This window comes from Coptis chinensis, chromosome 4 (assembly GCF_015680905.1).
Source record: "Coptis chinensis isolate HL-2020 chromosome 4, ASM1568090v1, whole genome shotgun sequence".
In the NCBI taxonomy this organism is placed as follows: domain Eukaryota; kingdom Viridiplantae; phylum Streptophyta; class Magnoliopsida; order Ranunculales; family Ranunculaceae; genus Coptis; species Coptis chinensis.
In genome coordinates this window covers 98,572,541-98,644,629 of record NC_141459.1, presented here as the reverse complement: position 1 = coordinate 98,644,629, position 72,089 = coordinate 98,572,541, and the positions used below count along the sequence as shown (strand labels likewise).

At 36.2% G+C, this 72,089-nt stretch overlaps 1 protein-coding gene, 1 long non-coding RNA gene and 1 pseudogene across 4 annotated transcripts; 2 read left to right on the top strand and 1 right to left on the bottom strand.

Moving 5' to 3' along the window:
- Positions 1-536: 536 nt before the first annotated feature.
- On the bottom strand, positions 537-2,548 carry LOC147506126 (methylthioribose-1-phosphate isomerase-like; annotated as a pseudogene).
- A 34,932-nt stretch (positions 2,549-37,480) lies between these two features.
- Positions 37,481-39,992, top strand: LOC147506125 (pentatricopeptide repeat-containing protein At3g53360, mitochondrial-like). Of its 3 annotated transcripts, none has more exons than XM_086604214.1 (6): positions 37,490-37,569; positions 37,682-37,758; positions 38,388-38,630; positions 38,853-38,970; positions 39,418-39,475; positions 39,792-39,992. In XM_086604214.1, the coding sequence occupies exons 2-5, from the start codon at positions 37,704-37,706 to the stop codon at positions 39,443-39,445; spliced, it is 444 nt and encodes a 147-aa protein (XP_086460340.1). In that variant the 5' UTR covers positions 37,490-37,569; positions 37,682-37,703; the 3' UTR covers positions 39,446-39,475; positions 39,792-39,992. The 3 variants fall into 3 exon arrangements, 2 of the variants coding, with proteins under 2 accessions (XP_086460339.1, XP_086460340.1); XR_015220739.1 differs by having other exon boundaries at positions 37,494-37,569; positions 38,388-38,590; XM_086604213.1 differs by lacking the exon at positions 39,418-39,475 and having other exon boundaries at positions 37,481-37,569.
- A 1,118-nt stretch (positions 39,993-41,110) lies between these two features.
- LOC147506124 (uncharacterized) lies at positions 41,111-45,022 on the top strand. Its single transcript, XR_015220738.1, has 4 exons — positions 41,111-41,661; positions 41,756-41,836; positions 42,996-43,046; positions 44,797-45,022. It is a non-coding gene; the product is annotated as an uncharacterized LOC147506124 (long non-coding RNA).
- The last annotated feature ends 27,067 nt before the right edge of the window (positions 45,023-72,089 follow it).

The following is a 72,089-nucleotide window of genomic DNA, read 5'->3' as shown; positions in this document are numbered from 1 at the left end:
CACTTAAGTAAATTTATTAGAAACATTAATAAACCTAATATACACTCAATAAAAATCACTTAAGTAAATTTATTAGAAACATTAATAAACATTAGTAAACTTTTCCGACGGCTATGCCCACTGCTGTGGACTATCGAGTATGTCTGTTGTTGTTAACCATCAGATATACCTGCAGTGCCCTAACCAAATGATGAATTACAGGTCATGTATCTTATTATCTCTTCGATGAACTTCATTCAATGGTGAGAACCACTCTCACTTGCAGCCATTTACCTTTTGAATAAAATTGTTTATGTCAAAGGCATCACTCCCATTCTTTGTGATGGGGGTCATGAATTAGGTGAAAGAAGTCATCAAACAAAATTTTACTCATGTATCTGTACGTGATTTATGAATTGCAAATGACCTGTAATTCATCATTTGATTTATGAATTGCAAATGACCTGTAACCAGGTATAAAAATTTTACTCATGTATCTGTACGTGTTTATGATACCTAGGGTGTTTTCTCAGAGAGAGAGAGAGAGGGAGACCCTTTCAGTTACAATGGCAGTTATAACATTTTGCGGGAGTAACAACAAAAGTTGGATTCCAAACAGAGATCCCAAATGCAGCAATTTGCTCACCAAGTCCCCCTCGAGAATTCAAGAGTTCCTTTGGAGATCTTTCCTCGATAACAATTTCTTTACCCGAGGAAAGATAGAAGTCACAGGTGCAGCCACAAAAAATGGAATCCCATGATGTAAAGCACAAAAGGCTAGCATGTAAGTCCCAATTTTATTTGCAGTGTCACCTGCATTGTAGAAAAGAAGCATGCTAAATTATGTTAAAAGAACCCAAATATATCTCCAAATTTTATAACTAATCTGGTGCAAGTGTATACCATTTGCAGCCACACGATCGGCTCGACAATGACAAAGATTAACATGTCCAGTTTTCATTAATGCAAATTTGCATCGAATCTGCTATAAGAGTAGCAAGTATTTTATCATGAACCAACTCAAAGGCTGTGAGCCTAGACCCCTGAAGTTGCAGAATGAGAAGAATCATATTAGGATTTAAAGACACAATATGTACTTAAATTTTGAAACCAACACAACAATTATTTGTTGAAGAGATCCGCTAAGCGGCTCATGGATTACAATAGGGCTTAATTAATCATCTTTTAATGTTAACGACCATTCCATAATATGACAATAAAGTTATTATTTACAATGTTTTAAGAAATCAATGACAACAACTAGCAGATCTCCTATTGTTTAGAGAAATTGATCCCTAGGACGACAATTTATGGGGATTATGCCATTACTAACCTCAATTTGTAACTTTATTCATGCACATTGATTTCTACATAACAAAAATCAGCCAAGGGATTACACCTTTAACGTTTCAACTCGCAAGTTTTTAATAGATTTCATTACGGTTGACCAGACTAATTCACGACTCTCTGAAAAATTGTGATAGAGTGAATGCCTCATTAATAGTCAGTATCCAATACATCCCACTTCTCTCTCTGTGTAAAACGTCACCCTAGGCAATACAACCTTTAAACAGAGACTCTAATGCTCTTGTTCAATTTCTTTTTCATAATCACTATAGTATTGGACGTTTGTAGTATAGGATGATCAAGATAGTTGTTTGATATATTGGATTAGAGTCTAATGCTCCTATTTCATAAACACCCTAGGTATCATGTCATCTTTTTAAAATGACTAGTTTCGGTCAAATTCAAATGCCAAAACTATAATGACAAAGATACAAGGTAATGTTGGGGGTACTTGCCTGGTTAAAAGGCCGTGTCTCTGTGCAAAAGGCCTTTTCAAGGACCCTATCAGTATGAAGTGCACGGATAACTCCAAGGGCAGTACCATATCCAGCTGTTGCAAGACTATTAAAACAATATACAAGGTGAATGTATCAGAACCTATTTTACATAAGCTCCTACTAGATCAATAAAATAAAGCGAAAGTCTACAATATTGCAAAGTCCGAGCACCTGCCAGTGTTGCAATGAGTTAAAATAGAAATGTTCTTAGAATCCTTTAAAGTATTCTTAATAAAGCTTGCTCCATATGAACCAATAGCTTTATTTGTAACAACATCATCCTCAAGCATGGTTTCAACAGATTCTATGTAAGTCTGAAGAATGATAATACAACATTTTTGTTTCTCATCAGTGTAACAGTTTTCCAATCATTCTAAGACTAGAATCTAGAGTTAAATCTACTACTTGAAAAACATAATTAGAATCCCCTGAAGAAGCATCACTCTTTGTTATGACATCTTTAAGTTTTACTCTGACAGGTTTACAGCAGTTGGACGGCTGCAAATAATAATTCATAAGTCATATAATGGTTGGGATATGAAACGACATCTTAAGAAAAAAGAGGTACCTGGAGACAAGATAGTCTAATTTATTGAAAAGAAAAGAAGCTGCATTCTCAGATGTTCCAACAAACGACTCCATGTTAAACACTTCCACAACCAGGGAAAGGGCTGCGGATATAGCAATTGCAGGTGCCCCATGAACCACCATATCCCTTATACTATTCTTGGAATAAAACAAAAAAAATACTAAAAGGTCAAAATCAATCCATTCTTTCTTCCTAATTTGTTCATCAATCAAACCTTGTAAAATACCAGTAGCGTAAATTTCTTTAAATTTACTTTCTTATATAGTCTGACTAAACTACTGGATACAAGTCAAAGTTCCACAAAGAAAAAATCGACCATCCCCTAGGGGGCTAGAACACTGATATGGATAAATAGGAAAGAGATGCTAGTTGGCTACACAAGGAATCAAAAGAGACTATGATAGACTTCGAAACTACTAAACAAGTTCATATACAAGATTTAACAGAATTAAAATCCTATCTATGCTAACTCCACCTTGTCAAGTAAACACAACCAATCGAGAAGACGACATAGGATAGAGACAATTTTAAGACAAATAAAAAGAGAAAATGAAAAGGATTACCATCCATCAGTGGCATTTGGAATGTCCAAATAAGTAGTCTCATGAGGAAGTTTTGTTTGCACATTCCATTCATGAATTTGAGCTTATTGTAATAAAAAAATGAATGTGAAGCTCATCGTTGTTACCTAAAATTTAAGGTGGGAACTGAAATTGGTTTGGTGCCTTGATAATTGGAATAGATATGCCAACAGCTGAACTCGCAAGAACAAACCGGACGGTTAATAAGTACAACAAAAATTTAATCAACAGTCGGAAAGAAAGGATGGTTAAAACTATCAAAGTAACTGACGGATAAAAGCTCTCACACAATCGTCGATTATAATCAAAACACCTGAAGTGCTGAAAGAACTAACTGAACGGATGGCAAAATAATACCCGACGGATACCATTTGTAGGACCGTCCTACAGACTGAAACTGTCGGGTAATCTTTCTCGAGTATGTCGGGTAAAGTCGTTTTTTGGTAGTGTATAAACACACTGAGGTTATAAAAAGCGAGTCTGTCGGGTAAAGTCATTTTTTGGTAGTGTATAAACACATTGAGGTTATAAAAAGTGAGAACAAAATACTCACTAACATACTCGAAATGCAGCCATTTAGGTCTAGTCCCACTGGCGGACTGATCATAATATGACAACTAAACTTTTGCCTCCTTAATTTTTCATTTCTCTATCAGTATACCAGATAGATTGAATCCCTTAATAATCAGAAGTTCAAATTCTCTAATAATTCATAATGAAATATAAAGTATTCAGATTGAACTTACAACTTTGTGCGGTGGAATGAGAATCTCCTTCTTGATTCTCAGGAGTATCATTAGAGGGTGCATGAGAAGGATGACCATCTTCTAAATCTTCTGAAGCGTCATCAGAGAGAACATGAGCATAACTGTCTTCAAAGTGTTCAGCCACCAACCTCCTCATTATATTACGTATCAAGTCGGAGTTAACAAGCTCAAACTTATGCTTTGGTGTATGCTGCTGATTAAATCGGCCTGGAAGCTTGGAGGAAGTATTATAACACTCTCCACACAAATCAAAACCAATAGCCTCCTCACAGTCATTGCATTTATATCTCTCACCAACTATAGGAAACATATGAAGGGAGCAATCAAGAGGTAAGAGAACGAGTGAAGGAAAAAGGTATCACTAGGAAACTAATGGATATCATCCTATTGAAGATGTTACCATAAATCAGTATGGCCAATATGTTTCAAACATGGAAATAAGGCAGCCAAAATTCAAAATTTTTGTATGCACTAATCTATCTGAACTGACTTTCCAATATGAAAAAAATAGATGCCCCACCACCAGATTAGGTATTTCAACCTCTAATCCAAATATCATCATACAATACTTGAATGTTGACAATTATCTGAAAGTGTGTGACACTCTTTCTGAAATGACTTAGTACAAATAAGAACACTAGGAATTTACTCTAATTGGTTCAGCATGCCAGAAAAAATATAATATCTTTCAAATAACAAGAAATTACGAGAAAGACAATAGCCCACAATAATCACAACCAATTCTAAGATGGACATTTAAACCATGGTTGCCTAACCAAGACAAGTAACTCCAAGTAAGAGGAGGCGATGATTGGGGACACTTTTATCCATCAAGTCCGGCGCCTGAGAACATAACTTTGTCTTAGTAAATATAGAAACAAGTTGTGCACTACGATAAAGACATGTGCACAACACATATATGTTATACGAAACATGAAATATGTATCACTTGAAAGGAGATATAATATAGTTGATACACACCGGTGATGGATTACCCTTTGTCCATGAATAGGTTGAAGCTAAAAGCTGGCCTCTTCATGAAATGCATATTCTTTGGGGATCTTTTCTCCAATAGATGATCAAGCTCTGTTTTGGACCTCGCGGACTTCAAAGAATCCTTTAGGATGTGAACTTTGACAAAGTTGACATCTACGTGCTTCATTTACTGGAATAACTGTACAAAATTGACAACAAACTGCAAAAAGAGAGAAATCAGGATGATTTGACTTTCAACATGATACATGTCATTGATTATATGATTCAAACACGAGAGAAACCATTCACTACAATAAAGCACATAATTTTTTATCGAAATTATTTTTTTCAACAAACCCAAACTCAAAATCGACACTATTCTGGTGGTGGGCGATTACCTTACAATCAAAACCCCAATCCGCAACCTAAAACCGAATTGAAAGCTTGGAACTTTAATATGCAATATGAGGAAAAAAGAGATCGTGAGAAATCTGAAAAGCTTATCTAAATTATCTTTTTCGGTGGAAGAAGACTAACCTTAATTCGAGGGTGGGAGATTGAAGCTACCTAGCTATAACAATTTTTATATTGAAGAAAGTGGAAGGGGGGAGCTGTTGGAGAAAAGAAGTGTTTTTAGGGTTTATTTTTTTATTTTTTTATTTTGCTAAATATATCGTTTCTATTTTGTTATTTTGTTGGAGCCAAAACAAAAAAAGAAGCCCGCAAAAAATTTAGGTAAATTATTGTGAAAATGCCCAATGGATTGGCGCCAACCCGACCATTTAAAGTTTAGAAAATGTATACCAAATATTGAGAAAGTTAAATATTAAATCGATAAAAACTTATTGCAATGAATATTGCGTTGCAAATAATTCCACGCAAGATTATCATCAGATGAAGCGCTTTTCATCTGCGTTGCAAATGTTAAAATCCCTCAAAAATATTTATTATTGTTTCTAAAATATCATAAAACAAACAAGCATTGTTGTGATTACGGTCTGCAAGGCCGCAATATGTGAATACAAGTAAAGTGGGCTATCATGGAACGAGAACATGTAGCAACGCTTAGATGGCGTTGCAATAGATGTGTTTTAGCAACAATTTTTGGCGTTTTGAAATGTTCTTTATATTTAAAACATGTGGCGTTGCAAAAGGGCTCCTCTGTTGTAGTGTACATCTTCACGTTAATACGATTAATATGATTCGAATATATTTGGATATATACATAATTTCAAACCACTTGCTTAGAATATTTTTGTATGTGTATGTTACATCAATTCATGTACCCGGTATTCATTTGCATGAGTTCGTTCTCGACATTTCCCTAGCTCACATATAGTTGCACGTATCGGTAGCTATTAATTATTGCATGCGTAGGACGTATTTCTATTAACGTATAGATAATATAGAGGTGTATTGTGTAGACTTCCTATGTAAAACTAACATGTGTTAATTGTATGTTTAGTTTCTATTTTGGCATCTATCGTTTTTAATTGCATGTTCCGTAATCACGTCTCCATAATACATTAATTACGTAAACTAAAAAAATATAAAAAATAAAAAATAAAAATAAAAAAAAATAAAAAAATAAAAAAAATACTAATAATTAAAATTTCATCATAATCATCTTAATAATATCCCGCACAATACACCATTATAAATCATCATCCTATTCCATTAGTGTCTAGGAAACTTGAAAAATTGAGGTTGCCTACTTAAGGAACATGCTAGCACGAACAACCTCCCTCAATTCTCTCAGGTGACCTGGCTGTTAGAATATTCACACGTTATCCTAGCTTACCTGCTCAAGTTAGCAATAGCTCAGGAAGACATGCTTCAACTCCCTCCTTCCTTAATTCTAAATCATCCTGTCATAAGTTGTTTCTTATGAGCCTAGAATTAAAACTCGTGTTTGTATGAGACTACGGTCTGGTACTAATATGGAATTAGAACCTACATATCGTTGTCGGAAATACAATAAACAACTGCTTAAGTTATCTCCTAGACATAGTTTTTCCTCCGTAAACCAACCTCGTCAAGTATCTTCGTTGCCATTATCTCCCTTAATTATGGCCCAGGAAAATCCCCTTGTCGAGAAACCCCTTTCGGATTTCTATATTGCCTTACAAGGACCTGTTTCCTGCATTAAACTCGATGAGCTGAGATTGCAGGAGATTTTCGCATTCCGCCAAACATTTTCGATTTGTTACCTATTTACCATGGTCTAGACCATGAAAAACCGTACGATCACCTTCGTCGGATGCAACAAGTAGTCACCACTTTCTGCCATCCGACCGTTACCAATGAACAAGTCTTGCTTAGGTTGTTTCCCTTCACCTTAGCTGATAAAGCTTCAGTTTGGCTTGCAGGACAAGCGCCGCAATCCATTGACACATGGGTCAAACTCGTACAAGCATTCATGATAAAGTTCTATACTCAGAAGAAAACTATAGAAATGCTTCAGAAGATTCAATTCTTTCGCCAACACCCCCAGGAATCCTTTTCGGAAGCATGGAGCAGATTTATTGATCTGTTTCTCGAATGTCCCTATCATCAACTCGACACCGCTATATTAGTCCATTCATTCTTTAATGGTCTCTCTGACCATCAAAAGGAAACATTAGATATCATGAACGGCGGTTGTTTCATGGACAAAGGCACTACTGAAACATACACTTTTCTTGAGAAACACGCTTCACGAAGCACCCATTGGGGTAACACTGATTCTTCCAGATCTTCTAAAGACACTCATACCAAAGTTACATCTATGTTTGAGGTAAAACCCGATCCGGAATTAAAAACTCTGATCGAGTCCCTAAACAAAAAGGTCGATATTTTTTCGGTTCAAGTAAATGATCAAAAACCCAAACCAATCATGGCGGCCAAGCTTCCCCATGTCTTCTTTGTTTAACTCCTGAGTACACCGATTCTTATTGTCCTTTGGCATACGAGTACCCTCCCCAACCAACTGAAGAGGCTTATGCTTTCAACATCCCTAATGCACCTTGGCGACAATATCCGAATTTGGCTTGGGCCCCCCTACCCAACAACAAGCTACTCCGGGTGTCAACAATGCTCCTGTACGACCACCCGCGAACTACAATTCCTACCGTCAAGGAAATCCTCCGCAATTCTAGCAAGGGCCAAATAATTTTCCCAACAACGCAAATATAGGGTACCAAAACAACTGCAGCCTTGTTCCCACTAATCAAGGATATGGCTACCAAAATCAACCCGTAAACAATAACCGTGAACTTGTTCCTACTGCTCCACTAGTACAATCCACTGCTGATAAAATAGCTGAAACTTTTCTGACCTACATGAATTAACAGAATCAAATCTTAGCATCTATCCAACAGTCTTTTTAGCTGTTAGCACAGGATAAAAGTCAAAAGGGTGTGTTTTCGGGCCAAGCAGTTCCAAACCCTAAGCATACCAACACTGCCTTTAAACTTAACAATGCACCAAGATCTACTAATCCCAGCCAGGGTGAGGTAAATGCCATCACCACTTTTCGTTCTAGCCGAACCATCGACAATCACAAACATATGCCAGATGTCAAATCGACGAAAGCCATGGCTGATGTCCTTCTAACTCCTACCTCGCAACCTATAATGGATGAAGTTGTTCCTTCCAAATCTACATCCACGTCCCGAGGGAAAGACGCGTCATTGATCCATATGCGCGATTCCGCCCAAAAGCTCTATTCCCTGCCCATTTGGCAAAGAACAAACCTGGCAAACATTTTGATGAGATCCGTGAAACCTTCAAAAATTTGACCATAAACCTACCTTTTCTAGATGCACTTAAGCATTTGCCCAAGCATGCCAAGTTTTTGACATTGTCTTTCGGGAACCTTTCTGTCGAAGTCAACATGTTCAAATTAATGAAATAATTTCCCGATCCTATAATGGACGGTGAAATTAGCTTGGTTGATAGTCTGGCACACGATTATTTCACAAACTCTTTTCTCGAAGACGAGGTACACCTATTTTTTTCTTTTGATAATTCTGAGTTTGACGATGACTCGTAGATTAAGGATGTCCATGCATTATTAGAGTCAATGCCACTATTTGACCCTACTACTGCGTTGCCATCTGATTCAGAAGAACCGGACTCGCTCTTTTCCATTGAAGAGACAGCCCCTCATGAATCCTTGATCCCCACTCCTTCGACTCTAGATTTAAAACCTCTACCCTTTGATTTGAAGTACGTGCATCTCGATCTCGATGGTAGTCACCCTATAATAATTTGTTCTCACTTGACTACTGATGAAGAAGCACATTTGATTCGTGTCATTCGTGAACACCGCTCTGCTATTGGATGATCCTTAGATGATATCAAAAGAATAGACCCTAGTGTATGCATGCATCGCATACATCTGGATGACGACACAAAGACATCGTAAAACCACTTAACGTCGCCTTAACCCCGCCATGAAAGAGGTGGTGAGGGAGGAAGTTTTATGTTTACTTGATGCGGGTATCATATACCTTATCTCTGATAGTGACTGGGTTAGTCCTGTCCACGTTGTTCCCAAAAAGTCTGGCATTCAAGTTGTAGAAAATAAAAATGGTGAATGCATCTCCACTCGCATTCCATTAAAATGGAGAATTTGCATTGACTATCGCAAACTTAATGCCAGAACACGTAAAGATCACTTCCCTCTCCCATTCATTAAGTAAATACTAGAACGCTTAGCCGGTCATGCTTACTATTGTTTTCTTGATAACTATTCCGGCTACTTCCAAATTGTCATCGATCCCGCTGATCAAGAAAAGACAACTTTCACATGTCCCTTTGGAACCTTTGCGTACAGACAAATGCCTTTTGGTCTTTGCAATGCCCGAGGCACCTTCCAACGTTGCATGCTTCACATTTTCAATGATATGGTGGAACGTTATATGAAAGTCTTCATGGATGACTTTTCCATTTATGAAAATTCCTTTGACGACCTATCCAACCTTTCTAAAGTGTTAACGCGTTGCGAAGAGAAAAATCTGGTACTTAATTGGGAGAAGTGCCATTCCATGGTTACCAAAGGACTTGTTCTAGGTCATATTGTTTCGAAAGATGGGATAGAGGTTGATAAGGCTAAAATTGTTAAAATTGCTTCGTTACCTTTCCCACGTACAGTTTGTGATATCCGTGCCTTTTTAGGCCACGTTGGGTTTTACAGGCGATTCATTCAGGATTTTTCTAAAGTTGCTCAACCCTTAACCAATCTCCTACTTAATTAAGGATGCGGTATTCGACTTCAATTTCAATTGCAAACAAGTTTTTGAAACTCTAAAAACTGCCTTGACTACCACTCCTATCATTCAACCCCCTGATTGGTCTCAACCATTCGAACTGATGTGTGATGCTAGTGACTTTGCTATTGGCGCCACCGAACTAGGCCAACGACGTGATGACAAACCCATTGTCATTTACTATGCTAGTAAAACTCTTAATGACGCTCAACATAATTACACAACCACTGAGAAAGAGTTCCTAGCTGTTGTCTATGCTTTGGATAAGTTTTGCCCTTACCTAGTTGGATCATCCACCATTGTATATACTGACCATGCCACACTTTGGTACTTACTTGCAAAAAAGGACGCGAAAACAGCGATTGTTCCGCTAGATCCTTCTCTTGGCCGACCATTTATCAAAGACAAGAAAGGAACTGAAAATGTCATGGCCGACCATTTATCAAGGCTGGTGGGTGACATTGATAGTGATTCTGAAGCCATCTGTGATTCCTTCCTAGACGAATATTTGTACTCTATTTTTTCTTCTCCATGGTACACGGATATCGTTAACTACCTAGTTACTGAGGAAGTTCCTTCCTCTTGGTCACGTCCTGATAGTAAAAAGTTTTTATCCACTGTAAAATTTTATTTCTGGGATGACCCCTATCTCTTTAAGTATTGTTTCGACCAACTCATTCGTCGCTGCATTCCCGACTGGGAGTACACCAACGTATTATCTTTTTGCCATGAACAATCTTGCGGCGGCCATTTTAGTGAAAAGAAAACTGCAACCAAGGTGTTACAATGTGGTTTTTATTGGCCTACCCTTTTTTGCGATGCACACGAACATTGCATAGCTTGTATTCGTTGTCAGTACCTAGGTCGAATTACCAAACGCAATATGATGCCCCTAAATCCTATCTTGATTGTGGAAATTTTGATGTTTGGGGCATTGATTTTATGGGACCCTTCCCTATTTTTCAAGGTTTCTTCTACATTCTAGTCGCTATAGACTATGTGTCCAAATGGATTGAGGTACTCGCATGTCGCTCAAATGACCATAAGACTGTCGTGAAATTTGTAAAAGAAAATATTTTCTCTCGTTTTGGTGTCCCCAAAGCTATCATCAGTGATGGGGGTACACATTTTGTAATAATTTTTTGGGTTTTAATGAAGAAATATGGAGTTACTCACAAAGTTGCTACTTCATATCACCCACAAACGAGTGGCCAAGTGGAAGTCTCCAACAGAAAGATAAAGTCTATTCTGGAGAAAATTGTCAATCCATCAAGAAAAGATTGGTCTCTCCACTTATCAGATGCCTTGTGGGCATATCGAACAACATTTAAGACACCTATATGGATGTCTCCTTACCGCATTGTTTTTGGAAAACCTTATCATCTGCCAGTTGAATTTGAGCATCGTGCCCTTTGGGCCATCAAAAGACTCAATTACAATATCAACTCGGCAGGCGAGAAGCAAAAATTGCAATTGAATGAGCTTAAGGAGATTCGGAGTGATGCTTATGATCTATCGAAATCCTACAAAGCTAATATGAAAAGAATGCAAGACAAGCACATTTTGCGTAAAGATTTCAAAATTGGCCAAAATTTTTTACTGTACAACTCTAGATTACACATTTTTTTCCTGGTAAATTGAAAGCATGATGGTCTTGTCCTTTCATTGTGTCAGCTGTGACCCATTATGGGGAAATCTCTTTGCTTAATTAATTCGCAAGATAACAGCGAATTTCAAGTAAATGGACAACGCCTCAAACATTACCACGAATTACGCTCCCCAAATGTTGAACAGACTCTTCTTTAGGATCCGGTCTACATAGACTAGATGTTTTGTTTGGCATACTCAATCTTGTTTCTATAGAGGGCACGCCATTTTGGTAGCCGGGCCATTTTCTATTTTATGATCTCAAAAGTTCTTTGAAGTGTGTGGTTGTAAACGCCGAAACCTTAGTCCATGAAAACAATATTTCAGAACTGAGTATAAATATTTTCTGCAACGCGAGCAAACATTCTTGCCGGTAAATGATGGATACCAAAAATTTCCCCTCCTTCCTTCTTTTCCCTTTTCTACTCTTTGCCTCGCAAACTTCAGCTAATCATTTGGTGTAAGTCTCACTCATCATGAATAGGTAATGGTTGTAGTACTTTTGTTTGTAAACGACATACGCGAAGGATGGGGTAGTGTATGCATTGTCAAACACCTTTCTGTCCAGGTCTTGACTTCCTATCCGATACTAGCCAGTATAAGGTATACTTTTGTTTGACACCAGCTGCGCAGGATAATTTTCGTAGCCACGCCGTTTCTCCCACGGGTTGGGAATCTTCTTGAGAATCTGAAATTAAAAGATTCGCAAACGTCTTGAGAATTTGACATTAAAAGACTCGATTCGTCTTGAGGATCTGACATTAAAAGACTCACCTTGTAGATATATATATATATATATATATATATATATATATATTATTACCTTTTATAAAAAATTCCCCGTGCATTAAGTTGCGCACATAGAGATTCTTGTCCAACCTCGGATGTTGCATACTTGGAACACAAATGGGCAATGGATTCCACCAAACCAACTCCTAGAATTGGTTACTTTGAGTTCCCTTTGGGGCGGTTTGAGGATAGCCGTATGTAATAAGGGCAATATTATTAGACCATAGCGTGCACGGCCTAGGATGGTACCGTCCTACCCCTAACCCCATAATACATAGAGGAAAAGCCACAGTCTGGCTGGATTGGGTTCGTTCCAAAGCCGACATGACAGTTGCCTATGAATTTGGATGGTGACTCTTCCGGACATTCAGTGTTGTTCACATTAATCTCCCTTGTTTATAAATAAAAACTCTATTTATAAATAAAACAACCCTCCTTCTTTTCAAAAACTGTTGTGACCTTTGAATGACTCATATAATTGGATGGATGGAATTTTTTCATTTATACAATTCGAGTCCGAACGATCTTAGATTTTTAGTCTTAAATTGGGATTTAGGCTTGATTGGGCTTTGGGAATTTTTTGGGCCCAACCAAATCTAGTATTTCGGTCCATTTAAACCCGAGACAATGAGATATACAACCTTCATCTTGAAATGGGATCTTGTTTTGCTCCATCGCGAGACAGCCCACGCTATATCTAGGTCTCACGAAATTCGAATCCACTATAGAGGATGGGAATATTTCATCTCAAAACAATATCCATCCTCTTGGTGATCACCAATTCGGAAACGGATTTGGTGGAGAAAAATTTTGGAGCTTTATTTGATAATGGGATGTTTGCTCCATTCTTCGATACGGAAATACACTATAGAGGATGGGTATATTTGTTATATGCCAATGGTGGGCTCTATTCAACAAATTTGGTGATGAAATTTTACGACAATGGTAGCTTTAATGTCACACCCATTTTGATTCGACGGGATAAGTCACACCCGTTGATTTTCGGGATAACGGGCATACCGGTCAATTTGGCTAACTTCAAGAGTAGTCCGCGGTACCCACAGACTTATGACCTAATGCTCGACATGCTAATCGAGGGTGAGTATAGTACAATATAGATAGGAAATGCGCGTATCAGCACTGGGTGTGACGGAACCAGCTGGCCGTGACTCAATGGCTGGGACAGAACGTTATTGGCACCTCGAAGCCATCGAACATTAACAAGACATTCCTCCACCTACTCTGGATCCTCCAAGAGCACAAGGGTAATTTCTGCATAGTTACATTTCTTTTTGATATCATTACACATGCCACTCTCAGGTCAGCCCCTCTTGCCGTTCTTGTAACGCAAGTTATGATTAATTTGGGTTTCCTGTCTGCCACCCCATTACTCCCTATACCACTATATGAGAATATACTTATTTTCAAGAAATGCATACTGGCCCCATGGGAAACCACATCACCAATGGCAGCTGAGCACGCTAACATAGGCCCATCTCACCCACCCTTCTTTGATGAGACTGCTATGAGTAAGATGAGCCATCCTATGGATGTCTTACGTGCTATGAACAGTGACATGAGAGACATGTACACTCACCAGGTATCGATGAAACATACCTTGGGGAGTTAAGAACGGATATGACCACTCGCCACGAGTCGATGACAGACAGCATGGGTGAATTTCAGCAGGAAATGCGAGCTTCCATGTATGCATTTTAGGACCATATGACTACTCGCCAGAACCAGTTCTAGCGAATGCTCATGGCAAACCAGCATCAGTTTCAAGCTCAGGTGATGGATACTCTAGGTGATATCCAGGAGCAGTTAGCCTCCACGGGAGCTCGTCTTGCACGCCGTCACAGGACTCCTGGTTCTTTTTCTGCAGCCCCCGATGATTCTCAGTAGCTAGTTTATTTTCCCGGTCTTGTATATTATTTATGTTGGATATTTTATTTACGTGTTTGCATTTTTATTTTTCAACCTAGGATGTCTGTTATTTCCTACATGTTCCAAAATATCTGCCTTGTCAAATAGTATATTAGTTATCTCTAATATTATATTATATAGGTAGAAACATTTCTAATAATATTAGTAATAATACTTTATATAGATATATATATACATATATATTTTTAACGTCACACTTAACGGCAAATTTTATCGTCAACCAACGTTTTGCAAAACGGTCATGAAACCACATAAAAAAACGGTAAAAAAACGGCTCAATTTTCTTTCTATAAAAACGTTCAACACATCCTTCACATCAACTCCTTTCATCTTCTTCACTCTACACTTCTTATTCTAAATATCGTTTTTTAGTTCACTACAAATTTCAAGTTTCATGGATGCACTAGAAAAGTTTGAGCATCAGCAGATTGAATATGCTACTCAAGTCTTCATGCTCGGTTGTTTTATTATAGTAATGTTGTTAATGTGGCATATTGTCTTATCTAATATTTAAGTTTGTATTTTATTCTCCGTGTCATTAGGATGTGTTTTCACATCTCTGTACGTTCTTACATCTTATTGTGATATTATATTTACATCTTCCTTGTCTTTCTACTTATGCTATTTATTTATGCTAAAAAAAAAAAAAAAAAAGGGGCACTCCTTGTCACATGCCCCATTCTTCTTATCCACACTACATCCACTTTTGCGCCATATTTTAGAAGATACACGTGGTCTAACTACCCTGTGACACCTTAATCCGTATTTTCTACATCTTCGGATTGTGCCTATTTATAACAAGGATAGGCACCTCTAAAATCCAACTTCCTTTTTTTTCCACTAAATTTTCTTCACCACTCCATCTTTAATGGCCCTAACTCGAATTTTTGTGCCCGAACAAAATTTATGGAAAATTTCCAAAACGGTCTTTTTCATCCATTTTTTAACACATAAATTTTATGTCAAGGATGGTACCCTCTACTACATCATAAGCAGGCATTTTATTCTAAAGAATTGGTCCTGCTATTCTATAAACACGGTTATTTCCAAAACGGGCAATTTTTTTGTCCGCGGCAAACGGATGCGAAAGCATGAATTGACTATGGAAATCATCTCCGAGGTACTTCAAATTCCCATTACGAACCAGGGGGTACACCTTCAGGATTCACCATTTGACAATATCAGGCATCTAATGTTTGCAACTATCCTTCACAGTGAATACAATCGGAAAAACCGTATTGTTTATCAGCGATCCTTGCAAAGAAACCAATTATCTGTGATCCAATGGCTAGCTCATAATGTGCTCGGCACATCTAAGACTTACGAAATAACAAAACCCCTCCTCCATCTACTCTGGGTCTTGCATACTAACTGCAATAATTTTTGCATTATTCAATTTCTCTGGAATGCTATCGCACGTGCCAGGAAAAAGGCAGCTCCTTTGCCAACCATTGTGACACTTATCATGATGCGTTGAGGTTTTTCTATTACTACTCCTAATGCACCTCTCAGAACAACTAACATTATATTCTCAGCATTCACTCAATTTGTAGGAACAGTTTCTGGAATCCAGACGTTGCAAGGAACCATGTTGGTGCAGAAACCGACGAAGCTTGTTCCGCTAACAACATCTTCACTGAAAATGCATTATGCAACGTATTTAATCCTATGGAAGGCCTTTGTTTAATTCAAGAAGGACTGATGACATTATACAAACATCAGAACATTATCATCACCAGTCTTTTTGAATTTCACGACCTGCGGACAATACAAGAAGAGGAACAAGCACAATTCTTGCACATCTACAACTAGTTCTCGGCAAATCACACTCTCATAATGGAGAACCACGAGATTTACCGCATTACGTGAGCTTAAATGTTTACAACGGGATTGATGGCATCGAGAATCTTATAAATGGATTTCTCTCACAAAAGGACCCTCGCTGTTACTTGGGCCCATGACACAATTTAAAGTGGTATCTTCCTTCACACGTCTTCTACGATGTCATCTCCAAAGATTATTCCAGAACAATCTTTCCATTCGTTGCTGAATTCTCCTGCATATGGACATCTTTTCAGAGACTTCATCACCCGAGTTAGTTGGAACTCCTTGATATCGCGCACCTCGAAAGCGCATATACTCTCCAGGTTTGGCAACTTATTTTTACAATCATATGGAGGATCTACCTGCTGATGGTTTCGTGCCGAACGGATTTGCAATCCATATTGGTAACACCCGCCACCCTTTTTACGAGCCAGCAATTATTATGGCTCTAGACCTTCCTCCTTTTCAGCCAGACATCCCCATTCAATACATGATAGAAAACAACTTTGATGACTACTCTTCGCCCGTTATGGTGATGGCCTTGCCTAGGTCATTGAACTTGCAGAAGCTGGCCGATGGCCAAACAACACTATTCCACTAACCAGTATGATCATGAATGTTGGAACTGCCATGGTATTTATTCTTCTGAACATCATGGGGGATTGACATTTTTCCACTGCCTCAAAATCAGCTTGTAAGGCGTTCCATGCCCTGGCTCAGCAACATACCACCTTCGACATCACAGACCTAGTAATTGAGAACCTTAAGAGGGCTCGGTATTTTCGGCAGCACTATATCACTTTGCCAGTTACATCATGCAGGATAATGAGGACGTACTTCCCACAGTTTGGGGCTACGTTTCAGGACTGGGTAAAGGTAGACTCTATGTGTCAAACAAACAAGATAATTCGTTCTTTGTGATTTCGGATCTGGCGGCGCCCTGCAAGGTATCTAAAGAAAGTCCGTTGCTTCCCTGATGACGATAAAATGATAGCTTATTTGGACACTTCAAGGAAGAGGAAGTGGAGCGAAGTCTGGAAGGCTATGATAGATTGGCGTGATGCAAATGAATGCCATTTCTACAGAGACGAAGAAAGGATGGACCATCCCCCAGTTCGTAATTGGGGCAATATGAGTTGATGTACATATTTGTTTTACGTTTTGATATGAAAAATAAATAACCTAACAGTGTGCTTTCACTTTTATGATATATAATATATAGTGTTTTACAATAAATTTCTATGGAAGATGTCAGCTATATTTTTGCTCAAAGCCTCTTAGGTATATTCTTTCTTCATCTTAAACACTTTGAGGACACAACGTCCGACTGTTTGGGGGTGGCGAGAACCTTTCGCAAAAATTAAGTATTCATAGTTGTATATAGTTTTATTTTATGTCTAAATAAACATTTTTAGTGACAAATTCTCGTTTCCTTTTCTGTGATGAAAAATATTTAGAAATCTCACCCTAGCATTTGAATTAGGACTTGTTCTTAGAAACTTGAGTTAATACGTATGCAATAGTTTTTACATCTTTTCATGAGCATTCATACACTGACTATCATTAAATGTACACAGTAGTAAGTTTTTGGGACCCATAGTTAGACAACTTAGTAATGACACAGAGGAGTAGTTTTTCGAATAGAGAAGTTCACACGTCTACTTACTTGATGACTACCCAAATCCTAGGCAAGAATTTAGGCCTTCTTTGGATCGATAAAGCCAAAAATTCACACCTGTAAAAAATTTTATCGCTAGTCGCCCCATTGATCCTTTCATTAACCCTTTCTATTTCACCAAAAATTCGTTACCCATCTATTAAATAAGCCTACCTAGATGATGAGTATGAGAAATAGGATGAAGTGCGGAAAAATGAAGAGAAAAACTTGTCACAAATCAAAATCAGTTACTTGCTTTAGAAAAAAAGAAAAAGAAAAATAGAAATATGTTTCCAAAAATCAAAAGAATGATCAAAGTTAGAATTTCCCCCAAAATCAAATCAAAAGGGAATACAAAAGTTTAAAAAAGCCAAGTATGGAAACCCATGTTAGAAGCAGGAAAGAAAATAAGGATTTCTCTAGTATAAATATCTCGAAGACCTTATTCTCTCATACTTATCATTTTTGAATTTTCCATTTTAATTTCTTCTACACTACCACCTAAGCCCCATAAAACCTAATAAAGACCTCTAGCTCAATTAGGAGTAGGATAGTGTGATAATAAGTAATAGATGTGAATTCTCGACCTCGGCTCCTCTGTCTGTCATTGAGTATGTGAGAAAACGTGCGCCCACTGCATACTGGAGTTAACAAAACTTGAGTGGAAAAATAAGAGAGAAATTGTGTTTCGACACATACCTGTGAGAACCTACTTAAGGACGATATCCAAAGGATCCATAAACGGCCATGCTCGTATATTTCATTGTAAAAGATCACTACATGCATGCTCATATGTAGATATTTTGATTATTGTATGTATATTAACTTAAATTTCAAAAGAATTAATTCTTGTTTCACCCGCAAGTGAGATGTATAGATACCTGAGATTAATTAAGGAAACGAGTCTTTGTTACTGAGTCGTTATAGTATAAATGAAGTTTGTGAGTATCTTCTCTGGAAAACTCTCACGAGGCTATAACTTGTCCACTAGGGAATTCATAGTGGTTCAATTGCATATGGTCAATACAACCCCGCACTCTGCGTAATGAGACTTAGCTTAGGACAACACATTTTTGGCTACTTATCATTTTAATGTCTCTTCTTTGCATGAGGACAAGCAAAGTGCGGTTTGGGGGTGGTGTGATAAGCACCAAAAGCTGTAATATTAAACCCCGAGAGACATAGCATTTTGGTCAATTATGTTATTAATAATCATGTAATAATTATATTTTCGTACTTTTGCAGGTTTCAACACTTAACGTGAATATGATAATAAAACATGCATTGAAGTACGAGAATATTGGAATTCTTGAAGTCTTCCCACTCAGCCCCAGTGAAGCCCAACAAAGCCTGACTAGAGCCGAAGTTTCCAAAAGAACAAAACTAGTGTGGAACGGGTCCACATGTAAAGAAGTAGCAAACTTCTAAAGCTCACATCTTTCAAACATGGACGTCGACGTCGGCTAGTGAATTGCCGAGCAAACTGTATTTACAAACTCTACGCGAAAGACGTAAAGTTGTAAAATGCCAAAATCGGCCCCGCGCCATCGACATGGACACGTGGACCCACTCTGCGGGCCCAAAAGGCATGATGAGTTAGCATAGACATGTGGCAAGTGATGGTCACAATTTTGTGCCACCTTACAAAAGGAAAAGGAATGTATCAATTCAATGGAATTGAATTGGCTGAAGACAAAACATAAGGTACAAAAAGACAAAGAACCAAATTATTTCAGATGAAGCCAAAACTTTGTATTTCAAAGTTTTGAATGGATCAATTTGGCAAAAGGACAAAACCAAATTAATTCCTTCATAAGAGACCATCCTATATATATGAAAGGGGGGTCTTCAATATTTCTCCTTCAGCATTTTATGCTTTAGCCTTGCTTAGTAGTTAGCTAGCTTTAATTTATCGTCTGTAACTTCATTCCAGTATTTACATTCCGCCATTTTCTCTTCCAGCAGCTTCAATACTGTAAGTTATTTTTTCTTAATAAAATTCATTTCTTTTCAAGTTTAATTCCTGTCCTGCATTTACTTATTTATTGTATACAACAAGTTTAATTATTCCTCCAATGACCATGAGCTAATCCCCCCCCTAAGGGAGAGACTTATGCTGCTCGTGTGAGAATCCAGATTGACACTTTAATATTTTAGAATCACTGCTTAGGAATTAGGTGTAGATTATACATCCGGTCCCAAAATGATTGAGACTGTACAAATTTGGAGTGCTGATGCTCCAGAACAGTCTCGCGAGAGACCCAAAATGTCTCGCGACGACTCGGTGTTAGACTGACTCACCAATTTGTCCAGCTGATGTAGAATCGAACCAGGAGCTGAAATGATATTCCATAGATGAAATATTAGTTCAACTCCTTATGCTAGTGTGATGCGACTCAGAGATGCGGGCATTTCGCTAGGGATCGATACTTGACGTCGTCTCGGGTTTGTCTATGAACTCGAGACGAATTAGAGCTATAGTGATGTGGTAATATAAAATGGTAAAAAATGATTCTTGCATGAGTATGATTAACCCTCTCCCTGTTTCTCTATCTTTGTTTATTTACGTCGAATCACCGTTAGTAATTTACATTACTTGCATTACCGTTAATTTATTGAAACCAACTAAAAAACCTAAAATCCTACTCACCAAAAGTTATAAATCCAGTTGTACACCTTGCCGAGCCCTAAGGTTTGGATGATCCTTTACCCGACCTATCCTACCAAACCCACGTAAGTAAGGTAACTTGACTAAACGGACGACTATACGGACTTTGGACTTGGACTTTGGTCTTTGGACCTTGGACTTAAGTATAAAACCAAAACATGAAAAATGAATGTTTTATCACATACCAACTGCAAATAGGTTATGTTATGCAAGATATGTGAAAGGCTACCCGAGTGAGTGCGCATTCTTGTCGAAGAAACAAACTTTTAATTGATATCATCAGAAGTCAACTACAAATTTTAGTCATGGAACTAAAGACTAAAAAGAATTGCAGTCATGGAACCAAAGTCTCACTGTTGAACTTTCAAACTGATAAGGATATAGAATTGTCACCCATGTACATTAATCGCAAGGTAAAAGAATAAATTCAAAATGAAAAATAGGTTCAGACCAAGATATTATATTTCTAATATGGGTGCATTCAATGAAAATGCAATGTCCCTGAACCCTAAAGATATCAATGATAGATAATTTATGCCTTATTTTCTTACAGTTAATCTACCTAATTTGCATACAACATGATAAGAATATGTATGAAGTCAGACCTTAGACACAACTAATAGTTCAAGGGTTAAAATCAAATGAAAACATATGCAAGGATTAGATTTGGGAATCTTAGAGTTGGGAGAAGATTGCTACGAAGATGAAGGGGTTCCTGACCTAAAAATTATTTGTTGTGGACAATATGAACCAACATTATGAATTTATATAGTGCCCAAGAAAATTTTCCATAACCAATGGAAGAACTCAAAGTGTAGTAGCATCACAATTAAAGAAGCAATCCCTCTAGAGGAATCCTGACATACTTAGAAGCATATAAGATGCGCAACTAACGAATTAAGCACATACGACATACATTTTTAGGCTAGAAAGTTGAAATTAAAATGCAGAGAGTCCTATTGAGGTGGTAGTTATAACTTTTAAGTGCTTTAGTCTTTAATAGTAATTGAGCATAATAGTCTTGCATCCGTTAGTTAACAACCCATATTCCATAACAAAAAATGACGCTAGAAAAATAAACAAAGAAGAAATCTTAAAAAGTCCATCAAAGAGAAAAGAAAATGTCATACATGAATTATTTAATTGAAAGGAGCACTTATCTAAAACATACATAAGGATTAACAAAGCAGATGAATTAGGTAAAAGTTCAAAGACCTAAGAGGGAACAAATAAAGAATTACTTTTCTAGATGATGATTCTCAAGAATAATATCTCAATACAACTTGAAAGTTTGCAAAAAAAAACATACAACCCTCAAATGAAGATCCAAAGTGGCACGTCACCTGCCTATCACAACAATTGTGTGAGGTTCATTATCTACAGGAAAAAGAAAGCTTTGGTTAGGTTATTCACATTAGTTGCCCACAAAAAAGACAAATCTCGAAATTCATAGTAAGAAACTAACCAAAAGAATAAATGAACATTTAAACTTAAAAAAAAAAAAAGTCAAATTGTGGTCAGGTCAAGACTTGGGAGAATAATGAACAGAGCACACCATTGAATCACTTGCTAATAGGCAAACTATAACTATAATTATTATAGATGAAAAGAACTATGAAACCTTTAATTTTCTTGCTGATGAAGGTTTTCAAACTCCTATTGCCTCATAATTGTGAATTATCTTTAATTTCTAATCTTGTTGGCTCACATGGTGCATGATCAGGGCACATGAGGGAGTCCTAACCTGCTAACCATTAGTCGCACTACCGTAGGATTAAACCTAACCTAGGCCCTTTAATTTTGTTGTGTATGAAATGTCTGCTTGCACTCAATGGAAGCAAAGAGTCTCCCTATTTCCAAAATTCAACAACCATCACATGTTCAGTGTTCACTATGAGATCGTGTGCTAAGTTGGGATAACGTAATTAAGGAAACCACATTTACCCTTATTTAACGTAATTAAGAATCCCATGGTCAATTCTCCTGTTTAATGGTGCTTCATTTACACACTCGATCAATAAGAAATCCAAATGACTTGAAAATAACATAGAAATCAATTGAAAATAACTATCAAATCCAAAAAAAACATAAGAAATCAGTTGAGATTTAATCCTTAAAATTCAAAATTAAAACCAAAGGGCTCGTCGGGTGTAATAGACAACTGCATTTGAATTCAAAACTTTGATTCCTATCCTCAATGATCAACTTGTTAAGCAATAAAACGTCAAGTTAAAAATAAGTAAATATAAAAACAACAACCCAAATCGGTATCTGGCTTTTCAAAACCATATGGGGGTACAACTTGTGCAATCTGAAGATGATCCTCGAAAATCAACAAAAAATGCAATAATGTAATGTGCGGAAAAGAAAGTGTGAAGGATAGGCAGACATATAGGAATTGAAGAGTCACACCTGGGAGAAACATGGAAGAAAACACAGAGGGCGGGCCGGGTGAGAAAAGTCTTTCTCTAGAATTGACTGTACCCTGGAAAAGTTTAAGGTTGCACAATCAACTCAAATGGACTGCACTTGAAAAAACTTGAGGCATTCAACTAAAATGAAATTGCATTCATGAAAGATTCTCTCGTTTGAAACTTAATAAAGAAAAATAAAAATAAAAGTAACCATAATCGAAAATAAGTCCATTATGAAGAAAAATTTAGATAGAAAAGAATAAAATTTAAATTCAATGGAAAAATGCATAAATCATTCAAAGAGTTAAAATAGAAAGTAATGGATATAAACTTCTCATACCGTTTTGGTACCTAAAAGGAATACGCCAATCAAGAAAAGATAGCAGTGGCAATGCAAGGATTGGAACCATAGATGAAATAGATATATCAATCTAACATTCAAAGAAATTATAGAGTTGGTTCAACAACCTATAATAGACAAACCAAAGAATAACCTTTATCAAATGTTCACGTACTTCTATTGTAATGTCTTTGCTTTTCCGGTAAAATAGATATACAAAAATAAAATGGAGAAGAGAGAGACCGTGAGATTGTGTAATGAGGGGGAGGGGTTGCTTTTCGGTAAGATAGATATACAAAAATAAATGGAGAAGAGTGAAATCGTGAGATTTTGTAATAGAAATTAGACAAAAGTGAAATATAAACAATCAAACAATACATAAGGTTGTTGGAATTCTGACCGTTGCTCTTATATGTTTCCTTAAATTGGTAGTATTTTGCTCTTTTCAACCCGATCAATTAAAATGAAAGCACAAATTGGTAGTAAAGCTTGCTGGAACGCACAAACCCTCACCCACCCGTTTTTCCCATGGACAGAGAGAGATCTCAGTACCGAAGTTAATTGTCTTTTTTTTTTCCCTTTATTAAGAAGGTGGGGAAATGGAACAAAAGGAAAACCAAAGGTTTGTTTTTCCAAATTAATTTCTAATCACACTTGGTCGAAGCACTGAGAGGTGGAGGGAGAACCCAAAAGGTTTCAAAGTTTTTCACCTAGGTCCCAATTAAATTCTAAACTCGGAGAACGAAAGGTTTGGACACGAAGGGTTTCCACATTTAAAATTTTGATTTATTGCCCTAATCTCACGTGGAGGCAATTGTGACCCTCAATTTATACCCCCTTAAATTGAATAAAAGCCAATGCATTCTTCAGGATGTACCACACAAATAGATATGACAAAAATTTTATATGTAACCATTTTTTTTTTTTGGATGCATTGAGTTCTCTCATTCTTTTTTCCTTTTTTTTCGTCAGACGTTCCATGTATTTCTGGTTCATAGAAATGATGCTCCAACCGTGTTTATTCTCCAAACTATTCAAAGGTGAATTGACAATTTGAAAAGAGATTTAAAAAATGGAATAGAGCTTGAAGCCATAGAATTCACAGCACTTAGATCGCTTGGCCGCGAGAAATTTGTTAAAATTACTCTACGCATCATTATAGTTGTCCATAAGAAAGGTAGGCTATCTAAAAAGATCGTTCACAATTCATTATTCTATTTTATACAAATGAATGAAGATGATAACCCAACACTTATATAATCTCAACATACCTCTAAAAATTGCACAATTTTAGCAACGGTGTGACAATTGGATGAAGATTCGAAGCATAGGTTAAACAATTAGGCAATCCTTCTTCTCTGGGCTTTACTACCTACATAAAAAACCAAAGTTTGGTTAAACTCCTCTATCCTCAGCCACCCTTTAGTCGAATATCAACAGATATCAAATTAATCTAAAATTAATAACTAAAGAAATACTTAATAGTCAATATTGTTGTCTTACAGTACGTACATCTTAGCAACGAAAAACAAATAAATATATATATATATATATATATATATATATATATATATATATATATATATATATATATATATATATATATATAATTATTTAGTTGTTAGCTTTAGAACATATCGACGAGAAGATGTTCAATAATTCTTTTATTTTCTTCCTTCATTTCTATACATAGAGCAATAAAACCTTGATCAATGAAAATGTGAAATCATCAACACACCATATTAGAAAAAAAAATTAGCAACAACTAAAAACTTTGTTTCACCAAATCACCTACTGTTATCCCATTCCAATTACTTGAATAGAGCATGCAAAAGAGTACCACCAATCGACAAAATGAATCCATTTAAGTATCATTGACATTTTGTATTTTCTGCCATTCTTAGTTCGTTCGCCAATAAACCAATGAAAGTAAAAGGAAAATTAGAAAGCTTGAGAAGCGACAAAGGAAAAATTACCCAAAAGATGAGGGCTTCACAACTAAAAAAAGATAACAATGAAGAGAGAGGATGAAATTAGTTTTAAATAGAGGGGATAATAAGACACTGACTTTCGAGAAAGAAGAACAATACCTGAGCGGATTATAGAAGAGACGAACTAATGTTGAGATTCGAGAGAGTGAGCGGATTATAGAAGAGAAGAACTAATGTTGAGATTCGAGAGAGAGAGAGCTGAAGAAGAGGAAGAGTAGTTAGGGGTGGGGAAATGAAGGGTTTTGACTTTTGGTATAACTTTTTTTCCAATTTTTTGATTGTGAAGACCGAAAGATTTTCTCTTTGTTAGGTTTCCATAATTAAGACTGGTAATTAATATCTTAGCGGAAGTGAGAATCCAGGGGTTTACACTACGAAAGGGTTCTCACAATTAAGACATTTAATTAATTCCTAATCTACATGGCAGAATGGTGGCCCTCGATTTATACCCCTGAAATCGAATTTCAGCCGTGAGTCAGGAAATTAAGTTGTTTTGTAATGTTGATAATAAATAAAATATTCTCCAACAGTGTTCTGGATCGCTTGGCATTGGGCATGCTGTCTACACATCTAGTTGTGCACAATAATTAAAGAGAATGAAAAAAAGATAGTCATAATTCCGAACATTCTCAAAGACTACAACCCAAGCACTAACCACGCCATAAATTGTCTTTATGGCAGGACTCTGCCAGAGAGTATCTGTACTATTTGCCTTTACCATGCATTATTCCACGAGTCTGGCTATGCAATAACCGGTTAATTGTATAAAATCTATCACCACGTGTCCCTCATTTAACAACAACTTAACTCCTTCTTTTATTTATTTATTTTTAAATCAAAACCAAAAAACCCACTCTCTTTTCCTCCAAAAATTCCACATGCGTATGGAAAAAATAAATTTCGAATTCGATTAAAAAAAAAATCTCCTTGTGATGAATAGATTGTCTTCTTTTTGGGAGTATAAAATACATGTTCCTCAATATTCAGATATTTTTTGAGACAAAGATAAAATATTTGAAGTTTTGAACTATACTCAAACATCTCTCTCTACTTTTTTTTTTTTTTTTTTTTTGGATAATGAACATCTCTCTCTATTGGATTTTGTATGATTCATTGATTTGATGACCACCAAAATAAAATAAAATGAAAATGGCAGCAAGGAACCCATCACTAATCAATCACTTTTCACCTGTTGAGTTTTTGAATAATTCCATTCTTCAACCTAGGTATTAAAAGAGGAAGACAAACAATGGAAGAGACTAGAGAGAATGTGTTTAGTTTTTATGGGTTTAATCTAAGGCTGTGTTTGTTTACTGGCAAATGGGGGTGGCAAACCATATTTTTCCCCACTGGATGCACCATTTGCCAGTGTTTGGCTGCATTTAAGGGACAAGGTGGTCTATTCAGTATGATTCAGACAACCGCTTATTTATATTTTGTCCTTGTTAAATGAAAATTTCCCACTAGAACACTATTTACATTTTGTCGGCAAATGAAAATTTCTCGCTAGAAATGGTGGTGGTGTATGTGAGTGTGTGGTGCCTAGTGGTGCCTGATAGTCCAATCAAGTGTTGGTGGTGGTAGCTTTGTGGTGAGTGTGTGTGTGCTGTTGAAGTTACTTGAGAAGATTGTGGACAATGGGAGACGGAGGTTCATTCTAGTGTGGTGGTGGTGGTGGTGCTGCTTGGTTCAAACCCACCAAGATCCTTGGTGTGGTGTGGTAGTGTGGACTGGTGTTGTTTGTCTTGGAGGTAGTGTTATTCTTCTTTGGTTCTAGTTGTTGTTGTTGTTGTTGTTTCTTGGTCCACGCGTCTTTGCTACTAGTTCTAGGGTGTTCTTTTTTTTCTTTGGTGCTCCTGGTGCTGCTTTGTTGGCATGTGGTTATGTTTAGCAGAGTTGAGGCAAAAGCTTGTAGCGAGAAGATTGGCACAAAGAGGCAACCGAGGGTCCTAAGCCCGGTTTTATGGTGGAGGGTGCTACTCTTGAGACTATCACACATATCCCGTACGACGTTGTTAATGATCTTAAAGGCGGATATTAGGATATCGTTGATTTGTCTGGGGTATTTTAGATTTCCTTCTGGTTTTGTTGGTGATCTCTTTTTTGGTATAGAAACCCTGTCTAAGAACTTCATTATTATGCACTTCTTTTTTCATTTTCTTTTAGATAATTTGAAGTCTTTGTTTGTGTGTGTATTGTCTTTACTTTTCTTTATTTTGTATTTTTATGTAATTTTTTGGTTTTTGTTTTATACTTCATTGAGTTTGAAAACCAACAAAATATATTTTCAAAAAGTTGAAATATTATTTGCCACAGGAAAAAATCATGCAAACAAACACTGACAAAACTAGCAAATCTCATATTTTCCCACTATAAATTTGCCTTGCAAATCTCTAGTGGGAAAACACAGGCAAATCTCATATTTTCCCACTAGAGGTTTGCCACTAAACAAACACAACCTAAAGGCTTCGTGGGTTTGTTTTTAGTTAGTTTGGGTTTTATTATTTAAGGGTAGTTTAATTGGGCACTCATCAAATTGGATTAGGCAACCCTAAAAAAAACATTTACAAGTTTACCATCAAAGCCCAGGCCCAATAACCAATTCAACCAATCTCGCCATAACGAAACCCTCAGGTCGTTTGAGTATACATTCAAACGATCCCAACATGTCGTTCTAGTGTACATGCATGCGGTCTGAGTTTGTCATTTGAGAATTGGTTATTTGGAATCTCCATGGAACGGTCTGAGCATGCTGTTTGTACACACTCAAACGGTACCACCATATCGTTTGAGTGTACACTCAAATGACTTGCCCATATCGTTTGAGCACGTGTACACTCAAACGGCTTAGCCATATCATTTGAGACAGAGCTCTCTATTTTTTCAATTCCATGGAACGGTCTGACCATGTCGTTTGGTATCACATGCAAGCGGTATGGCTGGGTTGTTTAGGGCTTTTATGGGGTGACATGGGGGAGTCGTTTGGACTAAAATAATTGAGAAGTTCTAAACCAAGGAAATTCCTGATTAACCAATGATTATCCCGATTAACCAATAAAAATTGATTACATAAACACCAATTACACTTTTCTTATACATAAACACCGAACACTTTTCTTATAATACAAATCATTAATCGATCATAATTGTACAATAATTTATTTAAACAATGATCTGCAAAATTGAATTAGTAATGATCAATTATCAACACATTCCAATTGAATTAGCAAAATTGAAATCCGATTTAAAAAATTGGGTTAGGAATAACACAATTAGTTGCATGCACTAATACAATTACATGCACTCTACACTCTTTATCTGTTATGACATAGTATCTATATAACGAAGTTAAAACATGTAATCAAACATGCCAAAATCTAAAATAATAATTTGTTTTATATTTAAACTTTTTTTTTATTTTCAATTGTGAATCATAAACTAGTTTGGGGTTTGGGGTTTAAGGTTTAGGGTTTAGGGTTTACAAATTTTGTACCAACATATTTTACTCAATTATTCGAAATAATAATTTGTTTTATATCTAAACTTGTTATTTTTTTATTTTCTTTTTCAAATTGTGAATCATAAACTAGTTTGGGGGTTTAAGGTTTGGGGTTTAGGGTTCAGGGTTTACAAATTTCGTACCAACATATTTCTCTCAATTATTCGAAATAATAATTTGTTTTATATCTAAACTTGTTATTTTCTATTTTATTTTTCAAATTGTGAATCATAAACTAGTTTGGGGTTTAGGATTTAGGGTTTAGGGTTAAGGGTTTACAAATTTCGTACCAACATAAAAAAAATTTATTTCAAACATATTTCACTCAATTATTATCTAAATCTAAAATAATAATTTGTTTTATATTTAAACTTGTTATTTTCCATTTTTTTTTTCAATTGTGAATAATAAACTAGTTTGGGATAGGGTTTAGGGTTTACAAACATATTTCACTAAATTATTCGAAATATATCAAAATTTTAAATATCTATACATAGAATACTCAAGTTTCTCATTTACTCCTTACTTCTTTTTTCATACTCAATCAAATACTCAAATTTCTCATTTACTCCTTACTATTTTCATACTCAATCAAAACCCAATCAAAATCCTAAATGGAACACGAAGATGAAAAAGAAGCATTTGAGGTAATGCTTGAGGTGCAACAACAAATTAGAGAAGGAGAAAATAGAATAAATGTTTAAGATGAAGAACAACCAATAGAAAGTGAAGAAGAGGCAAATGTGAAGAAGTTGAAGAAATAGAAGATGCGACTAGTCGAGCAAATGATATGTCGAGAAATCGTCGACGACAAAGACAATCGTACCAAACCTAAATAATGAGGTAAAACTTGATTAGAATGAATACAAAACACTTGATTAAATGAACTAATGAATGAATCTACAAGAGAGTATTGATTATAATGAATGCAAACCACTTGATTGAATGAATGAATGAATGCAAAACACTTAATGAATGAATTAACAACATTTAGAACTCGAGCCCAAAAGACACCTTTGGGTCGTTTGGGGACTCTAGAAACCAACATGGCTGGGTTGTTTGGACCCTCTATGGAACTACATGACTGGGTCGTTTAGGAACCCTATTGACCAATGTGGTTGGGTCGTTTGGACTAAATTTAGTGAGAAGTTCATTTTTTTGGGTGACTTTGAAATCCCTCATTACACAAATTGTTTTAGACTCTTGTTTTATTCTATATGTAGGATCATTTGCCTCGATCTGAGAACCGATCCTCTGCAAACTCAAATGACATGGATTGTCAACCAATTTTAAGTGATATAACATAAATATTTACTACGGAAGAGGTATGATGGAGTAGGCATTGATTTCTTTTTTTTTAAAATTATTTAAATGTAATTTTATTAGTATATTAATAATATTTGTTATTTTTTATGTGTTTAGGTCTTTCATACACCTAAGCGAGGCAATTGGTAGGGCAACCGCTAGAGGAAAACAAGTTAATGTGGTTGTGGTAATTGAAAAGTCAAAGTATGCTAAGGGAAACTGAGTAGCAAGATTGAATTTAGCTTGCGAGTACTCGGGTGTGTATTGGTCACATAAGAAGGAAGGCAAAGGGAGGGCTAATAAGAGAAAGTCGGGAACCAAGAAATCGGGATGTCCATGTAAGTTAAAAGGTCGGCACTGTCGATAGTTGGAAAATAGAAGTTAGAAATGGTATTCACAACCATGTATTGGTGAAGACCCTTGAAGGACATGCATTTGCTACTTGTCTGACCGTTCTAGAGTTCGAGTACTTGTCAGAGATGAGTAAGTGTGGAATAAAGCCTAAACAAATTTTGGATGCCATCAAGAATAGGTATCATGAAAACATATCTAGTATATCCCAAGACTACACTGCTAGGTAGAAGGTGAGGAGATTGGATATGAACGGTCTCACACAATTGCAGAGATTGCGTGAGTTGTTAGCAAAAGAATATTATTTTGAGGAGTTGAGAGAGGATGAGAATACCGAGGAGATAACGGGGTTATTATGGCCCCATCCAGAAGGTGTTAAGTTGGCTCAGACTTTTCCAACAGTTTTCATGTTAGAGGCTACCTATAGAACTAACAGGTATCGGTGACCTTTTGTATAGTTTGTTGGGGTGAGTTCAATATGGAAGTATTTCACTGTGTGTCAGGTGATGCTTCAGTCTGAAACAACAGTTGACTATGAGTGGGCATTGTATCAGTTTAGTGGCTTGCTTGGTGACAGAAGCCCATCCGTGATCGCGTCTGACAGGGACTTGGCCATGATGAGTGCCATTGATAAAGTTTTTCCTAATTCACAAAAGCATCTATGTAGATGGCATATTGCTACGTGCGTCCTTTCAAAATGTTACAATATTTTTCCAAGCATAGAACTTATAGAGAAGGCCTAATTCTCGTGGAACATTGTAGTCAAATCGAAGACCAAAGGTTATTTTCCAGCATAGATGGAATGCTTTGGAAAAATATTACAGGGTTGAGTACTCCAATTTTGTTAGTTATTTGTGAGAGACTTGGTTTCCTCATAGGGATTAATTCGTATGTTGTTGGACTGACCAACACATTCACTTTGGGAGTACAACGACCAATAGAGTTTAAGGGTCTCATGCTCAGTGAAGTGTCTACTAGGAAATACAAACTATCATGATTTTTTTAGTATGTTTAGCTTAATCCACCCGATTATGAAGATCCAGATGTTCGAGATTAGAGCTACCTTCGAGAGGAGTATAATTGTAACTCAGCACCACCACTAGATTCCTTTGTTTCGTGAACTTAGAGGCTTTGTCTCATGCAAATGTTTGGACTTGCTATTTGAAGAAATAGATACCCGCGTAAAATGTATTAAAGATGGAGAGATCAGGTGTTGGTGCTATCTGCACGAGCCATGGACTGCCATGTGCTCATGAATTAATTGAGTTTGAAGAGCTAGAGTGGTCCATCCCTTTGACTACTTTCAACCCCTTTTGGAAAATATTGTTTGCTTTTCCCAATGTGTCAGTGGGTGTTGGTCCCGATGTTTGACCTTCGATCGACTTGTTCAAGAAAATGTTTGCAATAGTTTCTGAAGAAGAGCAGAGGGTTATGATTAGGAAGCTTATGGAGATTATCATACCAGAAGTACATGGCTAGTACCACCTCGTGAGGAAGCAAAAACCAAAGGTCGGTCGGAAGGTAGCTGCAAGGGAAAGCTTCTAACTGGAGATGAGAACTCTTCAAAGCGAGATCCATATCATTTTGAACATTCTTAACGTGACCATGAGGAGTGGGTCTCATCACAACAAAATACTACGCCCACCCAAAACACCCACACCACACCAAGAAATAAGCTTTCTCCAAAAACACCAACCCAAAACACCGACACCACACCAAGAAAGAATCCTTCTCCAAAAACACCAACCCAAAACACTCACACCACACCAAGAAAGAAGCCTTCTCCAAAAACAACCACCCAAAACACCCACACCACACCAAGAAAGAAAGCTTCTCTAAAAACACCAAAAACAACCACACCAAGAAATAAGGCTTTTCTAAGGATTACGGGTTGGATATTCCTGAAGAAATGAACAAATACATTGTTAGAGTCAATAAACCTATTGACGATGGCAACTGCGGTTATAGAGCTTTATGCATTGCATTAGGAAGAAGTCAAAAAGATTGGGCACAGATGAGAAAGGACTTGTACCAAGAGCTTATTGACCTCCTCCCCCTTTATTGTACTTTGTATAGTCAAAATGAGGTTGTTTATGTGAAGAAAACAATCCCACATGAAGAAGGTTATGCACAATTAAATAAGTGGATGAGCATGCCCTTTGTTGGATACCTATTTGCTTCAAGATTTAATGTTCTCCTCCTACATTTAGGAAGTCGTCAGTGCTTCATTATCATGCCGCTGAGAACCCAAGCAAATCCTAAGAAAGTGAAAAAAGTGTTGGGTAGTGCACGTGTTGGTGGAAATCATTTTGTCAATGTTGAACTTGTTGAAGATTGTCCGGTTCCTCCAATAATATGTCAATGGCTTAGAGCTCGATATGATATTGCTGAAAGTTGGAATTTGGCATTCACAGCAAGACAATTGCAATTTATGGAATTGAACATTCCCAATCTAATATGGGAAGACGAGCCCGTTGAATACCTAACAATACATGTTATTGACTAAGTTGTTCGTATGTTATTGATATGATATTTTGATGTAATTTGTATATTCATTTTGACATGTAATTTGGAACAAGTGTAATTTGATTTTATTTTTATGTTATTTGGAAATAATGTTTGGGATTTTATTTGATTTGATTTGGAAATCGAGTGATCAACTAAGTTGATTCGGACGACAATCTCCACAACGGCAAAAAAGCAGATCACTCCCTCAAAAAAGGCAATGTCATAGACTAGCCGTGTAGCTCTGATATTATCGTATGGACGCCAATCAACCTTAAACAAAATAAAATGTGTCATTAATCACATACTCAAATGATCAATTACTAAAAAAAATTTGAAACAAACTGAAATACTTACATTGAACACTGTCATATCATCAATTATCGTTTGATAATACTGCAATGTATGACATGGGTTCTCATAGGGGTCTAAGAACACACGACCTAACCAATTTATACTCCAAGTTTGGGATTGGCATGAATAACGGAAAGTACTCATAGATCCACGCCTAGATATATACACATACAGTTAACATACTAATAGAATAATATAATTAACATTAAAAAGAATCTGCAAAATATTTAAGTTTTACCTGTAGAAGAGTCAGGAAGCCCGAAACACCTTTCACCTTCATACACGTGGCAGTCCCAAGTCCTCTATACAGAAAGGCCAAAATTGCTGCACCCCACGCATACTTGTCGATCTCACTAAATTTCAGCAACAACCTCAAATAATAAATAGGCACTCCAGTCCCAGACTTGTCGGTGATGAAGATGGTACATCCAAAGAAAAATAGTAGATAAGCTCTTACAGCCTGTTGTACCTCCACCAAAGTCAACACCTTCCATTTTACATTCCCATCTTTATCCTTATCATGGACCTTCCCAGCAAACTGGCTCTGTAGGAATTTCAGCCTTACCTTTGAAATGAACTGCTCGCATCCATCTCCGCTTTAATCACAGGCAGCGAGACACCTAGAGCACGGTGTAGGAGACTCTCCGATTGTTCACGGGTCAACTTCGTGTTCCCTCGTCACTGCTCTGCCTTTAATCATGAAGCCTAGGATTTGGGAGACATCATCCAAAGTTACACTCATCTCCCCAAATGGCATATGGAAGGTGTTGGTCTCTTGATGCCACCCCTCTACAAACGCATAGACCAACGCCGGATCTTGATGTTTGTAACAACCAAATACCAAATCATAAAATCCAGTCCTCTTAAGCTTATTTTCAAATCTAGGAGATCTTTTGAACTCATTCTTGAGATCCCATTGGCTTAACTTGGATAGATGCGGAACACACTTCAACACTCCGCGCTCGCCTGAAACAACAAAGACTCAATGAGGAGAAACAAAAGGTTTTGTAAAGACAAAGGAAAATCAAGATACTAAGTCTATGATAATACCTTATTTTCCCAAACATCACGAGTCACATGCACCGAATAGTCATACAGAAGCTCTGACTCAGTAGGGCCACCACCATTTACACCTCGCGTGTACTCCAAATCATCCTTGGATTTTCTCACATAGTCTACCACTAGAGGTGCTTCGACTTCGACGGTGCTTCAACTTCTATCAATTCTTCCATATCATCATCCTCCTCATCATTGTCATCCTCTTCATCACCCTCCTCATTACCAGACTCTTCCCCATCATCTCCATCCTCACCTGAGTCATCCCCAACATCATCCTCGTCATCATCCCCATCATTTTCAACTACACTCTTCCCACGATCCATTGCTATATTTACATGCATCTACATCTAAATCTTTATCTACATCATCTAAATCTTTATTTACATTAATATCACCCTCAGTATCTACATTACTCGGAATAACCTCATTGTGGTCCCCTCTACGCACTAAGGCCGAGGTGCCCGCTCCCCTTTTTCTTTTCTTCTCTCATTCTACATCACCTACATTAGTAAGATCATCATCTACTTTTCTTTTGCCTCTACGGATTGAAGCCGTTGTTTTTGACCCCTTATCTCTTTTCTTCTCAGGCTCAGGCGCGTCACCGCGATCCGAAAAGGAACCGCCGCCACCAAACAACTTCTGTACACCCTTGAATGTAGTTTTTGCTACATTCTTGACATATTTATATCGAGGACCCATTGCCTTACAAACAAAAATAAAACAAGTATAAGTTTAATCAAATCGGATAATTCGTATTACAAGTTTTTTCAAAATATGGTGTGTCCATGTAACCTAGCTTCAAACACTCGAATCATTCAAAATGATCCTTCCATGAACAATTCAAATAACTCAAAATTTTGTATTAACTCATACAAAGAGTATTTCAAGAATATTCAAAAAAAAACAAAGACATTCAAATGACCTCACTGGGTCATTTTGGGAAGTGGCCCAAACAACCCAGTGAGGTCGTTTGAGGCATCTTCAGAACGACCTCACTGGGTCGTTTGAAACGTTCTCATATAATACTTTGTTTTGGATTCCAAACAACTTGCATTGTACTCAAATAACAATGAAATAGTAATCAAAATAACAACCATACTTATTATTCAACAATAGAAACCACAAATTGAGAAACTAGAGTTGAATGAAAAATAAATAAACAAAATGCACTCACAAAAATTGATATTCAAGTCCTTTAAAATTATTGTTTGACACTCCAACTCCAACTCCAACTTTCGACTCCAACTCTTAACTCCAAACTCCAAACTCCAACTCCAACTCCAACTCTCAAACTCAACTCCACAATGTAGCCCAAACTCAGTGTCTACAATGAGTGTTTGCACACACCGTTTAGAATGCACAAAATCAAGTTTTGGTTGTTTTTTGGTTTGCATACACCGTTTAGAATGCACAAAATCAAGTTTTGGTTCCTTTTTGGTTTTGGAGTTTTTTGTTAGACTCGCGAGAGAGATGACCGGTTAGGAAAGGTTGAGTAAGCGGTATGCATTGAGGGTGTGGGGGGTGTATTGGGCTTGCTTTGGACTTCGCTATTGGGCTTGGGCTGGAGGCTGCGCAATCCAATTCATGTGGCACCTAATACAGGACTCTTATTTAAGCTTGGCGAGGGTTTTTTTTTGGGTGATCTTGACCAGGACACACCCATAAAAACATTCTCATACCCCATAACTAACTAAAGTTTTTGTCATACCCCAACAACCACCTCAATCCAATAATATCTCCCAAATTAATTTGGTGTTTTCAATAGGGGGGAAAAAATTATCATTTTTTTCGGCAATTTTCTTTTTCTTCTCCCATTCATCAAAATTGATTTTGATTTTTTCTTCTTCAACCTCATTAGATTGGTATTCATCCCCATTACTTTGGTATGGTTGATTCAAATCAAAAGTGGGAACTTGCATGTTTATTAATGAGAGAAATGTTATTAAAGAAGATGTGTTATTGGAGAAGAAATAAAATCATTTTTTTTATAGAAGAAGAACATGTTCTTGTTCTTTTTTAGTTACAAGTGAAAAAGTTAGAGTATCAAAAGTTTAGTATTGGGTCCTTAATAGTCCCACGATGTATATATTCGAATAAATGAATTGTTTTGTCTTGGGTATGCCTAATAAAAAAAAATTATGAACATAAATGTGTCTAAAATAATTTTATTTATTTATTTTTAAATTAAAGTACGTAACTGTTTTTATGGGTGTATCCAAAATCACCCTTTTTTTTGTCGGCCTTAACAAATAAAAACAAAAATGAAAAAGCAAAGAAAACGGGAGTTAAACTTCGGTTAGGTGTAGGACACGTGTAAGTAGATTTTAAACGGTTACTGGGTTCCCATCCCAGTAACTGGTTATTGCATAGCTAGACTCTTATCTATCTATATATATATATAAGCTCACACCTGACCTCTCTCCTCACCATATCACTTTATTTTCCAAACCGGACATTCTCATAGACTCCTAAAAAAAAGGAGGTGTTAATAATTAGTTAGACCTCCCTAGATTTGTTACTTTCTCCTTAGTTTATTCTTTATTTTTAATCACCTCCCCCAACAGGGTTAAAAGTGGAAGTTTTGCCAAAACTAATTAGTCTCCTAATAAATTAGCTATCCACGTCAGCAGGTAATTAAGAAAAAATAGGAGAAAAAAACAGCCAAACTAAGAGTCCCAATAAATTATGTTTCGTGTTTCCGAGATTAAGAAAAAAAATAGGAGAAAAAAACTGCCGAACTAGAGTGAAGTTTAACTCGACTCCACAAAACCCATCTTTCTTCTTCACGTAGAAAACCCAAACGACAACTCTAAAATCGGGCATTTTCTCACGGCATCTCTCTCTCTCAATATATATATATATATATATATATATATCAACTTAACAAAACAGCTCGCTTTCCTGACTCGCGGCTGTGATTCAATCTAAGGGTGGATAAATCGACGGTCGAAACCAAAGACACGTGTGGGAACAATAAACCATATTTTTTTTCCCATGAACCCTTCGGTTCTCTATCTTCTAAAACGTGATTAGAAATTAATTAGTGAAATTAAACCCAAAACCCTTCTCTCGGTCGCCTCTCAAAAACTTAGACATTAAAAATTTCTCATTTACTCACTATCTTCCTCTGTTTTCATCTTCTTCCCATGGATCTTTATCTCTATGAACCCATTCGGACAATTCTTTCTTGTCAAGTGTCAATGATCAATAAAACTCTTTTTTGCAGAGCCAGGTAACCCAACTTAACCAATTTGAGTTTTTTCTTTTCTCGCAGTCATTAAATCACCAACTTCATATCTTATATATTCTTATTGCTTAACCAATTTTAGGTTTTTTTTATGCAGCAACTTCTCTTTTGGTGTTTGAATGCATAATCACGAGACATCGATTTTAGTAGAGCGTATCCAAGCTCAAAATTTTGGTTAGTTCATTTGTTATTTTGAAGAAATTACACAGTTTTTGTTGGATCCCTAACTTAGTTAGATAATTACATTTTGTGGAGTCATATATAGAAATTGATTGCTGGAATCAAATTTTTAAAAAGTGGACAGACTAGGACTGTCAATAGATTGAATGGAAAAAGGAAAGAAAATCAGAAGAAGAATACCAACAATAAATAGTTTGTTAGGTTTTAGTTAGTTTTTATTGAGCAATACCAAGACATATTTTCGTATCATGGATGCTCGCAAACATTTTGAATCAATGACTCATCCTGACGTCGTCTCCTGGAGTACTTTGATTGTGGGGTAAGCACAGTTAGGCTATGGGGAAGAAACTCTCAAACTTTTTGAAACAGTGAGAAGTGCAGGTATCAAGCAATGTCACCTTTGTCGGGGTTCTCTCTGCTTGCAGCCATGTTGGATTTGTAGAGGAAGGTTGCAATTACTACAAAATCATGGAGTCTGACTATGGGATTAGGCGTACATAAGGAACATTGTTGTTGTGTGGTTGACATGCTTGCCCATCTTTGGGTCGAGAAGGAAGCCGAGAACTTTATCAGTCAAATGTTATTTGATCCTGACATTGTGGTGTTTAAAACTCTGCTTGCAGCATGTCGAAACCGTGGGGATGTAGAGGTTGCAAAGCGTGCAGCGGATAGCGTATGGAAACTGGATCCGTCCGATTCAGCATCTCATGTGTTACTCGGCAACATCCTTGCATCAACATGTAATTGGGGTGAGGTCGCCAGAGTAAGGAGATTAATGCGGAGCAGAGGTGGTGTTAGGAAGGTTCCTGGCCAAAGTTGGATAGAGGTGAAACGAGGCTTTATCATATGCGTGAAATTCATATTTTGTATGCCCTGTTACTGTTTCTCTTGAATTGTTCTCTGTTTCATGGCTTTATGGCATCCCCAAACATACTGCTGGAGTTTTTTTTAGGAACATGTTATTTTTTATTTCAATTTATTCTTATGATTTGATGTTAGTGCAACACTATTTTATTTGGAAATGTCGTTCCAATGATTATTAGAATACACGATATTTTTATTGATAATTCAACTGCAATTTTTGCAAGCTCCAATGAAACGAGCAAAGGCTGAGAATGAGAGGCGGAAAGAAATACTTAGCCAAGTGAGGAAAGTCTACAACACTCTACAGATGCAATTGATGACCAAAGAGAGCTACATCATGAGGTGAATTCCATTAATTCTATATATTTTGTATGTTTGATACATCTTTGTAGAAAGAACTTAGATAAGTAGGTTTCACTTTCAAATTAAAAAAATAACTTATAACTTGAAGTTGGTGGAAGGAAGTTTAATTGTACCGTAGGCAGTTCATAGATTTAGGCCCTGCTAAGGGCATAAGTGATGAAAGTGATGTGCCATCACGGCTCCAGTTCACTCTTGCAACCGACATGGCTAATCTGAGCCCTCTTCAGCCGTATGCTACTTTCACACAAAGGAAATGTCCCACCAAAATTTGCCTATTTTCTCTCCATCTTTTATTCTGCCTCTCATAGCCACTCAACACTCTCTGAGCACCGGGTTACATCTCCTCTTAAACATCAGCTTACATCTCTTTGACTAACCTTGATCTCTTGAACTAATATGTTTCAATCTATATTCTATTCATTTTAGGTTAGCAACTATAAAGATATGTCGGTGACAATTTTAAACCCCAAGCTAGCTACACATGGTAATTTCTGTCTCATTTTTCTTTAATTCTTTGTTCTAACTGCTTGATAGTTTTCAGGTATTTTTGTTAATTGTACTTAGTTTAATATGGAGTGAAATAGGTTGATTGGTATTGTTAGATCTTTGTTGAATGTACTCTTATGATCCTGTCAATTTGACATTTCTGTTTTAGTTAGATGAGGGTGCTCTTTCAGGAGTACCTGAACACCATATGTGTGCTTTTCAATTTATTTGTTAATCTCTCTTTTAAATCTTCAATTGGTACCTGTCTTTATTTGCCAACTTATATGTTTTTTTTTTCTTTTAATTGAAAATAGGATCAAGACCATTAATTTAAGTGGGTATCCTCATTGACATGTTGCGGAAGATTACAAGGGTGTTCTCCAAGGACGATGGTGACAAGAGGAAGGGTGCTTAGTTCCTCGCTTACTGTAAAATAATAATTTGAACTGTGGAATCTAAATTGACCATGTACCTTATGTGAGAGTGAGACAGTGAGACTACTTTAAAGGTGTTGTAATACTTCATTTGGTTAAGTACTTGAATACTTGAATTGTCAAAGCTATTTTTTGACAATTCGATTTTGCCTAAAATATAGCCTTAATGTTATGCACTCCCATTTTGATATGTTATGATTCCGTTCTCTATTTTGTTACTTTTACTTGCAATTATGACATGATTCAAACACAAGTGAAAGTGGGTAGTGTATGATGAAATTAACTGGATATGGTTCTAATGTTTAGGAGGCCAACCATCATTTGAGGAGGACATGAGCAGTCATCAAAATGTGCTTATAGGTAGCACCCGGACATCGCCACGGACACGCTTGGATGTAATCGCGTGCCGTCGGCGGTGGTAAAAAGGTTTGTACATTCTCTCTTTCTAGCCCAAAACATGGCTCCAAGCCCATGCACGATTTTGGATTTGAAACATCTATCTAACAAAATAGAGTTGTTTCCTGACTCGGGCTGGGATTGAATTTCAGAGGGTATAAATCGACGGCCGCGGATGAGTGCCACAATTAGAGCCCATGATTATAGAAATAAATTAGATTCTTAAGTGTGAAATTAAACCTAAAAAACCCTTCGTTTCTCCGAAATAGCAAAAACCGTTCGTTCTCAAATTAACAAAAAAAAACCGTTCGGTCATCCGCTGTTAATTAAACTTCATCGCCTTAAACTCTCTTGCGTTCTTCCTCTCTCTCATCCTCACTTCAACTGTCACCGTCAATCTCATGTAAGTAATTTATAATTTAATTTGTTTTGTATTGCTTTGAGCCTTTGATTTTCTTGTTGTTTTGGTTAGCTAGCATCTTAATTTTGAAAACCGTCGAACAAAAACCCAATGGTTTTCCTATCAAACTGGATTGGAAAAGTTCTCTCTTGCAATTTCTTCCAAAGAAAGCAATTCAAATGTCTCTCTTGCAATTCTCAGGTTGGTTTCTTATCTTCTCTCACGTTTGTGGTTCTCATGCCTCTATTTTCATATGCCTATCTCTTCCCTTTAGAGTTTTCGTTTTTACTTTAAATTCTTTTACTTTAATTTTTTTTTTTTTCCAGGTTTTATGCTAACTCTATTGGAGACTGGCTGCATTTCAGTAAAAGGGGTTTGTAATAAAGAAATTGATGTGTATAGATTCACCATCTCTTGAATCTTGGACCAATTGTATAAGCATCTCTTATTGCTCTTTTGTGCCAGGTTCTTATTTCTTAGATGGAGTCAATTGGATATGGCATGGAGATGAAATCATTACATGAACAAGTTGATGAATATTTTTTTAGTTCTTCTCTTTTTTATGGATCAAGTAATATGGTTATCTTTTTCCATTTTTAATAATCATATTTTCCGATGTTGATTTGCATGTATGCTTTTCCTGGCTCGAATTTTGTGTTTAATCATGGTGACAGAATTTTGTGTTTAATCATGGTGACAAAAAGTGATGACAACTACGGTAATAGAAGTGAAAGCCAATTAATTTGGGATTGATCTAATTCAACTTCATTTGCATTTCAAAACTCTCCTTCTTAACAGCCAATGGGAATTCCTGGGTTATAAACTTTACCACATGACTCCTTCCTCTAACCTAATTCATTGTTTTCCTAGATTTCAACTTATCTATTTTGTAGTGACAATAAGGAGGTGATGAAGTATGAAGACATGCTTGAATTGAATCTGAAGCTGGATTTGGTAATTTTATCATCTTTTCGAAGTTAAATCCGGGTATTTTGTTCTTTGACCATTTTGGTTTTGAAATAAAGACTTACGTTATTCGGGTTTGAAGGAACATCTAAAATGGAACTAGCACGAGCGGTAGAGTTATCTCATTGGGGAACTCGATGTTTGTACAGGCAAAGATCAATCAGTGAGGACCAGACTCTAGCCACATAATTTTTTTTTTTTTCTAATCTTCCATCATAAATGTATATGGTGTGGTGTTAGGCTACTTTATTCTTTGTTCATTCTGCCTTTTAACAAATACATGTACCAATTGTTTAGCTAGAGTAAAGAATAATAACCATTTGGTTTCCATAACAGATAATGTGCGTAATATGTGTATAAAGCTACTCCAAAGTTGGCCCTTATTGAGTTATTAAGAATCCCTTATCGAGTTACCAAGAGTTCAACGAGGGGGAGCCTGAAAATTTCAACCAATCTATGTACAAGGTGAAACTCCCAATCCATATAGCTTGAAGCAGATGATTGGCTTGAGAAATAAAAGTAGATTAGAACCAAGTGTATCATGGTGATAGAAAGTACGTAAAATACCAGGAATAAGAGTTTCAAGCAGTTCATTGGTGGTTGCAATGAAAGAAGGTTAATTCTAAGTGTATAATAGTTGGCTCTGCAACAGGGTTTTCTGAAAATTTAGAGCACTAGCTCTTTTTATCCTCTCTCATGCATATGAGATGAAACTCATAACCATTTTTAGGGAAACTAAATCTTTGTCGAGTTGGGGTGGTTAGAGAAGTGAACGTATAGAGCAGTCTATGTGGACTTTAAAGATGGATGATATACTTCTTGGATTGCAGAAAGGATGTGTCTGCCACTGATCGATTTGCCTCTTAACCCAAGAAGCATGTGCGAAAGAGTGGGCCAGCAATCTCTTAACAAATTTTCATGTGTAGATCCTTTAACGCGTTTAGCAGAGTAGTAAGTTTATTTGGATCTTCAGCAGCACTGTATTTTTTAAAAGCAAGGTAGTACGTGCCTTGACATTTCTATTACACTAGATACATCTAATCCCCATATAAGAGAATAATTTTTCTGAAATTCTCTCAACTGTGTTGTGGTTTCTATCTCTTACGTCCTTATTCAAGAAATTCTAAAATTCGATGATATGGTGAAAAAAATGATATTCTGACTCGATGATTTGCTTCCAACAAATATAAGATTTGTACTTGGTGATTCACATATACTTTACATAATCGCACTTTTGATGCTGACTTTGTTGTTGATTTCGTTTCAAATTTGTGTCAAATATGTGTCCTATGCAGTAACAAACCAGAATTGGAAATCTGCAGGCACATGTTAAAAATAATTTTGTGCTACCATTGCTGATCGAGGAAGGTTAGGTAATGTATATGTGTTTTTGTGTCCACTATCATTTTGTATGGTGTTTTGTTCTACTAACCATGCGTAACATCCTTATGTTGTGGTACAACCACTGAATATTTGATTAATTTTCATATATTCAAGTGTTCATATAGCCAAAATACCTGAATGTTAGTTCCCCTCCTCTCACACCAAAGAATTGGAGATTACCGTTGAAATGGTCATGGGCTTTTACGTTCAAGTGGTGAAATCTATACGTCAACTTTGTTATTTAACTCTTCCAAGTTTCCATACTATGATACTAGCTATATGACTCGATAGTATAATTCTTAAATAAACTCAAGAATTGAGAATCTCATTTTTGTTACCTGTTTTAATGATTCTAATCATTCTATAATATATTTCATCTATTTCATTTTGATCTGACATCTACTAAGGCATACCAACGTGTACTTGGGGTGCTATGAGTAACCAAAACATGTGTTCAGGGCCATCCAAAGAACATGCATTGCATTGTTTTTGGCATAGACTAATTTGTTTGGTAGTGCAGAACATAGTGTTTTGCAACTACGTTTTCTTTTATCTCATGTTTTCCTTACATATTTAGATTTTTTCTTTCTTTTCATTTCTTTACTTTCTTGCATATCAATGGGTGATGCCTCAATTAGCCTTGAATCACTACCTTGATACGTTTGACACGTATTTTTTTTAATTTTTTTTGATCTTCTTTTCAATATCTGGCATATTGTCGAATTGAACATTTAATTTTGAAGTTATTTTCTCATTTTGGATAAGATATTTTTACTATCTCTCTTTGCATAAATGTAATGGTTTGGGTTCAACGAACTATGTCATTGGGTTTGGCATAATATGGGAGTTATGTCTGCATATTAAAAACCATGTATTCACGCACTACAAGGTGTTAGGTGAGAAGTTAGAAAACATACAAGCGACACTACCCAAGGGGAGAGGGGGAGAGGGGATGCGACGCTATAAGGTGTGGGTGGTAGGCTAAAAATATAGCTCAGGTGCTACCTAGGTACACATGCTTATTTTAATTCGGAAATCAAGATTTAGGAGATGATGTCTTTATTGGATCAAATTTACAATCCAATGATCTTGCTGGTTTCACTTGATGGGATAGTTTCCTGATCTTGGTGTATTGTTTCTTGGGTTGGATATTAGCTATGTAAATGGTGTGCTTAGCTACTAATTATTGGCACTTTCTTACTGTAGAATGGCATAGCTTTGATGAAGTATAAAACTTGAAATGTTACTGTATTTGAGACATAGATTTGGCTTAATGGTTTTAGGATGCCGTCTTGGTTTCACACTTTTACCCAAATGAACAATATATTTAGGAAATAGATTATAGATGGCTACTTACAAATTAAATGTTTGTGGGTTCACCTCAACTTCTTTTTAATTCGAGACAGATAACTTTTAGACTTCAATTTTGAGCATAATACAATGAAAATTGTGTTGACATTCTCGAGTATCTCTTGAAGTTTTCCCTTATATCTTGAGAGCTCCACGGATGCTCCAAGATAACTTTTTAAGTTGAGTGCTACTTTAACAAGGTGTCAAATGCTATAGCTTGATCCTACAAAGAGAAAATACACACACCAACACACAAAATTACTGATTTATTCCTACTCTACTTTTTGTTCGAGGAAATAAAAACTTTTTTTTATATTTCACTATTTTTATTATTATTTCGGTTCAGGGAAAACTGTTAGTGCTGATTTGAAGTCTGTCTTTCAATTTCAGAAAGGGGTGGCTAATCAAACTCGGACTTCGCATGGGTACTTGGATGAACAATAGGAATAACTTGAAGAACAAAAGTAAAATGCCTTTGCAGATCAAGCAGCTTAAATAGAACTTTTAGGTGAGAAGTCATTTGAAATAATTTGATCACAAGCTGGTACCAACATAAGAGATTATAAAGATCATCCAGAAAAATATCACCTCCTCTGCTGCTTCAAATACTACCCCTTCATCCCATAATTATAGCTTCTTAGATAATTTATATTTTTGAGTCTTTGCCAAAACACTTCAACTTCTATAGTGTTGTCATTTTTATTTTGTTTAGGTCAACCTGTTCAAATATTGCAGATACTTATATTGTTCTATATTTTGGTGGCAATTCCATCACCTATACTTTTGAATAATTGTTTATCTTTGTTGATGATTATGAATTGTCTACAACTGAATCATTCTTAAGTTTATTAGTTGTGTTGTCTTTACGTTTGCAATGCTATTCAGTGACTATCTGCATTTGTTATGATTGTGCTGGTGGTGTTGTGTGGTTTGTGCTGGTTAGTGTGTAATTGTGGTGTTACGTGTGTGGTGCAGTGGTGGTGGTGGTGCTGGCAGGTGGTTATAGTGTGGTGAGTGTGTGTTGGTTGGTGTGTGTGTGTGGTGGTGATGTGCGGTGGTAGGTGGTGTAGTGGTGCTGTTGTCTACTACTTGGTGTAGGTGGTGCTGGTGAGTGGTGATGTGTCTACTACGTAATGGTGTAGGTGCTGCTGGTGCAGTGGTGTAGGTGGCAGGTGGTTTAGTGGTGTAGTGTTTGGTATGTGTGGATTGGTGTCTGCTGCTGCCTCATGCATGCTACCTCCTGCTGGTGATGCGCTGATGCTGATGCTGATGTTGATGCTGCGCTAATGTTGATGTTGCCTGCTGTGTTGCTTGATATGTGTGTGATATGCAACTTTTTTATCATGTTAACTTTTCTATGCAATCGCACTCTCTAAGATATCTCTTTATTTTTTTATTCATTTCTTTTAAATATTACTCATTCTTTATGCAGAAAATGGGTAGTCTGCCAAACACCTCTAGAGATATAAAGCCATATTGCCATGAATACACTATTCGGGAGACGAAGTTTTATGATACGTGACAATTTGTTTGGAGATTGACCATCTATGACGGTAAGACGGCAAACCCAATCAAATCTTAGTGCGTTCAATTCCATTTTAGTTGTGAATTCAGTTCTAGGCACTTGGTGTGTACCACAGTGTTAATAAGAACTAAAAGATGTGTTTGATTCAATATAAAGTTTAAATTCAATTCCAATACATTGCTGATGATTGTTGTTCAGTTTTCTCATTTTTGTTTGTGGTTGACTGATGATTTGTTATTCAGTTTTCTCATTTTTATTTTTATTGTAAACTGATTCAAGCTAGATATTTAAACTTTGTGGGCATGCAAATAGGCTGATGCAGGACGAGCCTTAATTAGTCCCACCCTTATCACTTCATTAGACAAGCTAGATAACAGGGCCTAACTGAAATTGAAAGCCAAAAGCACTTATCCTAAATGTCCTACAATAAGACTCGGTTATACCCCCATCGATTTTCACATTTAGTGAAAGCCGAAAGGAAAGGTAATGACCAGTTAAACATATCTTGCATACATGTCATTTGAAATAGTCAAACAAGAGCTTAAGCGGCACCTCGATTATCAAGTCCCCATCAATTAAAAGGCATAATAATTTCACAAAGACGCGTCTCGGTCAGCCTTCTTTTAATCAAATAAATCTAGACAGAGTAAGGTATTCCTACTTCCAAAATGCACATATTTCAAGAAGAGAAATATCACCTTGACCCAAACAATCGTCCCACAATAAGGCAAATTATCAACTTAATAGCGGAGGAACAATATTAACTAATATGAATATTGGGATACCAAACCATTAAGAAATCCTACAAGTGCTTAAACACGAGAAGGGCTTATACCAATCGGATGTATAAACCTACACACCGAGTTACCTACATTAATCCATGCGAGTGCTTAAAACAGTGATATGAAGGATACTAGCTACCATGTAACACACCAAATACTTTATCATAACCTGGGCGATATATTCCTACTCTTGCTTACTAGGTTTATTACACTTGCTCAACCACATCATTAACACAGAACACAAGCTATAACCAATTGAATCACACCCTACTCCACCAATCAAAAAAGCGTATAAGAACCTCGATGAGAAAAAAAAAAAAAATTTCTCCACTAGGCATGCATCAACCGTACCAGATTGGAAGACTGTCCTACAGTTCATAGTATCACAAGCACACACACACTGTGGGTTGATTTAAACAATCAACACAATTCAATAACAAATAACTTAACTTTCTACATCAAAATATACTGACAACTTACAAGTGTACTAAGATATTTTTCACAATGTTTACCACCCAAAATGCACTGAGATATTACATTCTTTTCATTGAGCTGTCTTTTTTTGGAAATGACATGCCATTCATTATGCACAATGCCTTTTTTTAATGGTCTTATTTTTATGCACAATGCCTTTTTTATTTAATTACCTTATTTTGGAAATGAAGTATTTATATGCGAATCTTTCTTTGCTATTTTTTTTTCTCCCGAACAATTTAATTTTAGTAAGTGATTGCTCTTGGCCTATTTTGCTTATTGTCTTAACTTAAGATGGTCCGGTATTGGATTATGAGTACCAGAAACGATGATGCAAAAATCGACACAATTAGGGCATTGGTCTCAGGCCGTGTACACCATTTAGAATGTTCTACAACTGCATGTTATAATACTCTTTAGAAGATGAAAGTCCATAAAGCTCTAAAGGAGATACCTAGAACTTTGGCAAACAAAGAACATAATAGGATGACTGGGTTCGTATATATACAATTGAAGCATATCGAGGCAACCAATATTTAATGCAACTGGGTCAGATTGCTTGAAGAAACTCGGAAGTTGAATGCATAATAGTTAAATGATTACAAATAGAATTGGGCGTGGAGTTCTTATTAAGGAAAAACATTAGAAAGACTGACTTTATCTTTTTGTAGTAGTCGAGATGCTAGATATATTATACTTACTGGAGTTTAAAAGTTTAGATATTAGTATGATAGTAGCAGACCAGATTAACATACAAAAACTTAGTGTATTCAAATTGCTAGAGATCTGTGTATACAAATAAATTATAATAAGTCACCACTAATGTTCTTGGTAACTCCATCACATCCAAGCTTCTAGGAGTGCATTGATGAATTTTTTTGAAAACATAGAGCTCCTATATTTAGAGAAATAATCAGAAGAACTGACCTACTTGATAGTTGATATAAGCTCTGCAATTTGCCTTATTTCAAAGTGCTTTATGGATTTCATTGTAATTCTACCATTTCACAACCCGTAACCTTATATGGATGAAGTTCATTTCAATCCTCAATTATGCATTTCTCTATTAAGTCGTTTAACCAAATAACCTTATTACATCGACTTCAACTTGATGAATAGTTTGCCAACAACGAACTACATTTCAAGAAATTTTTAAAAATTATTATGTTATCCAATTACCCGTGTTTTCCTTACTAAAAATGTTATACGTTAGATTCACCTATTTCCAAATGCTTTCAGTAAATTAGTTACAAATTTTTTAAAAGAAAATTACTCATTACTAAATAAGTTGTTATTTATTAACACATTATACTTTTTGAGTTGCCTACTTCTCAAATCTCCATTTCCATTACACTAAATACATAAGTAATTTTTAATCAATCTATCTAGAATGCCACTTTATGAAATCCGTGCCGAAGGCACGGGTATTAACTAGTCTATATAACAATACACAGCAGTGTGGAGCCCGCAGAGCCCCCATCCGGTGGCTATAACTCTTTCTCCCATCTTATGACGTGGCAGATCTAACCTTTTTCCAGCCTGGTTCATCTAACTTGATGGAACAATCAATATTCAAAACTCTCTCTCCCAACAAAGTCAACAATAGCTGCTGGGTCTGTTTATGGGCCTATTTCTCTACAGGCTTATGGGCCAACAAAGCAATATTTTCTATGAGCTTGTGGAGCATCGGGGGCGCCAGTAGGCTGGCCGAGGCATCATGCGGGTGGGGGTGGACGCACCAAGTGTCGGGGTAGCACCGTAGGGGTGTTGAGGCATTGATGGGTCGACGTGCGAGGGGTCACACACCCAAGTCGGCCAAGGCATCGCTGGTTGAAATTTTGGCTCACCGAAAGCGTTAGGGGTAGCGCAGTGAAGCGCGTCCGAGACATCACTTTGGGCCGTGAGGCGGGCATACACTAGTATATATATAAGCTCACACATGACCTCTCTCCTCACTATATCACTCTATTTTCCAAACCGAGAATTCTCATAGACTCCTAAAAAAAAAGAGGTGCTAATAATTAGTTAGACCTCCCTAGATTTGTTACTTTCTCCTTAGTTTATTCTTTATTTTTAATCACCTCCCCCAACAGGGTTAAAAGTGGAAGTTTTGCCAAAACTAATTAGTCTCCTAATAAATTAGTTGTCCACGTCAGCAGGGGATTAAGAAAAAATAGGAGAAAAAAACAGCCAAACTAAGAGTCCCAATAAATTATGTTTCGTGTTTTCAAGATTAAGAAAAAAAATAGGAGAAAAAAACTGCCGAACTAGAGTGAAGTTTAACTCGACTCCACAAAACCCATCTTTCTTCTTCACGTAGAAAACCCAAACGACAACTCTAAAATCGGTCATTTTCTCACAACATCTCTCTCTCAAATCTCACTGTGGTGTTGTTCTCTAATCATCAAACTGAGATAGTCGCAAGTGCTTACTCTTTATTCATTAACACAGTAATAGCATAATTATTGACTCTTAACTCCGATCCATTGTGTTGGAATCAGGAGTTTATTTCTTTTTAGTATGCCACATCATTGATGCAGCATTATTAACTACTACAGTGATTTCTCATGTATGTGTACTTGTGGTGACAGCTCAAGGCTAGATATGGAGGATCATTTATAAGCCAGGAGAAGGAAGTAGAGAAATTGGTAAAACAGCTCTCTCCCAGTGCCAACAGGATCTACCATATATCAGGAACCCAGAAGTTTGAAATGCGGAAGGATGAGGTCAGGATAACATATATTTTCCAGGCAGTTGCGAATGCAAAGGAGAAGTTCATTATACATGCTTGGGGTCTAGCTGATACTACCCTGGAGGATGTGTTCATCAAGGTTGCTCAAGTGGACCAAGCATTTAATCAGCTTTCATGATCAGTACGGATGAGGTGTATACTACATTACTACTCCATATTCTTTAGTTTTATTATTGTTTCTTTTTTCTAGATTTGTCCAAATGGTACGTTGAAGTTAAACAATATGCAAAACCCTTTAAATCCAAATAGTTTCATATCTCAATAAATAGTCTGAAGATAAAACAGAATTAGTTGTAATAAGTAGAGTTCATATCATTTTCACTGGAATTGAACTCAATACTTTCCCTGCACTTGGGACTGCCCATGCAATTTCCACCATACTGACACCTCTTAGTGAAAAATGAGAAAAGAAAAGAATAAAAGAAAAGATAACTGCGAATTTTGCTTGAAGAAAATGTTACAGTATTCTTGCTACTGAAATCAACTAATTTGATATGTTTTCCACACTCGTAGGAGTGTACCTGTGTTTCTGCTTCACGGATATGATATTTTATGTTCCTGGTAAACTAAAAGTATTTATGAAATGTAGAAAGCATAGAGTGATGTCCCAGTTGCTCCACCACCATCGGTTACTCCCTCACCACCTCAATCAGTCATCTGCATCCTTTCACTAACAATGCAGATCTAAAGTCATACGCAAGCACCAATGTAAGTATGTTCTACTGAAGTTTGTGACCATATCTAGCAAGTTCAACATTACATCAAGGTTTAAATGTGCTTCTTAGAAAATTGAATTTCATATATTTTTGAATAACTGTTATAGCTAAGATAATTGTTTGCTATCACACCTATTACCTTTTTTCCCTTTTCAAATAAAATGTTTGCATTAACTGATTTCTGTAAACTGTTTGCAACAGGGTTTTGTTTTTTTGTTTTTTTTGTTTTTTTTTGTTTTTTTTTTTGAATATATATCTGGGGTTCTTTGCCATGGTGTGGATGAAGATTAGTTGATTGGAAGCATCAACATCATAATTTCACTTTTGCACGTGTTTATATATGTATTTAGCTAACTTGCAGCGTATATGTTTGATTCATTGTTATGGGATAAGGAACGGAATAGTCTCAAGGAATTTTTGAATGTTGCAGGGCCTATAGAGGTCATCCTGCCATATCTAAGAGTTGGAAGGATGCCTCAGGACCCAACTCAACATTCAAACTACATAAATATAATTAGCAGTTGTTAGGGCTCATTCCCAGTTGCATTCTACGTCTCCAAAAATTTCTAAAAGTTCTCCTCTAGTAAGATACCAAGCTTTTAATACTATTGAATGCCTTCCTATTTATTTCAGTTTTGTTGTTGTGGAATAAATCCAAGTGACTAACAATACGAAGATTTGGATGGAGCATCTTCATCACCTATTAAAAGGAATCAATCTACACCTCAAAAATTACGCCACAAGCTTTGTTGCCCTTGGAGGTGAGAAAACCAGATCATTAGACTTCAAATATAATTGATAAAGCGCAAAATGTATGCTTGAATTTATCATCAAAAGAAGTGTTGAAGTTTCTCCACCATGCTCATACCATAACAAACACAAAATAGTGCGGGTAAGCTTAAATTATGTGTGATTAACTTTATAACACCAAAATGAATTGAAACATGATTTTTATAAAAATATGAAATTATCAATTGTCATTTCTATTGATCACATGTATTGTTCTTATTTGGAGAAGAAAATGATTAATTAGTGTATTATGGTCATTTAACGTCACGGTATATGGATGAAGGTGACAATGACGATAGATAGGTTTTGGATTTGTTTTTCAATCTAGGGGAATAGAAACCGAGTCTTGGGGTTGACTAACCTATATTTCTCCTCTTTCACACATTTCAAGTTATATCCTAGCTCTAAACATGAACATTGAAAGTAGTGAAAACTAAGACCCAGTGGTGTGACACTTTTTTATGATTAATGTGTCATTGTTGCAAAATAATGACTAGCTCAAATTTTTGATACCCTTACAAGTTATGATAACCATTATTTTTTATATAGTCCAAAATTGGCTTTTTATATATTGGCATAGGGGGTGCAACGCATAGACAACGACATTATCTACACAATGTTTGATTTTGTTCTCTTTTCTTCTGTTAAAGGGATTGGAGCAAGCTTTAGCACAAGCTATGTTATTTAAATTGTCGAAATTAGTACTTATAGATAGTGATTCTTTTTTAATGCAAGAGGTTTTGAAAGGAATACATGGAGGCAACGCGAAGGTGTACACTTAAGACATTATCAAGTGATAACCTCGGGAGTCAGCAATGTTGAGGTGAATGGTAATTCTTACACTTTTGTTAATCAGGGATTTGGGTAAAGTCTCTCAAAGGAACCAGCTCTATATACAATACAATTGTGTGACTAATTGAACTTGCATTGGAGGCAACCTGTTATTAGTTGCATGTTAAGCATCACTTTAATTAACATTCTGTATTTGAGTAATTCAGGAATATGTGGTAAATACCAGTTAGGTTACGATTTCTCTTTAGACATGTAAGAGAGATATGTAAGTTATAGTTATGGATCCATCACCATGTGAACGCATCACTCCAGTTAAAAACCATTTCTCTTGCAAATGGTTTTTTTTACATGCATTTAAGATTGAACTATACAACGACGACTTCTTCAGGAACAAGCATGGTAGCACTTTTTACTTTTCTGGAGTTTGATCTTATGTTTAATAAAATTTGTTTTTGGTGAAAGGAGTGAGAACAACTCTTAATATATGTGCAATTAGCATATTGTTCACATATGTAAATAACTCTTTGTCAACTCTTTCAACAAATCCATATCTCTTCATTGACTGGAAGTTCATTTTTTGGATCTAAGCATGCATTATAATTGTCACATCATTGTAAATGTTATTGCAATAAGTGTACATAGAATTTCTTTTCTTAATTTTAATTGTATCTAAACATAAAAGTACTTTTTTAAGTATTTATGATTACTTGGTATATTTGGATTCTTCTCATTGTTCTCAAGTGCATTCTCGGGTGCCATTTAAAAACTAAAAATGTTAAAATTTTAGTTTTCATTGTTGGTGAAAGACGATTGGGCGAGCTTACGATTGTGTGCTTTTTTCCATTAAATTGAACTTACTTGATTTCTTCAATAAGATTGTGGATAGCATTGCACTGACTTTGTTTATGATGTTAGATGGTGTCCACAAGATCACTCATGAAGGCGCTAACCCGCGAGAAAATATCTGTTGCAAATCCCACCTAGGCAAAGTCTTCGTTTCTCAAGTATATATAAGACTTCTTATTTTGTTTATATGATTTATTTCCTTTGAAGGAAACCAATATTATGAAAAGTTAACCCATCCATATGTTCTATAACAGGCCATATTTTGTTGGTAGACAACAACATTTGTTTCGCAATCCATTTCACTCTACACTTCTGGAAACTCGCCATGTGTTACATGTTTAATTACATACATGGCCATACAACATGAAACTACAGTGCTCTGTATTAAGGTAGTATTCAGTTTGGTTTTTCTATCTGTTTCATTCCTCCAACACTCAATTGTTCTTTTTAGTCTATGTATTGTGGGGTGAGACATTATATTCATATTAGCTATATATGGGAATGAATTATCTCTTCATAGTGGCTTCTTTGCATTTGAAATTAACAATCCTTATAATGTAGGCAACATACAAGGTTATTGACTAGAATGAAACCGATGCACCAATCGGGGAACTACTTCTTGACAATGACAACTTCTTGACAGTCAAAGTGTTTTAGACTTCTTCTTAGCGTGCTATCAACTGGTGGTTCATGCCTTAAATCAATCTGACATATTATACAAGCTTTCAACTTTTTTATCTCAAAAACACTCCTTCAAACTCTCTGAATTCTTCAACACAAATATCCATAATATGCCGAGAAACAGGTGAGTTTATTTTGATGTCTAATACTCTTGGTTTTTTTTTGCACTTTTCAAAAATTGGCTTGATTTAACTGATCTTCATCAATACTCCATGTTAGAAATTTAATAGAAATTTAGTGGTAGCAAACAATAATCGAGCCAGGTTTTATAATAAAGTTGCTTGCCTACCAAATCATTGTGAAAACTACAGTGATTTAATTGGTAAGCAATGCTTCACCTTTACCACATCGACAATTTGTAATTCTTAGCATTAACTAAGATCACCATTGTAGTGTCAAAAGTTCATTCTTGAGTTCTTTGATAGCATCTTCTATGGACATGATATGTTTTTAGTGGGATACCATAGTGCATAAATGGAAAAATTCCTTAACATTATGAAGCTATAACTACATGCTTCAAAGCCGTAACCAATCTTACACATAGGTTTAATTTAATGTACATAGCCATTGACGAATCGAAATGTCATTATGTTTTACCTTTTTTTTTAAGGAATTGTTCTTTTCTATTTTTTAAAGCATCATTTTTCCTGATAATCTTTTCAACAAGTTTGAAAAAGACTCAAGCAGTGCTCAATCAGCTAACCAAAAGGCTGAATAGAGGCTTGGAGATTGTAATCAGATGGCTATAACAAGTGTGATGACCAAATTCATACTTATCATTGTGTAATAGAAGCTCACTGGAAATCACAACACAATTACATACGGAAGCTGACAAACATCATTGATCCTTCATAGTATAGGCATTGGTCTCTTACAAGTCTTTATAAGAATCCTTCACAATACTACAATATATCTTTGGTGTTGTACTTTTGGTTTTTGGTATTTGTTTGTTTCAATTACTAATTCCTACACTCTTAGAAGTAGGAGATCTATTAATATTCATTGGATTTCATTCTTTTTTTACTTTTTTTTTCGTGTGGTGAAATATTTGTTGGATCCACCTGTATATTACATATATAAAATCCTTACAAATATTCCATATGACTATGATCATGAGGGAGGGGATGCACACTAAGACCAGAAAATCAACAGCTTCATGTATAACCCAAAAACTATTCAGTTATAAAAAATTTAAAATCTTTTACTGCCTAATTTATTTTTTCAATTTTCTAAACTGCATAAACATCACATGTTCAGTGAACCAATTAAACTACTAAGGTATAAAGCTCAGAGGAGGTTCAATATATGGAGCAGTAATGCTAAAAAGAATTTGCGAACCAATTAAGCTACTAAGGTATAAAGCTCAGAGGAGGTTCAATATATGGAGTAGTAATGCTAAAAAGAATGTGTAACTCTAGATCGTAATGACCAAAAAGAAAACTATGCAAGGTGACTAGGTATATATTTGTGTAACACTTTTCACTTGCAGGTTGCATGAAACCGAAACTGATGTTGGTAGAAAACGAGAGCAGCATTTATTGAGTCACACTATAAGTTGTCATTGTTCGTTATTTTTTTACTTTCAAGTTTTGGTTGCAAGTCTTTCAAGCAAACATCACAACAAATAAAAACAACTAACGCATGTTGTTGGTTGGCTTAGGCTTCTCAATTAGTTAGCGCATCAATGTTTTCATAAGTAACTAAGCCGAATAATGATAAAATGGGCTATCTTTGTTTATATATACACTTTTTAAAATTATTTACAGATTTTGATTTATATTTCGAATAACATATTGTTCATCCTAGAGAAGGTGATTTAACCGCTTGAGTAATATTAGAAGGCGCCTATATAAATGTTAGCTATACACGAAATTTGGATTAGTTATTACTACCAATATTCACCCTTCCATGTATGAGGATGGGTGTACATAATTCACAATACTATTCCTTTTTTTGCAGGTTACATGATAAATCCTCTAGGTTGTGTATAAAAAAAAAAAAACATACTCATTCAATTGGCTTCTCATACTTAGAACCAACTTTTTAGTTTTACTATTTATATATCGATTATTGCCACCATGGTGTCTACAACACCTCTTCTGTTTGACGTTTTTTAATTAGATATTTAAAAAAATCAAACACAGAAAGTCTTTCTCTGTTGTCAAAAGCATACTCATTTGCCAACCAGATATCATTTGAAGAATTAAAAAACATCATAAATTTACAAGCACAATGCCTACAAAACAAAAAAAAAATGAGACAAAAACATTAGTAAAAAATAAAACTTGACTTCAGTATAAACTTTGATAAAAATAAACAGATAAAACAAACAAACAAACAAACAAACAAACAAACAAACAAAAAAAAAAAAAAAAAAAAAAATCAACTTACTCTTCCATTGAGAAAAATATTCCAAGAGAACCAATAAAACAATAAAAAAAAAAATACATATAAGACATAGGAAAAAAAAACTTTACTAAAATTTGACAATTTCACCTTCAAACAAATCATTCTTCAAATGTAAAGAAATATCTAATAACTAGAAACAATCAGTATATCAAAAGCACTAATAATATGATATGATTTAAAAATCCAAGTACAACTACATCTATATGGTACACAAACTTTCACTCAATGAAGAAAACATATAGAAAGCTTAAGTAGCGGTTTACTGTATAGAAAACATAGCATGCTTAAGTATGCTTAGCTAACGATAACAAATTAGGAAACTATAAATAATGAGAGTGAGATCAAGGGATATTGGAAAAATTAAAAGTTACCTTTGAGAGCAACTGAATTCACTTCTCACTTAAGTCAACTGAAGATAGATACTCAAGAGTCAAGATATAGGTTGCTTGGATAAGAGTGAGAAAACACGTCGGTAAATTAGAGATATAAGTGGTGAAAGTGACACCACGTGTTAAGTAAAGTAATGGGCCCAAAATTTGGACATCTTAATACAGCCCATTTATACAAAAAAACAGCATTTTAGTCCACATCCAAAAAGTTGGACATCTTAATACACTATAAGGCCCATTGATACAAAAAAACAGTCTAACAAATTATTGGCGCTAGGAATTTTGATAAATTAATTTATTGTATGAGTTTCAATATAGTTTGGAAGTAGAATTTTTTATACATAATAATAAAATGAAAAAAAGTATATAATTCGGTGAACAGGTTCCGTTTAAATGAGTAATTTACATAATTATTTTTGTCATTAATTGAATGCCCATTGATTTTGTTAAATAAACGAGTTCTATTACATATATGAATTTACATAATTATTCTTTTTGGCACTATAATCATGATAAGATTCACTGTTTGTGTGGGCTAATATGGAGGCTGGATTAGAAAATTTAATTTTGTGAATGTTGTATTGTTGTTGTCTTGAGAGGGCAACGAGGGCAACTGACCTGTTAACATATCATCATGTTGGTAGAAGCTACAATGTGGCTACTCCCGCTCTATGTTAGGCATCTTTTGATAGGTTATTCAGTCTACAAGGACTCATTGAGTATTGAGTGGGAAAGTACAATATTTGAATCATTACAATATTTTAAATCTGAAATTTTTTGGTACATAATAATTCGATAAAAAAAAAATCAATTATATGAAAACGGCCCGTTCTGTGAAAGGTGCCAATTTATGTAATTTAAGTAAATAAGTTAAAAATAAAAATATTTTTTTTTTCACAAAATGTGAACTAAACATTTTCCGCCTATGAATTAAAGTGTAAATTAGGGGAATGATTGGTTGTCAAAATATAATCAATTAAAAAGTGTCGTCAACAGTTAAATTTTAAGAGTTTAATGACTTTTCCAATTTGAATTTGTGCATGAAATAAGAAAGATGAATTCTACTTTTAAATTTTAAGATTTGTTAGTGGTTTGGTCATAAATCAAATTAATTATGTTTGTTGAGCTATTTTTTTCTTTTATTAATACTATATTATTATGCCTCAACGCCCTTTCTATGAATAATTACAATATTTTATAGTTAAATTTTTTTGATACATAATAATTCAAAAAAATATTAAAAATAATCAAATCAATTTTATGAAAACGGTCTCCGTTCGTTGAACGGGCTCAAAAACTAGTTCCACCCAGTTCAACGCACAACGTTACTTTCAACTTGAAAGACTAAAACTTTATGGTATATTTAAGTACCAAAATAATTCGATCTCCAGGCCAAAGTACTTTGAGGCCATATTGTCCAAGTATCAAACCTACCACCCAATCAATCACCAGTAATTCATCAATCAATCAATAAATCCTTATTAGCACTTCTAGAGTGCACCCTCTTATGGGAGTGCTGGTACAATACATCCTTGATTTGAGACTATCATGCAATACACTCTCACTCTTTGCATACTGGAGGGCCCAGATGTGATAGCGTAGGTACAACCTGCGTACTCTAGAATTTGTTAATCCTTATTTAACTGCGAACATAGTGTCCAAGTATCAAACCTACCACCCAAACCCAATCACCCAACAACTCATAAAAAAAACAAAAACAAAAAACCAGCAGCTCATCAATCATTGTATATCCTTCCTTTAATTGAGCCATTAAAACAGACCTGACACTGACATAAAGTATTCTGAGTTCTAACTTCTAACAGACCAAAATAATAAATTGCAAATGAAGCCCAATCCCGCAAAAACCCAATCCCAAAAAAAAGCCAGCCACACTTGTTAACCACTATCAACACACCCCTATTAGGACCGTTAGCACTTTTGGATGCTCTATTTCATAAACAAAACCCAAAAAATCCAAAAGTTAAGGATTGGAGTGGTTAATCCGACACCACCTTTTTTTGTTATATAGATAAAATATTCTCCAACAGTGTTTTGGATCGCCGGGCACAATTTTGGGACTGCAAAACCGGCCTGGCTCATTTTTTTCATTAATACAACTTTGCTAATACACATTGAAGAAAAAAACTCTTGGTTAATGTCTTAGTCAATGTCACTTGCAGAAATGGCCAACAACCACACGCGTTGATATTTAATGACTTTTAAGTCTTTTAGAGGCTCAATTTCGATCTCTCTTTTCGTTATCTTCCTGGAAACGTCCTTAGCTGTGTTATATGTTCAGCTATGTTATTGAAGTATATATAAATGGTAATTTTAAACTACAATCCAAGCCAAGTTAGAAGTCAGAAGTTTTTGTTCATATCTTTACATAAAGCTTTACATATCTGACTGGTTGAGTGCTATGAATCTCAGTTCATGTTTGTTTTTGGTTCTGTTGGTCTCTGGAGCAATCTCACAGACTATTTATACGGGAAAGGTATGTGGTACTGCATTGGCATCCCCGAACGAGATCACTGGCTATGATCAAATACATGGTCATTACTCTAGCGGCATACTTTACGAAGAGAAGGCAAGGCGAAGTCTAAGAGATGGGGGACCACGGACACCCTCCCCAACCGCTAACAAGTTAAGAGGTCTACCTGTTGTGCCTCCTGATACTCCTCCTCTCTGTGCTTGTTTTGCCACCGCCCCCTCCCCCTCCGAAGTCCCAACTACTATTACATAAATAAATAAATAAGACAAATCATGTAGTAAGGCCAGTCGTCCTAATATATAACCCGTTTACATTGGGTATTTGTTTTACGGTACTTGGTGCTGTGGTGCTATTTGCTTACTTTTCAGCTCTTTCCTGCACCCTATTGTTTGCTTACCAAGGTTTTTCTTTTGGTTGTCACAGTTGTCAATTGATTCCTCAAAGAGTCCAAACCTATGTAGCTTATGTTTACAAAGTGAAAATGAAGAAATAAGATGATTCCTTAAAATGATTTGTTAGCTCTCATTGCAACTAACCTCACCAGCTGTCATAACAAAATTGTAACAAACTCTAACAGATCCCCCAACTAACTAAGCTAAAAAAAAAAAAAAAAGCAAGTGAGAAACACGTGACATTTATTTTCCTCTTCTTTTCTAGTTTCACGACAAAGTCATCGCAAGTCCCAACAATAAACACTTGTTACTTATTGTAAAAATTGGGGATCTATCTAGAATCCCCTAATTCCATCTCTTTCTCACAAATCTCTTTTGCGAAAACGGGAATTCTAAACAATCATAGCTAATTGATTAAAGTCAGTCATTCATTTGTGTAATTGCACATTCTTTATTATTGGGATCAGCGAATTGATTCGACTAAATTTTTGAAAAGGTCCAAGTTCCCTTTTGAGTCTTTGAATTGAAATCACTAATGGAGATGAATCTCTAAAGTAGCAAGTAGGCGGAAGAGTTGTCAGAGTTCATTGACAACATTTGGGGTGGGTTTCAATTACGGAACTAGGCCGGGTTCAATTGGACAACAAACAACCAATTGCACTTGGGTTTTTAGTCTAGACAAAAAATGACCGCTGAGAAGAAGGGAAGAGGTGTCACGTGTTTCTCACGTGCTTATGTGTCTATTTTACAATGTTCGAATTGCCACGTAATCAACTAACAAACACATGCTATAAATCCGATCCGCTAGCCAAAGTCAGCACAAAACTGGCTGAGATTAGAAAAAGTATCAAAGTGAAAAAAGCTAATAGTATAATGTATACGAGTGAAAGGAAAATAGTGAAGTATCCGTGATAGTACGTTGCTTATTTTTACTATTTAGTGTAACAGAATTCATTGCATTGGTTAGAAAAATGGTGAGCTAGCAGTGTTGCGGACGTCGCCAATCATAAAAAGATCTATATTTATATTTCACGTGAAATTTTTTATTTGGATGCACGATTCATAGTTGACATGAGCCAGTTTCAAATTATATTAAATTTGGCGCATGCATTACACCAACCATGCTAATCGATGAAGCACATCTCAAAAGTTCAACACTCTTTGAAATTTCATATTCAACGTTTGTCGGTGAAACCATACTTATTTGTCAAAATTAATGTGACATAATTTGCAATTAAGGAAGAATTAAGTATTCAATTCAACGGGGAACTCAAATACGATTGCTTGTTTATACTTAAGGTGGAAGAGAAAAAAACAATTTATTTGTAAGTCTTTTTGGACTTTATTGATTCTTCAAGATACATGATCAAAATTAAAAATAATCAAACTATAGCATTTAACAAGGATATGAACAAATACAATCCATAACTGCAGTGCCATTGTCCGTGCAAGCTCCACTGCCATTATATTGGTGTGTGCATTGTTCGCGGCAAGCTAAAGGATCACATCCATCTTTCCATAGTTTAATTTGGCACGTTCCAGCATTTGCTCTAGGAATCACCGCTACAGCTGCAAAATTATTTTTAGACAAACTTTAAGTGAGACAAAAGTAAGTGAATTGAAATTGGAGATATGTATTTTGGAACAATAACAATGTCATTTTTTTTTTCTTGTTTCCTTTTATTTGGATGATTGATCAAGATGGTTTGTATAATATAAAAGATCGGATGTCCAAATGATGTTGTGAAGATATATAAAAATAAAACAATAAACATATCTAAGAAAAACTGAAATAACGAAGAAGAGTACAAACATGAGAAGGCAATAAGAACAAGATAGAAGAAGTGGATGAAAGAAAGCTTAGCCATAAGTTCTTTTGCCTAGTTTTTTTTTTTTTAGACTCTACTATCTTGCTATAGGAGACAAGGGACTAAGGTATTTATAGATATTAAGAATAAATAATAGATTTATGACATAAATGATTACAATTCTTGGAGGTTTGTACTTTCTAACAATAATACTAATATGAATTAATACCAGATTTTGTATTAATTGTTTTGTGTAAAATTTGATGATATTTGTAGTAAGAACTTTGAGGCTAGAGGATTCTATCAATCCTATAAGCTATTACAATAAGTTTTAGGACTATATGATTCTATAATGAATGTTTTTCTATAAATAAGAACACACTTTTAACCATAGTCATAAATACAATATTCAACATCAATTTGGCAAGGAGTCAAAACATGAAATGTGTACAAATTCAAGAAAAGTATGGAGAAAATTGGGAAAGTAGTAAATAATAAGAACATGATCTTTTACTAATTATTTATCTATTTTTTTTATATAATAAAGTTAAGAGTAAGGCAAACCCCTACAAGTATATTACTTTATAGTAAAAACTATTACAAACCTATCCTGCCTAGGTGTCACGGAGTGACTAAATCGATAAATGTTTCATTTCATTAGAGAAGATAGTTACCAATTATATCTTTATTATTGTTTTCATTTTCTTGGTTGAGTGTTGTTAATGGAGGTGTTGAAGAAGATGGAGAAGAGTAAATTGAGGAAATTGATGTCACATGTTGTTCCTATGCATGGATTTCATCTTGTGTGGCAAAATTACCAACACCAAATGAACTGAACAAACACGTGGTTGACTCTTATGGCCACATGAGCACTCGACTAGCTGAAAATAGGACATAGTCTCAAAGTGCAAAAAAAACTAACATTGTAATACCCTATGGGATGTATACAAAAAGGTGTCTATCTGTGGGGAGAAAACGGTTGCGTCAGGTATCTAGAAAGGCACTTAGCCCGTGGGGTGAAGGTTGCACCAAATATGCATTCTATTGCCTTACCTTGGAAATTGTTCGAATTATGGGGCATATATAAGTAATTGATCCACCAAATCCTAACATCGAGGTCTTCTCAGGATCGTTTGGAACGGATTCCGTGGAAACTCCACAGTTAAGCATAACTAAGTGGGGATAGTATCGACATAATAAGATATGATGCCACGCGCGGGTCGTTATAAATAGTACATACAATGAACAACAATGCATATATAATTGTATAATATCTAAAGTGCAAAAAAAGTGATAATACATTGTATATTATGCCAATTAAGTGTAAACCCCAACAGTTGAAAAGTGAAAACATTGGTATTACTTATTATAGAGCTTGTTAAAGTTTTAAAAAAACAAAATGAGCAACAAGTGAGACAACAATTAACCAATAGCCACCACGAATAGTCTCCTAGCCATAAGACTACGCAGTCCATAATCCACACACCACTGTCCATAATCCACACACCACTGATCACTTTTTGTTGTTGTTGTTCAAATTGGACTTATCCCTGTTTGGGGTGATTAAGGTCAAGTCTGTGTTGAAACTAGTATTTGAACATTCAACTCAAGCCAGCAAGCGCAATCCATTCTCACATTAGGCAGATGTAGTTATGTACTACGAAGTGCTGCTTAACATGTTAATATAGAGAAAATGGAGGGATGCTAAAAGAAGTTGCTAAAGGATGCCACGTTCGTGTTTTTTGGCCTTCTGGAAGGAGTGTCAAATTTGGCAGCGGTAAAGTAAAAAAACATTTCCAATGGTGGTTTCTTATTTTGAAATGGTAAAGGCATACGAACGACAGAAAAACTCTGCCGTCCATCCATTAGTTGCAAGTTTAAGTCAAATTTTATTGGATAGATGTCACGATTTCTACCATCTGTCGAAATTTATCGCACAGACGGCAGAAATTGTGTCATCCGTCTTCCGAAACATAATTTTGGTAGCTGCTAAACAAGGTCACAAATTTAGTTGGGTATATGACACCAGCCAAATTTAAGACCCTTTTAGTAGCCACATTGGAATGATTATTTGGTTTTTGGGGTGCTATATTAGCCCATATAGCACCCCATTGGACTTGCTCTAAGGGGCCAAATTTCTTAGCCCAGCCGCATTGTTAACTTTTGAATTGAAAAATCAATTGTGATAGCATTAGGAAGGATGCGGCAAACTTAAACAACTCATGGGGCCAAATTCCTTAGATCTGCCACGTCATAAGATGTGAGAATGAACTGGAGCCGTCGGATGGGGGTACCTGCAAGCTCCACACTGCTACTTTTCCAATCTTCCTTATAGAATAACCAGTATTTGCCCATGTCGTACGACACAAATATGCGCGCCTTCAGTGCCCCCTCGTAGGAACCGTTATTTTCAAAATAAATATTTCTACAAACCGCAAAAACCCACGCGCAGCGGAATTAATGGGGTTCACGATTTTGGATAGAAAATCATACCTTTAGATCAACTTCTTGATATCTCTGAGAATCCAATAGCTATGAATCCGAATTAACAATCAACCCCTTGATCTTCTATTGTATTCCTTTAGAATAGATTGGACGTTGTGTGGGCAACGATCTACCAATCCCCTTCTATCTTTCCTTGCCTATCTTTTCAATCCAGTGAATAGTGAATTTCAGCCAGGAAAGAAGGGATTCTATTTATAGGCTACAACAGGGACCATGAGGAGAAATTAGGGTTGGGCCTCCTGACTAGCTTGGGCTTCCCATGTTCGCCCATAACACACAGCCCAAGTCCGTCAATAAATGGCTTATTCCACTAAAGGTCATAGTTGTACTACTGCCCTAATCCCAAATTACGTGTCAGCGTTTATGGGCTCCATATTATATGCTCGTTGATCTCCCCATGTTTAAGATATCGAATGTCCGTTGATTAAGTCAAGTTACTGACAACTACATTAATCAACTTCTTATGTCCTTGAGTAGTACCACTCAACCTTATTGTCATGTCGGAATAAATCTACCTACAGGGTTTACATGACAATCTTTTTGAGCTCCTCAAAGGGACATCATCAACCCGACTTCTTGCGGGTCACGAATTTCTTCTATAATCAACAGCACACCTTACGTACAATGTCATTACCCAATCCATCGAGTTTGTTGATTCACAAATGAATCTCACTCATTGATGATTTAAAGCAATGTACAATGCACATAAGTGCCCGTTATTATATCCGGATTATATTAAGAGGACAAGCATCCATAATAACAGAGGAGTTTGTTCTCTTATATAGTCAGTATAAAGAGAAACAACCTCACTTGGTCCTGTTCAATACACATAAAGTGTACTAGTGTAATCCTATAGTCAAGATAGACTAATACCAGATTATACTACAACCGTACTAATTGTTTGTCCAAATCCATCTATGTTGTGAATGATTACTTATACTTTATAAGGTACTGATGATATGATCTTCTGTGTCTTCACACCATATCATCTACAACATAAAATATTAGACATATGCATATAACTAATAACATATATAATATATATAACATTTGCCCATATGTTTCTCATTCAAAATATAAAGAATTAGAGTTAATACATAAGTAATGCTTTTAGTATATAACCCTATCACCCTGACTTCGCTTTCCCCCCCTATTTAAAAAAAAAAATGAGCCCATACTCATGTTTTCAGAGCCAAATAACCCATAAAAGTTCAACCCAAAAATAGTCCAGGCCTTTTTTGTGTGGGGTGGGTGAGGTGGGAAAAACCTTTAAACTCACCCCAAAAAAAAACTTGTTAACTTACCCAGAAAAACATTTTAGTGGCTATGATTAGGGGGTGGCGGGACCACGTATCACCTTATGAGGTGGAAGTTGTCAACCCACTCCACCCTTCTTTGTTATATAGACTAGTTAATGCCCGTGCCTTCGGCATGGAGGCTTTAAATTAACTTGTAGTAAACTAAAGTTTTCTTAATTGCATCCAGTGTATCTCAGTTAATAATCTTCTTAGCTTTCCCTCTTAGCACACCACATCTAGTTATCTCCAGTCGTGTTGTCTACTAATAAAATTGTTAAACATGCACATACAAATGGAATATGATACGTTTTGGCATGGAAAACCCCGACTACACTATGTAACAAACTCGGTCATTATATATATGAATGAACAAAAGTAAATTAGTTAAGTTCAAGCAAAAGTTTTCACTCAAAAATGTATTATGCAAGCTGCAATCTGCAAGATGAACACAGGAAACTTTTCATAAAATATGAGACAACCAAATGACCATTTGTTTCATAATCCTTGCTATATAGGTTGGGTGTTAAAGGGACAATGACTTGATGACCTGATGATTTGCTTGATAGGGAATGGATGCACTCTTCTTGGGATAAGAGTTGCCTACGTATTAAGTTTCTTGGGGTAAACTCGAACCAAGCCTTACGTAGTTCATCTCTCTCTACTTCTAGATGTTTGAGCTAACTTTTCTTATTTGCTCCAGGCCGTTATGAAGTGTAGATCCACCTTGTGTGCTATCTTGATGATTCGCCATTACTCTGGTGTTACAAAATAAATGACTCCTTGATTGTTGCGTTGACTGAGCTCCAGGATTGCGCTAGTTGATTTGCTTCTATATATGGCTGTAACTGCTGCTTGGGACGACCTAGGATCGAGTCGTTGGTACATTCTACTAGAGCGGTACGAGCTGATGGAGAACAACCTGGTGTATGGACACGTGCACTATAGTGCAGAACGGAGGGTACTTACACATCCCCCTTTATTTGATTTGTTCTTTGGACAGTTGTGATGTAAAAAAGGAAGGGTAAAATAAATTTTTTAAAACACGTGTTGGACAGCTAGTAGGTTTAATTGGCTTTTGAAAAATGTGCGGGAACTGTTGGGCTGGATTCGTGGGCCCGAAATCATGGTGGTTTGTGGGCGAGTTATGATTGTGTTGCGTTGGAAGATGAAATGAACAATTTGTTTTTTTTTTAGGTTGTGGCAGGTAAGGGGTTTTGGTGTGTTGAGGTCTTCACTTCTTCATTTTGCCAATCTAGGAAAAAGCAGAGCGAAAGAAAGAAAGAAAAAAAAAAAACTTTTCCAATCTTTGGTATCAGGTGCGTCTTTTGATCTTGCAAAATTTGATCTTTTGTTTATTTTTGAACTCGTAATGTCTGCTACCAGTGATAGTTTGAGTGGGGAAGTGGAGGTTGATCAGTGGATAAATAGAACTTTGAGTGGAGATGATATTTAAGTTAGGGTTCGTAGTAGAGATGAGGTTTTATCGTCTTCTTCAGTGGAGACGATGGCTGAGGGGGTGGGGCCTAGGTCGCTTTATGCTGATCAGAAGGAGGAGTTTGGTTGGGTAGATGCCGACCTGGAGATGTACGACCTGAGTGAGGAGAGGAGGATATATAACAAGGATTATATTCCTCCGGATGGTGGAGTGGTGGTCTGTTATGGGCAGTTGAAGGCTGGGATGAGGTTGTCATTTTCCCGTCTTACTGTTGAGGTTTTGAACTATTATGAAAAATCCCCATGCCAGTTCGTAGGGAATAGTTAGAGGGTTTTCCATGTGTTGGATTTGTTAAATGAGCGCGGTTATAATATCCGCTTAGGGGATGTGTTGGAGCATTTTTCTGTGAAGAGATCATCTGCACTGAACTATAGTTTGCAGGTCGTAAGGGGGAAGTCATATGTGATTATGGGGTTGAGTAAGGAGGGATGGGGGCGTAGGCCGTTGTTGGTTGTGGGTAATTACACCCCCTCTGGGTGCGAGCTGAATACCCACTCTGTAAAGTGGGCTAGTAGGTAGCTATTTTATAGGTCGTATGTAAATCTTGCGTTTGATATGTTGTACATTTTGATATTTTTGTTTCCTTTTGTGCAGAGGTTTCCATTCGGGATCGTCCTCAACTTGATGTTATAGAGAAGTTTGTTTGTTTGAGTTGGGAGGAGAAACAGGCTTTGTTGGGGGGAAGAATCAACAAGAAGAAAGTTGAGCAAAAGAAGAGGACTCGAAAGCTTGTTCTTGATATTTCTGATTCTAGCTCGGATAAGAAGATGGAAAGGGAGAGCCAAAGGAAGGCACCTGTTTCTGGAGGGAGAATGGCTGGAGGGGCTGTTGATAGCCATTCTGCTTCAGTGAGGACATCTGGAAGAGCTGCAGAAAGCCGTTCTGCATCCAAATGCTTTGAAGTGGGTGATGGTGAATGTTCTGCATCCAAATGCTTTGAAGTGGGTGATGGTGAACGTTTTGGTTACGGTGGTGGTAGTGGTGATGCTCCCACTTAGTTTCGAATGCTTAATTTGAAAAGGTGCTCTGAAGTGGTTGAGACGGAGGGGTCGAAGAAGTTCCGAACTGAGTCTGAGGAACGATCTAGTACTGGTGGAGGTCGTTCTTCTGCAGGTCGGGCTCCATTGAAGAGGAACGATTTGAAGGAGCTTGTTGTTAATGTGGAGGTTGCTGATACCCGAGGCAAGAAGAAGGTTAGTGAGAATGAGCCAGTTGCCCAGAAATTGAGGGGGTCGGGGAGTACGGCCCCAAGTGACAAGAGTGCTGATGACTTTCTTGATAGGCTTGTTACCTATGAGGACCCAATGAGTAGGCTGAATAAGTTTGTGAAGAATGGGGACTGTAGTTTCAAGAATTATTTAGTTGATGGAGAGCATTGCCCTGGATGGAGATAGACACCAGTTGGATACTGGGAAAGACTTAGGGATGAATATTAAAGACATGGATCACTCTCTGTGCTTTGTAAGTGCCTCTCTAATCTGAGTATTGTTTTGTTCTTCACTTTTACTGCTTGGCGATTTACTTTGTTTGTTGTCAGGTCCTGACTATGTATAAGAAGCTTAAAGAGATGGCCCTTATCTTCAACTTATACAAAAAGGAGTTGGACGCTGCCAAGGAGGCCTATGACAAGGTGGTCACTGTTTAGGAGGTGGAACGAGCTAAGGTGTCTGGGCTGAGGTCGTAGGTCGCTGACCTTGTTGGGAAGGTGGCTTTCCTGCAACCATCTCTTGATACTTCTAGGGTGGAGGTTCAGCATTGGGTCGGTGAGTGCAAGAATGCGCAGGTCGTTGCTGAACGAGCTCAGAATGAGTACAATGACCTGGTCGACTTGGTAGAGAGCGGTGATACTTACATTCTGGTAGACGACTTTCTAGAGCTAGAACGTAAGTATAAAACCCTAAAGAGGTTGATTGAAAGTGGGGTTGCAACAGTACTTGTGGAAAGTACTGTTGCAGATGCTAGTAGACGACCTGATCTACCATCCGACCTTGCTGCTGCTCCAGCCGTTCAGCCAACTGAAGAGGTCTCCACAGAAGTTGTGAATGTGAGTGGTGATTCAGCTGGGGGCCCTGCTGGTGAAGAGGGTGGCCCACTGGAGCCTTTAAATGTGGAGAATCTTCCCTATGTCCTCTGACTATGCCTTTTCTCTCTTTGCTATTAATTTGTTTGAATGATGATGAACTATGTTTTCTCACTTGCTTTGGTTGATACTGATAACTGATATTGATAACTTTGATTTTTGATAATGGGGGTGCTAAGGTCGTTTTCTCAGGATAACCTGGGGGCCTCTAGTATCCAACCAAATTTTGTAAGTTTACTTGTTCTGCCTTGATATTGTCTTTGAATTTTTCGTGGATGTGATTGCTTTTATTGTTGTTTGATTCGATGTATGATGACCTGGACTGCATTGTGGTAGTCCTGATGACTTGTTGTACTATGGTAGATCGTCTAATGTTCGAAGGTCGTAATTGTTTGGCGCACGACCTGGTTAGATGATCGTAGCTGTCACCTAGGTCGCCTTTTTGCGTCGACTGGGTTGTTCCTTTTGAGGGAACTCCTATTGATTGATAACTAGCTTTTGATTGGTAGTTATAGTTGAGTCAAGCTTAACCCTTTCGAAAAGGTCTTCAGTTGGCTTTGGTTCCTTTTGGAGGTCCCATATGTTTGAATTTGACTGATAATTGCGTGGAATTTACAGTGGAATTATGCTTAACCCTAGCCAGTCGTTGGTGTTAAGTTGATTTAGGTACCTTTTGGGGGACCTTGGGTTGGATTGATTGATAATTTATTACTGCGTGGTAATTATAGTTGAGTCGTTCTTGACTCCGTTTTTTATGTACGACCTAACATTGTGATGTCCGAGGTCGGGTTGCGTAGTGCGAGATGCCTTGTAAGACCCCAATTATTTTTCCATTATTTCGTAACAATATTTAGCATTTCGGAATTTGATATTTATTTCCTGGTCAAACGTGCTAGTAAATGTGGGTTTGACTTTTTGATAGAAAGAGAAAGGAGGGAAAAATTAGTATTTTGAATTTTGAATTTTTGTGTAGAGATTTTTAATATTTGGAAAGTTTTCAAAAGATATATTAATATAAGGTATATAATAAATATAATACTTATAGTATAGAATAATATTCTATAATTAGGAATAGAGATAGTTGGTAAAATAGGAAGTTTCTAAAATGTTAAGCATAATATAAATTCTTTAGAATGGAATGGTTTATCATAAATTTAGGATTTTTAAGAAAAATAAGTTTTTGCTTAGAACTAGACTAGTTAACTAAAAGAAAGAACGGAGACACGGATTGTGCATCTTTTAGCTAGCTTGGGATCGGATTTCTGGCGAGATATTTTCTATATATACTCTTTGCGAGAATACTAGAGGTGAGTAGATATTTTATGGATTTGATAAATTTCACATTTTCTGTAGATTTCACAATACTGGGAAAAAAAAAATGATTGTTACTATTCACATATTGCTTTATTATTCGGTTTTAGTACTGTAGACTATTTAGTGTTAACGGCGTTTATATAAAGTTGATTATCGATTAAAGAACAAGTCTGGTCTCCAGAAAACGTGCTATTGATAAAATGCGAGTAATCAATTGATTAAGGGTTACTGTTAATTACTTGGTCGATCTATGTATTATATATGCGTTTTTCTTGATTTGAATTGATTGTGGATTGTTGGTTTATGGGTGATGTCGGGATTAAAATCGGTGGTTTAACTGTCGGGTTGTATGGGTAAATTGTGTTGTTGGGTGAACGGTGTTTGGTGAATGTAGATTTGGTTGTTTAATGGGGTGGGTGTTGTTGAAGATCTGGAGGGGCGTTAATGGCTGTCGAGATCTATGGTTGGGGAGTGATTTCGAAAGTTAATGAAATTGAGTTTTGTGTTAATTAAAGGGGTAGGGTTTTTGTCCAGGAGTCAAACCGCGGGGATGAGGAAGTGAGAAGTGGTGGCCGGAACTCGAGCTGGTGCGGTGGAGGGGATGACTGAGATCGGGATCCAGTGCTCCCAGTCTCACCAGTTCGGTCTCTAATTCGGTTGGGCTTGGGCCAAAACTAATTAGTGGTTTCTTTGGGCCAGTTCTATTTTTGTTTTGGGCCGGTCCATATGACTTAAAATGGGTCCAATTGGGTCTTTAAGTGTTTAGTCTTTTGGGCTTTGGTTTTGGGCCTTGACTGTGGACTATTGGCTGTTTAATTGTGTTACTTTTTTTGTAAATTGTATGGACTAGTCCAATGGTAGAAGGTTGTGGAAACTTGTATAAATTGGTTTGTCATTATCTAAGAAAGATTTGACGTCGATATTGTGCAATTTCTGACACGTGATGAGATTCAAATTTAGGAGACATGATATTCTTAAAATGCTATAAAAATGTTATGCGGTACGGTTGGAGTAATGGTGACATTATGTGGTATGCTGAAATTGTTGTTCTGTTAACTGATATAATATGTTATGATGTATATTAAATGCGATATTTTTGAGAAATAAATGTAAACGCTCCATCATTATATCTGTGAGATGCTACTATGAGGTATTATAGTATTTGTGGATATTTCCAAAGGGATTGTGGTTTAGTGCAATATATTTTATTTGGCACATGAAAGAATGAAAATAACAGGTATTGTGATATTTCAAAATAATATGGCTTAGTGCAATAATTTATTTGGCAAGTGATAGAGTGAGATGGTTATGAGATACGTATGTATGATACCTGAATAAATTACATAACAAAAATCCTAGAACTTAGCTACCACAACTCATATGATTTGGCCCTTGTGTAGGGCGTATGTGATATGATTGGCCCTTGTATAGGGTGTATGAGATGTTGATTGAACCATGTGTAGGGCAATCGTAGCCGAATAGTGGCTTGATTTTCTCGTTCACAAAATTAGAATGAGACACACAATATTTTATGCCGAATAGTGTCAGTACCCACATAATGGCGTTCGTGTGGGGGTTACCTGGTATGTGATATCCCGCTTAGGGTAACTACACACGGAGTGGTTCATTATGTGAGGAGAGGCATGTGGATGTACATGTTCGGCATAGGGAAGCGATTGTGGTAGCCAGGAAAACTATGTAAAACATAGAGACGACATGATTCTAGAGACACTTGAAGAAACTCTAAACAATAATTGTGATGATATATCAAAACGTACGTTAAATCTATAATAAATGATTTATTGTGGTTGTGAAATTTGTCATTGAGATTGTTCTTGTTAGTTCAATGAGATGATTGGAATTATATATATGATAAATTTGTTTTATTATAATTTATGTTGCATTCACAATGGTTTTGCAGAAGGGTGGGTTGAATTGATTATTTATGCAGGTGTGACCCACTCTGTGATTAGGCTTACACTAGTGTAAGTATATAGTAAGTTTTAGTTTTGTTATTTTATTATTATATACAGTTGATCTAGTACGGTTTGAAGCTAAGGCACCTCAGTGGAGGAACTAAATGTTTTATTATTATTGAATTGGAAGCTAAGGCGCCTCGTGGAGGAACCACCTGCCTTAATTATT

Excerpts from the sequence above, each read along its gene's own strand:
- LOC147506125 (XM_086604213.1), top strand. The coding sequence starts at position 37,704 with ATGCATAATCACGAGACATCGATTTTAGTAGAGCGTATCCAAGCTCAA. Across the intron at positions 37,759-38,387 it reads TATCCAAGCTCAAAATTTTG|CATGTCGAAACCGTGGGGAT; the intron begins GTTAGTTCATTT and ends CTCTGCTTGCAG. Across the intron at positions 38,631-38,852 it reads ATGCGTGAAATTCATATTTT|CTCCAATGAAACGAGCAAAG; the intron begins GTATGCCCTGTT and ends AATTTTTGCAAG.